The sequence below is a fragment of the Lepisma saccharinum genome, chromosome 10 (genome assembly GCF_977018435.1).
Source record: "Lepisma saccharinum chromosome 10, izLepSacc3.1, whole genome shotgun sequence".
NCBI classification, from domain to species: Eukaryota; Metazoa; Arthropoda; class Insecta; order Zygentoma; family Lepismatidae; genus Lepisma; species Lepisma saccharinum.
This window is the reverse complement of record NC_139238.1, coordinates 30,131,057-30,203,145: the sequence shown is the minus strand read 5'-3', so window position 1 is coordinate 30,203,145 and position 72,089 is coordinate 30,131,057. Positions and strand designations below refer to the sequence as shown.

Here is a 72,089-nt window from a genome sequence, read left to right as displayed (position 1 = left end):
TTGCACAACAAATTTTCTGATCTGCCCCCAATTCCCGAGGTTCAGTGCTCACCTGGCTCTAAACAGAAGAAGCTCATGATGACTCTGGAGCCGAAACAAGGCTATGTCATATATTACAAAAACCTCCAGTTCCTGATGAAACATGGTGTTCAAGTGACCAAAATTGGAAAAGTTTTGAGGTTCAGGCACTCAAGATGGTTGAAACCATACATTGATACAAACACGGAGCTTCGAACATCTGCAAAGAGCCAATTTGATAAGGGCTTGTTTAAATTGATGGTTAATTCAGTGTATGGCAAAACTATTGAAAATGTCAGAAAACATACCGATGTTAAAATAATTACTGACCCCAGCCGGAGCAAAAAATTGGTTGCAAAGCCTAATTTCAATTACAGAAGAATTTATGATGAGCACATGGCACTTTTCAACATGATGAAAACAAAGATCAAGTTTGATAAACCTATTTACGTAGGGGCTGCGATATTGGAATTGTCCAAATTACATATGTTAACATTGTATTATGATGTGTTGAAACCTTTTTATGGTGATCGTGTAAAATTATTGTACATGGATACGGATAGTTTTATTCTTGATATTCAAACAGAAGATGTTTATCAAGATATGTCACAACCTGAATTGTTTCAATACTTTGATACCAGTGAACATACAATAATTCAACCCCACAACAAAAAGGTGCCTGGCAAGTTAAAAGATGAGACATGTGGTGATGTTATTGTGGAATTTGCTGGGTTAAGTGCCAAGGTGTACAGTTTTAAAACATGTAGTGCTGTTGTCAAAAAGGCCAAGGGTATTGGCAGAGTTACTGTGGAAAAAGATCTTGTATTTGAAGATTATAAAAATTGCCTCAAATCCCAGAGTTCAATTAGAACATCAGAAAATAGAATTCAGAGTGAGGATCACTTGTTGACTTCAAATATTGTAACAAAAGTAGCCCTGGACCCACATGATGATAAGAGATGCATTTTATCATGCGGCATGCATACTCTACCTTGGGGGCATTGTGATTTGAAAAATGGCAAACAATGCCCAATTACAGAGCATGATTTGAAATAAACAAACATGCCTATGAACTTATTTGGGTTCAAAAAACAGGCTTTTATGGAGCTGCCAACACCACAAGCCTCTCCTGATATGCTGTCTAAACTGAGTGGCTTGTTAATTATTCATCTGAACAGCATATTTACAGATGTTGATGAAGAAACAGGTAAAACATTGTACATATTTAACAATAATTTAAATCATTACCAATTACCTGTAGGTGGGCAATTGCAATTTATTACAACTCCCGAGGGTGATGTCAAAATTTCAGTAGGGAGAAATATTTATAGAATCAAGCACTCAAACATGGTTTCTGGCACTGTATATACTGTTTCTGCTGGTGACTGCTTATATATTGAGGTCCCTGGATCCTATGACAAGCTTATACCCTTTTTTATAGAATTAAGAATCAGATACTCTATAATAAATAACCAGTAAAAACAAAAATGCCTAATGATATATTTGGCCATACAAGACATGAAGATCACAGTGATGAGATTCTGATGCTTGATGTCAGAGTCAAGAAATTAAGAAGTGATTTACAAGCTTTACAGACCACACTCAATGCCAGTCTTCAATTAGAAATTACAAATTTACAATCACAATGCATGGACCCTCTTCTTAAAATTGATTCTGAACTCAAAGTGCTGCTTCAGAAATATACTGATCTGGCCACATTGGATAATTTTCAAAGTTTAGAAGAAGCTGTAGCAGCTCTTCAAGCCAAATTTAAGACCCAGGCCACCAACTCCGAGCAATTGAAACAGCAATTGGAAGAGCAAATAAATAATATCCAGGCACAGCTCCAAACAATTGTCAAAAGCATAAAATCACAAGAAGATTTTGATCTAGTGATTTCCACTCTAAAGGAACAGATTCAGTCACTCCAGATACCTAATCTGGATCCTCTGAACAATGCCATAGCCGAGGTTAAAGAAAAAATTGAGACACTTGAAAATTTTATGAACAACTTGCCATCTTCTGATGCTTTGAATGCAATAACTCGGAGTGTATCAAATATTAAGCTGCAACTTGAAACATATGAAGATTTTGGAAAAATTCAAAGTTCCATAACCCATCTTGAAGGTACAATAGCAGCAGTGCAAAATGATTTGGCAAATGTACTAGAATCCCGATTGCCTGGAATTGTAGACACCCTTGTCAGTGTCCAGCAACAAATCACAAAGCTTGAAAACCTCAACACCGAATCTGAACTATCTCATTTTCATCACTTGATCGATGATATCCAAACAAAGCTTGAAATTTTACAACAATCCACACCCTCTCAGGCAGATATAGCCCTGCTCCAAAATGCCATGCAAAATGTGGCTGATGCATCTGAATTAAACAATGTAAAATTGGCACTTGAATTTTTGCAGAATACTGTTTCAAATCTTCCCACATCACAGGAACTTAAAAATATAAAGAGGGCAGTGAATAGGATATTGAAATCAGAAGATATCAAGAATATCCAAGCAGAGATCAAACAACTCACTCAGACAGTGGCCACTCTACCAACCAATCAACATATTAATGAATTGCATGCCCTGTTTGAGGATATCAGAAGACAGGTCCATGATCTTACTGCTCAAAATTCAAAATTGGCAGTTGTTGAAAATTTGCAACAAATTGTAGCTAATATCAAGCAACAGCTAGGAACCATGGAATCCAATCAAGCAAATGCTCTGTCTGTTTTTGCCACCCAGCTTCAAGAAATTGTGCAACAATACAAGAAACTTGTTGTGGACATAAAAATCAAGCCAGGCCATGATGATGTTGTTAGGACCATCAATGAGCACCTTGAATCTGTAACAAGCAGATTGCTTACAGCAGAAAAAGAAATAACAGGCATAATCGAGAATCCAAAACATACAGTAATTCTTGAATTGTACAGCATCCCCAACAAAGAATATGATTCACCATTTACACCAGGTGGCAAAATATATATGCTGTCCCCTGCACAATTTTATTACCAATTTTTTGTTGGGGGCACATTGAGACCAATCAAGATCAAATATTGGCATCAGCCACAGGCACACCACTACCCCACCTTATCAATAACAAATGCTGATAACAAAGTGAAAATCACCAGTGTAGAGTTGGAGGATTTTACAGACCCCAATACATTAGAAACAGCCTATGTTGAAGATGATGACTCTCTGGAATTTAAAATACAAATAGGGGACAAATTATATTTAGAAAATCCTGCAGTATCAGCTGCTGAACACCCCATAGTTGCAATATTCTTGTTTTCATATTATGTCTAGACAAATTATTGTTGATGAATTACACAGACAAGCCAGACATAATTATAAGAGACTGCCAGTAGTCACAAAAGGCATAGATGATTTATGGCAAGGGGACTTGATTGAGATGGCAAGTGGGCAGTTGAAAAACTTAGACAAAATCAACAAGGGCTACAAGTATCTACTCACTGTGATAGACACATTTTCAAAATTTGCCTGGGCTCTGCCACTCAAATCCAAGACTGGAAAATGTGTTACAGAAGCCCTCAGGACAATCATCAATCATTCAGGAAGATCCCCGCGCTATTTGCAAACAGATAATGGCAAAGAATTTTATAATTCAGTGTTTCAACAATTTATTAAAAGCCAGGCAATAAAACATTACTCGAGTTACAGTGACCTCAAGGCCTCAATTGTAGAGAGATTCAACAAAACCCTAAAAAATCTTATGTATAAACAATTTACACTTCAAGGGATTATAAATGGCTTAATATTCTTCCAGAACTTCTACATAAATATAACAACTCGGTCCATTCCACAATCAACATGAAACCCTCTGAAGTAACTTCATCTGATGAGCAAAAATTGATCAGGACTGTTTATTATCCTAGATACCAGCCAACAACAAGAAGGGCCAAATACAGGGTGGGCGATCAAGTAAGAATCAGCAAATATAAGCACTTATTCAAAAGAGGCTTTACGAGAAACTGGAGCACCGAATTATTTACAGTGGTTCAAGTTAAACCCGGGACCCTTAACACATATATAATAAAAGATCACCGAGGAGAAATTCTCAAAGGCCGATTCTATGAACAAGAACTCAGCAAAACTAAACAGCCTGACACATATCTCATAGAAAAAATCATCCGCAGAAAAGGCAACAAGTTATTTGTCAAATGGCTGGGTCATCCGGAAAACAGCTGGATCGATGCAGACAAAGTGATAATATGAGCACCTGGGATGTTATAAAAAGGCTGCCAGAACCTGAACAGCAGAATAAGAGAAATGGCAACTTGCTGCCTGACAATATTAGGTGTCTTATTGTTGGGCCATCTGCTTGTGGTAAAACTACACTAATGGTTGATAATTTTTTATTGGCACCCAACTGGTTAGACTGGAAAAACAGGCACTTGTATGTCTTCTCTAAGAGCTTGGAACAATTAAAATATCAGCAGCTGATGAAACTATATGATGGATTGGATATAGCCACTTTTGAACCAGATGTTAAGCCACTTCATGAATGTCTCGATAATTCTGTTGTTGTGTTTGATGACGTTATACTGGATAATCAAAACAAGGTTAGGAATTTCTTTACACAGGGCCGGCACAAAAATATTGATTGCTTCTACCTCGCACAGACTTTTTCTAAAATACCGAAGCAGCTGATCCGAGACAACAGCAATTTTATATGTGTGTTTCATCAAGACCATACCAACCTCAAACACATACATGATGAATATGTAGGTGGGGACTTGAGCTACAATGACTTTTCCAAGTTTTGCAGTAGGTGCTCGAACCAGGACAGTTATGGGTTTGTCACAATTGATATGACAAGAACACCTAACACTGGCAAATACAGAAATAAAATCAACGATTTTCTAGACGTTGAGACATAAATAAACAACCATGAAACGACCAGTCATTGATGATCTTAAGTTAAGAGATTATCTTGTAAAAAGATTTAAGGGATGGAAATCAGAGAACCGGGGAATTTATGAAAAACACAAACAAACAGAACAGCCTGTAATTGATGCTATTAATAATTTAGGTAAGAATATCAAAACTGTTACAGAGCAGAATCAAAATTTGCTCACAGAGCTTGTACCTGTAGCTGCAAGGAACATATTAGATTATCCATTCACCCCACTTTCCAGTATTCATACACCTAGTCCTGTTGCTCCTAGAAGAATTGAGGCTAGTCAGGATCCTATTGAATTGGGTCTTCTTGCTCAAAAATATTTAACCACACCTAAAGACAACAAAGATGAGGTGTTTGGCTTATATGCTGACACAGAGCTTGATGGTAGTATCATACACAGAATTGGCAATTTCAGAGTAACTTTTATGGGGGATGATATAATTGTATATTCAGAATCTCGTCTCGGAGAAAAAGGTGCTTTTGTTAAGTACACCGGCACACCTGGATTGTGGGAACTGATAACTAGGAAAAGGCCTGGCAGCTATACAGATCAAGATTATGAGGATTACAAAGAAATATTAATAAAATCAGATGCTCTATACCAGAACAATGATCCCACACAAAAAAGGGTCAAGTCTAGCAGTGGGGCAAAATACAATAATTTAATCAAGCCCATATGGTCACAGATCAAGACTGGCAGTGGAATCAAACAATACAACACTCTGCCTAAAGAATTTGTGTGGGTTGATGATGTCAGGAAACTTGTAGATAGGTTGCTGGTGATAGCTGGGGAGGAAAATGCTGGGAACCACAATTTTTACAATGAAAAGGTTGGAATTATGGACATGATAAGCACCAAATTGTCTAATTTTATAGTGAATGACCCTAAGGGGATTGGATATCTCATAAAAATTATTAATACTCTACCACCTAAATTTTGGAATATTTCTGAGGGTCGGGGGTTGGTTAATGACATCATAAACAAGCTGCCATTTGAACTACATATTCCAGGCTATCAGTATTGTGGTCCCGGTACAAAATTGGACCATAGATTAAACAGAGGGGATCCTGGTGTTAATCCCCTAGATGCTGCTTGTAGAGACCATGACATAGCATACAACACACATTCTGATCTTGACAAGAGACATGTTGCAGACAAGAAATTAGAAGAGGCTGCATTTGGTAGATTTGTAAGCAAAGATGCTTCTTTGAGTGAGAAAATAGCAGCATTGGGAACCACCATAGCTATGAGCACTAAACAAAAACTGGGGTGGGGGCTGTGAATATGTATATAATAAACCTACAATGAAGGCCAAGGGTGTTATGTATCAAATACCTTATGCAGGTCTCAAATCTCTTAAAACTATTGACAGTCTTTTGACCAAAAAGCAGCGCAAGAAAAAAAGCTCTTGTATTGCAAAGGGACATGGTATGAAATTGTTGCTTAGTACCCCCCAATTAAAAAAATTACAGCAATCAAGAAAAAAATCACATGTGGGGGGATTCATATTCACCATCCCGGCCATCTTAGCAGCACTCGGGGCTGTTGGGAGCTTGGCTGGGGGATCAGCTGCCATAGCAAAAACAGTAATAGATGCCAAGAAAAATAAGGCAGAATTAGATGAGCAGAAGCGCCATAACCTGGCCATGGAGAAAAAAGGCAAAGGTCTTAAGAGAGCCATGAATAAGTTTAAAAAAAACAAGAGCCGCTTACAAACCAAGATATTGAAGCTTTAATCAAGCCACTGGGCATCAAACATTTTAGAGGTGTGTACATGTCTGATTCTTTACCGGAACAACCACTCAACAAAGAGTGTGGCATTGTTAATTTGGATGAGTACAAAAATCAGGGCACTCACTGGATCTGTTATCTTAAATATTTAAAAAATGAGGCATTTGTGTTTGATTCATTTGGAGGTGTTCCACCTGAAAATTTAATAAAATATCTAAAATCAGCTAATCTTTATTACAATAATGCCCGTGTTCAAAATTTCAAAGATGTTAATTGCGGACATTTGTGCTTATCTGTTCTCAGATATATGTCTCAAATAAATAAACCATCAATTGAAAATTTTCAAAAAGCCTTGTGGTATCTGAAACATCATGGGGGTATTCCATCTCACCAGCCAAAATTCAATATTGAAACTCAAATTGCATGATGACATAGTGTATCCCAAAACAATAGCTCTCAGAGCATTTTACGGCATGTACCTGATCCCAAATATTACGCACCACAACAACACAATTGCAGTAGGGGATCAAAAAATTGTCATCACTCCAGGGCAGTATAATCTGTCCACTCTAAATGCTCAGTTACCCAGAGGTGTGGTGTTAAGTCAAAATTCTGTCACTCACAGAGTATAGATTGTATCTGCTACGGAGACAGTGGATCTGGGTACTATAGGAGAGCTGTTAGGATTCGAGAACAACACAAAACTTGAAGCGGCCATCAAACACACTGCTATGAATATACCTAAATTCTTAGCCATAGAGACTCTGAATATTCACTGTAATGTGGCCGAGGGTATGATCACCAAATCAAATGGCACAGGCACTCACAAACAAACAGGCATCATTGCAACATTCAAACCTAATTCCGAATTCATGGAGCCAATCATCTACAATCCATCCCCAACATTATATTTTCCTGTGTGCCATAATAGAATAGATTACATTGAGTTGATGGTCACTAATGAAAAAGAAGAATTAGTTGATTTTGCTGGAGCCACAACAACTGCTATCATAGAAATTAATATTTAAATAAAAATACATACAAAAAAAATGGAAAATATTGAGAGTTATGAGCTACAATCATTCCCCCCAAACAGGAGGACATTTGCAAATTTAAATCAACCCAACACAGAAATCGAGGTTGATCTTGATGTAGGGGATGGCTTTATACACCCCCACAGAGCAGATCTATACATCAAATTTGATGTTGTAAAGCTCGATGGAACAGATTATCCGGCAAATTCAAATATAAGATTGGTAGATAATTTTGTGCCGCATCTGTTCTCTGAAATTGAGATCAGAAAGCATGGTGTTGTTATAAACAGAATAGATTATCCCGGCATTACCTCCACGGCTTTGGCCACACTAAAATTATCCAAAACAGAGGCTTCATACTACAAAATAGGGGGATTTGAAGCTGGTGATAAGATATTATCTAAAAATCACACAGTGCTGTTCCCCATGCGCCTGTTGCCAGGATTCTTCTCGGATTACAAAGAAATTATGTGGAAGGGCGGGTTAAGAATTACATTTAGAAGAGCTGCAAATGATAACAATGCTTTGATGAGGTACAGTGCGATAAACCCTACAGGAGAAGCTTTGCCCAATACCTTACCTGATGAGGGCAAGTGCATTATTCAGACTATGGAGTTAAGAATCCCGGTTGTTGAATATGAGGCCAGTTATGCTCTTAAATGCAAAGCTGATATAATAAAAAATCCACAGATTCTTTTGCAATTTTATACATATCAATGTGTACAGAAGCCTGCCGCTGGTACATATTATGAGTTTGATGCTACAAATTCATTCTCCAGTATACAATATGACATGCCGGATTTTGTGGTGGTTCTGTTTCAGACTGGGAGACACAACAATCAGGAAAAAAATTCAAGTAAATTCGATAGCTGCAACATCAAGAACATTTATCTTAAAAATGGCAGAAATGAGGTCTTTCCTAGAGAAAATTACAATTTAGACATGTCCAAGGATGATTTCCTCAAATTATATGAGGCTTTTTCGGCTTTCAAAAGGGTCACTACTGGCAGTACTGATATGTATTACTCACCAGATGAATTCAAAACACAGAGACCCATGTTTGTAATCAACACTTCAAAAAGAAAACAGGTTGTAGTGAATGACAGGACAAACATTAAAATTATCTGTGAATTCCACGAGGCATTACCCGATGACACCATATGCAGTGTCATTCTCATAGGTGAAAAATCATATGTTTATGATGTAAGAAATGAGCGGGTCACGGAGCAATTCTAGAAGAATTACATTGTTTTAATATTAGATAAACAAATTGAAGCTGGTGCCCAATTGAACTTAAACCAGAAATAAATATGTGTGTATGTGTGTGTGGGTGGGTGTGGGTGGGTGTAGGTGTGTATGGGTGTGGGTGGCCTAGTTTTAAGTGTGGCCAAAAAAAATATCAAGAGGGGCATATTTTTGACAGGTTTATGGACAACAATCTCACAGAAGTGCCTTTTGTAAGTGTAGACAAATCAATCTGAGGGGGGTCATACTTTCTCATGGAATCCATGAGGGCTTTTTTACAAAAATCTTGGATTAGGCGGGGTTCCACACTTGAGCAAAAAGCTCATATGGGCATGTTGAGCTAGTTTTAAGTATAGCCAAATCTGCTTGAGGAGGGTTCATACTTTCTCGGGTTTATAATATCATAAATACCACTACTAGACCAGCCAGGCTCCCTGATAAAAGCCATCAAGTTATCACAGCAACCCACAGCATAGGCTAAAATCACTACCACTAGCAGATAGCAACCCGTAACACCATGTAATACTTTTAACGAGACACACTCCTGACGTATCCAGGATTTCTCATTCCTCTGGCCTCCAAGAGGTCTTTCTCGTACTGATGTTCCCCAGTACCCACTTCTCTATTGTGATTCGCTAAGACACCCCCCCCCTCCTTTTTCGTCTCTAATTTACTAATCTCCACATTTCTTATTAGACCTTTACTAAATCATAGTGATGAACTTTTGACAGATAAAAATGAACAACAAATACAGGCTATTAGACTTCCTACCACCCCAATAAGTAACTTGTCAACTTTAAATACCTAACCTAGTAAAAAGTATTTTATGCCATTCCATACACTAGTATGGTTTGCTAACGTGTTCTCTCTAACTTTAAGATCTTAAGATCAAAAATTGTAGATCTAACACAATAACATTTTAACCCTACTAACACTTTTATATGTAAATCAATGTTTATTCTGGTCTCCGAATAATCATTGGTCCTTTTTCTGGTATGATATTAAATCATACCATCATGTGAAAAAAATGGAAATTACAAATAATGAATAAAGAACAAGGATCAATGGGGGAATCCGGTAAATATTTATAATATATAATTTAAGTCACCGGGAGAATAGCTCATACCTCCGAATGTATGCGGGTGGAGCAGGGAGCAGGGTTTCCCACTTTAATTTTATTTTTCTTTTGTTCCCTAGCCAGGAAATATAGGCTTTTCTGAAATCTATTCCAGATAATTCCTAAATGGAATTCACATGTTTTACATGCCTATTTTGCCTGTTTCAGTCATAAGTCCCTGCATCGTAGATGCCTTTTTTTAGTGCCTAAAACGGATAACGAAGGAAGAAATAGTTCTTTCTTACTTTTCTTCATTTCCGTCAATTTTTAGTGTCTATTTTGCTGTTTTGTGTACACTTTTATCTGCCTGTTTTAAGAATTGTTAGTGTCTGTAAGTCTTCAATCTATAGCTACCAAAATATTAATGAGCTGTTTATTAATCCTATTAATTAATTCTAGTGGTTCATGTTCAGCTGAAAATATTAATATTTACAATAAGAAATTCAAGTATTGTGTTTCAAGCCCCATCTGTTGGGAAAGCTAAAATGTAGGAAATGAATACGTTCCCGTGAGAGAAGGTAATAGCTCTATCTTCCCACGAATCACGAGAATATTTTTAAAATTGCATTTAGTACTTAGCAGAAAATCGTTCGTAATTGTAAAGAGCAGATCGAATCCACGACTTCTGCGACACCGTCGTATGCGACACTAGCATTTCTGCCGTCATATGCGACACTGTATGGAAAATACATTCCATGACAGTTGCGACACCGTCATCTGCGACACAAAGTGTAAATAGCTTCCCGTCACACTTTATCCAGGCTTAGGACTGGCAGCATCATGTAAGCTGGTGGGTTTTTTAAAACCTTTATTAGTTTTCCTTCACGCTGGCATCATGGAAGCTGGATGTATTTATCCTTTGTCAATAACGGAACGGATTGTTTAGATCCCTTATCAGTATAGGAGCAGACTGCTGCAATCCCTTGTCAATGTAGAAATGTAGAATACGTCGTTTCTCTTGTAGTTGAACTAACATCTTACTATTTTCATTCTAATTTCTGAACGTACGCCATTCTCCTCAAAAAGCGCTTAAGATCTCTATGCATTTCATAGTCGGCAAACGCTCTTTGTAATATCTCATTTAATGTAATGTACTGACATCGTCTACGTTTCCCTTTAAGATTCAAGACCCTCCTCCTACATAAGTAGTCGTTGTACACAGCTTCTAATCTTAAAGTCTTCACTAATTGGAACATGTTAGGACTTGACTTTTCCGTCAATACATTAACTGTATGGTTCCATCCCTCGACTGCATTGTTAGTCCTGTGCCGCTGTTGGGAGCAGTTCCACACGGAAATGTCGAAAACAGAGTTGTTCATACACTGTTCAACGAAATAATCTAAAAATTTTCTCAATGTGTCGTGGTTTGGCGCATCTTCCATTACACGCAGCCATCCATCGTCGACGTCAACCACAGGAAGGTAAGCCAGAGCTGAACACATTCTTATACACAGCCGCACGTCTGGATCTGTTTCGCAATCGTTTGTCAGTCCCAACTCCTGCACCTTTCGCCACAAACATTGGTTAAAGTGATAATTACAACCACTGATCTGAGCCTCGGGAAATACTTTCTGCAGAGACGCTATTGCTGCTGCACGTACGCGAATATCGCTAATTCTGGTAACAAATTAGAAATCGTAGGGGAAAATCCAAGCAGTGTCGCTTATGACGGGAAAAACCCAGTTTTTGCCTTAGTGTCGCAAATGACGAAACTCCGAGCAGATCAAGGTCTCTCCCACACTTCTGCAGCAATTTAAACGCAACGTAATTCTATTTTAATGCTACAGCGTCCGCTATTAAGTGCCGTGTTGACCACCACATTGCCTCTACAAGTAGACTATCTAAATTAGTCCTTGGAAGGTTACTTTTCAAAAGTAACGAAGACACGTCTAGAGTTACTTTTCAAAAGTAACAAAGACAGACACGTCTAGAGTTACTTTTCAAAAGTAACGAAGACACGTATAGAGTTACTTTCCTCAGACAGTAATTCAATTGAAGGGTTCGGGTGTAAGGCATGGTAAGTGACAAAATGTAGGTTTCGAGATATTAAAAGTTGAACTTTCAAAAAAAAATCTGAGTTGCAAATTAAAATAAATTTCTAAACTACACTAGTGTCCAAAATTAAAGCAACAAACAGAAATCCTTTCCTCGTGTGATTTTTTTCTTTTTGATAAATTTGCCAAGTTCAACCTCTTGCTATCGTGATGTTTTTGTTGATATATCCTGGCACATTAAGGTTAGTTTATTATCTATCTTAAACCAGTTGTCTATGACATCATCAACATTACTATCACCTGATCGTATAATGTGGTCAAATGGACACACGGGAAAGAATCTCCGTTTGTTGCTTTAATTTCGGACATTATTATATTTACAGGAAATGTGATGTTTACTATCATACAAACGCTATATTTCATTCGAATTATTTTTTTCTATGATGCTACATGCGATTTGTATGAGAGTTGTTCACGGAATTGTTGTAGTTGCCATGCTTTACGCCGGACCCCATTGCCGAGTGGTTAGCACATCGCGCTGCGACGCTAGGGTTCGAATCCCGCTCGTGCATGGTTGTTTGTAAATGTCCATTTCATCCTCATCCCATGGAAGCCAATGGCAAACCACCATGGGTTCACCTTGCCCAGCCACCTTCCTGTCAAAAGACTTACCTTCCGGCAGACAACTCATCATCACCATGCTCTACATGCAAAGATATCAAAATGAGTGATAACTAACTAACTAACTCTATAGCCTTCTTAAACCCGACGATTCATGGCTGCAGCAACACAGATCTTACATTTGTCCCTATCCTGAGCAAGATCTTTATACTCTTTCCATCCCTACCGATTGCCTTTAGGTCTATCTCAACGTTATCTCCATCTTCGTCTTGGTCTTCTAACTGATCTCTTACCATCAGGTTTCCCAACAAGAATCCTGTAAACTCCTCTTTCCTCTCCCATTCGTGCCACATGGCCTGCCCACCTAAGTCTTCTTGATTTAATTATTCCAATAATATCTGGACATGAATACACATTATGTAGTTCTAAATTATGTAACCTTCTCCACTCACCTGTCTCCTCATCCCTTTTTGGTCCAAAGATTTTCCCAAGGATCTTATTTTCAAATACTCTCAATCTATGTTCCTCTTTCAATGTAAGGAACCAAGTTTCGCATCCATATAATATTACAGGCAAAATTACTGTTTTGTATATTTTAACTTTTAGTTTCTTAGATATTAAACGAGAAGACAAAAGTTTATGAAGAGAAAAGTAACATGCATTTCCTGATTTAAGCCCACTTTTTATTTCCTCTTTAATATCATTTTCATTTGTTAGCATTACTCCTAAGTACTTGAATTTGGAAACTGGTTCAAACGAGTTGTTATCAATAATTAGATTTTGATTATTACCTAACACTTGGTTTCGGCCTGTAAGCATATATTTAGTTTTCTCTTTGCTAACTTCCAAACCTATCTTTTTAGCTGCTTTGAAAATTTTTTAGCATTATTCTTAATTATATTTATATCATTCCCTAATAAGTCTACATCATCTGCATATGCTAACAACTGAGCCACACTGTTTAATTTTAGTCCTTCGTTAGTTTCTTTTACCTTCCTAACAGCATATTCTAAGGCAAAATTAAAGAGCAATGGAGATAATGCATATCTTTCTTTTAACCCATCATCAATTGTAAATTTGTCAGACACATTAATACCCACACGAATTTTACTTTCTGTTTCACTGGCGCATACTTTTATCATATTAACAAGCTTCTTAGGTATTCCAAACTCGACTAGTATAATTTCTCTCTCTTGACTGAATCATATGCTTTTTTGAAATCAATGAATAGCTGATGGGCACTTTGATTATATTCCCACTTTTTCTCAAGTGTCTCTCTGATGAGAAAAAAATTGATCTGTAGTTCATCTGTTACGTTTAAATCCACATTGATAATCACCTATAATTTCATTAGCATATGAGATTAGTCTGGTTAAGAGAATGTTAGATAATATTTTATATGTTGCTGAGAGTAAAGAAATTCCACGGTAATTATTGCAGTTCACTTTACCACCTTTCTTAAACACAGGAATAATTATGTATTCTTTCCACTGTTGAGGGATTTCTTCTTTATTCCATATTAAACAAATTAATTTATGAATTTGACATATTAACTTTTCTAACGTTGGAAGCGGCCCCGGCGCCCACCCAGAACATGGGTACCTGGGGTAAACCCTGGGTGGTAAAGGCGGTCAGAGGCGTGATGCTGATCACATCACCCCACTAACAACCGGATCAAGAAAGTGTGGGGCGTTACCCCCACACCCCCTATACGCCTTCATGGCGTGGTGCTAAGCACAGGGGAGCACTTTACTTTTTTTTTTTTTTTACATATTAACGAATTTCCACCATATTTAATTAACTCAGCTGGTATTAAATAAATGCCAGGTGCTTTGTTATTCTTTAGCCTTTTAATAGCATCTTTAACTTCAGTCAAGTTAGGTTCTGGAACTAAAGGTTCTGCTGTGTGTACTTCATTTACTTCTGATTTATCTCCTACATGAACATTTAAGAGGTCATTAAAGTAGTTCTTCAATCTATTTAAAATATCACTTGGATCGGCGAAAAATTCACCGTTTTTATATTTTATCAAGTTTACTTTAAGTTGCCACCCCTTTCTAAATTCATTTACACCTTTATATAAATCTGATATTTTTATTTTTGCTGTTTGTTTCAATTTCGTTAATTTTACTTTTCGAGTAATCTTCTTTTTTTACTTCTAAACGTGCGGTTAACTTCTCGCTTTATTCTATTATAATTGCTTAGATTTTTATCATCAGAGTTATTTAACCACCTAAGTCTAGCCTGATTTCTTATTTCTATTAGATTATGACATTCGTTATGAAACTATGGCTTACTTTTTCTTGGTTTATGGTATCCTATACTTTCTTTAGCCACTGATTCTATTGAATTACGTATGTGTTCCCAATACCTATTTACGTCTGTTTCATTTATATTTTTATCATCATTTAAATCCTGCAAAACATCGAATCTATTTGACAGTTTAATTTGGTAATCTTTCTTAATTCTTTCATCAGCAAATTTTCCTGTATTAAATTTTAGAACTTTTAGATTTTGTTGCTTATGATTTATTACTGTGAGTATTTCTCTTAATTTAGCAATTACTAGATAATAGTCACTGGCACAGTCAGCACCGCTATGTGAACGAAAGTCAATTATACTAGTATGCCATCTTTTATCAATGAGAATATCATCTATCTGATTATGAGTTTTACCATCTGGAGAAGACCAGGTATATTTATGGATGGATATCTTTGTGTTTAAAAGTGGTACTGTTCACAATTAAATTCTTTGAGGTTGCAAAAGTAATGAATCTTATACCATTATCATTACTTAATTCATGAAGACTTTCTTTACCAATCGTGGGTTTAAATGTATCTTCTTTGCCAATCTGTACATTACAGTCACCTAACAGAATTTTCATATCATACTTGGAAAATTTATCAAAGCCCAGTTCTAGCTGTGTATAAAAATCATCTTTAGTATTATCATCTTTATCTTCCGTTGGTGCATGTATGTTTATTAAAATAATTTTACACCACCTACCCTGTAAAACTGCATATGATATCCTATCATTAATAAATTCTACTGTTTTAAGAGCTCAGATAATTATATTTTTATGAAGAAGCCTGTTCCAAAATTATGATTTTCAGTACCACCATAGAAAAAAGTATAACTTTTAGTTTTACAATTCCCTTCTCCTGGCCACCTAACTTCCTGGACAGCTACTAATCTAATTTATACTGAACTATCTCATTAACTGTACATTGAAATGCCCCAGGCTGGTAAAGACTGAAAACATTCCAGGTGCCTAATTTAATATCCTTATTCCTAATGTAGATCTTATCCTTAGTCCAGGAACCTTCCAAAGTAGTCCCCGCCCGGAGATCCGAATGGGGAACTATTTTACCTCGAATATTTTACCTTGGGAACATCCATGGCCTCATATTGCTGATTCTTTACATGTCTTTTTACAGTGCAGAGTTGTCAGCTCTACGCCTAACCCCCAATATGAATGGAGGACCGCACCTGTCGTTGGTCAGCGGATCCCTCGGATCTAGCTGGGAGGATCACATTGTAGTCCCCCAACCGTACCCACTTCTGCCAATTGTGCGACGCTCATAGAGCCATGACAGGACAGCTCTTTATTCCCAACAGAGCAAAATGTTGACAATTTCACTCTGTTGGTTGACTAACTGCAGTGAACAAGTCACTGGGCGATGAGATCGTCACATCCCTACGCCTATGATAACTAAACCTCGGATTTTTAGGTTCTAAAAAGTGTGCTTTTAGTTTCCTAAAATTGGTTCTAAAAATCCTAAAATAGGTTCTAAAAATCTTAAATTTGGCACGAAAAATCCTGAAGTAGGTTCCAAAAGAAACTTAAAATGCTTCAAAATCCCTGAAAAATACTGATTTGGTACAATTTCAAAAACATAATTTCAAAATAACAGTAAGAAATTTTAATAGCTATATGTAACAACCAAATATTAATTTTCTAACCAAATTTTCACTTGCAGTCTACATCATTTTCAAAATTATCCACAAATTATTATTGTAATCCTATATTTGGGTTGATAGTAAAAGTTACTTGTTGATCTGAAGAATGATTTAAGTATGTATGATTTGCTGCACAATACCAGAGTGACTAGTCATTGGGAATTCCTTGAATTCCGGGAATTTTCCGTGAATTATTGGCTCCGGGAATTCTCCGTGAATTTTTCTGCATAGGCGTGAAAAATTGAAATTTTTACTAATCCAAATCTCATTGAATTTATACATATTTATAAATGCCCTAACGGTTTATAATAAAGGGAGGGGAATCGACAGAAAATGTGTTTCAAACATGTTAGTCATTGATTCTTTTTGTATCAAACCGAGCAAATACCTCTGTGTGCCATAAAAATCCTGGAAAACCTTAAAATATATATAAAAACCTTAAAAAAAGGTTTGATTTAGGCGCATAAACCTAAAATAGGTTCTAACAAGCAAAATAGGTTATTTTAGGGACTATAAAACTTCATCGGTTGTTGCGTTTTCTAATGAAACGCTGACGTAACTTGTTATTTCTAATTTACCTGCAAAGGAAAAAATAGGTTAAAAACCCAAAATCCGAGGTCAAGTGATAACAAACCGCCTCATTCAAGCTGACTTATGATGTCATTTCAATAATACTTTGACATTAGACATTTTATAGCAATCATAACAATTTGTAGTAATACAAAAATGAAAGCCTTTAATAATAATAATATATTGAATAAACAATAACCTGAGCTACTTGCAGTAAGAATTTTTTTTTCTCCTATGTCCATGACTCAGATGAAAACCATTAGAAAAGTATATTTCTTCCTTTTATTACGTTAGTATTAAAAAAATAAGTTCTGAATGCATGTGACTAAAAATAACTTCCCTATCTCTATATGGAGATCAATATTCGTAAAAAAAATGTTTTATATAGGCGGTTTTTCAGCTTCACATATCTACCTCGCACACAAAGCATGCCAAGCAGAATGAGATTCACAAGCCTCTCTTCATACAAAGTTGTATTAGGTAGTGCGTACAATGGCAACATTAGATTTTTGTGATTTAATAAGCAATTTATACATAAGGTTTAAATCTCTATCTTCAAGACAACAATTGCCGGCCCCATATCGCGATACAACGTCAGGAATCCCGGGTTCGAATCCCGGCCTGGCCATGGATATTTGTGAGTGCTTATTCATCAATTTCATCATATCACTCATCCTCATCTTCGCAAATTAGCCAAAAGTGGCATAACAAGAGAAGGAAAATAAAATAAATCAATCAAGACAAAAATTATGCCCTTGTAGCTTTGTTATACTTTTCTTTAACTTGACATATCTGTAAAGAATGATTTCAAATGTACATAGGGCTTACGTTTTTAATAAGTTTCACTGAAATTTAGCTCTTATGGATTAAAATAGTTATAATTTCGAACCAAGAAGAACGCATATTTGCAATATCAACAATAAAATGATTTGCTTTCATCAAATTCACAAATATCATAAACACGAAAGTTAATTAAATTACAAATAGGTAATTAAGTCCACCATAAAAATGTCAGAACTTCTAAAATGCTCATTACAGATTTATGAAAGGAATATTTGATTAAAAAAAACTAAACAGTTCCTAATAATTGATACGATTTAAACATCACATATTCCTCAAGTGTAAAGCATGGTATCTTAAGCAGCCTTAAATGAGCATACCCAATTGAAAATGAAACTAATTTCTATGTGACTACAGTTATTTATATCTAGTAGAATAAAAGTATATGCTTCTCTACTAGATCGAAGTTCACATCCTGGTACGAGAGTAAAATTTATTTCGAAACTTCCAACAGGAGCACTTTTGAGAGTAGAGTCAAACTTAGGACTTAACGTAAGGGGACAGACTCGGCAAGGTTTCCATCCCATAAGAAAAGCATCCAGGACTCATTTGCTAAATAACTTACATTTGAACAGTCATAAAAAATAGTCTTCAATACTTGACTCCTCAGGTTTCAGAAGGCTAACAAAATTATCATTCACTTTTAAATTGGGTAACATGAAAATTTAGGAGGGGCAAGTGCTCCCCTTGTCCCCGCCAGGTTACGCCTATGGCTTCAGTATATATAAGCTATAACTCGCAAGACCGTTTTGCATGAATGAACTGCATTAGGGTTGTTCCATATTTACACATGACCATTTAAAACTTACATTAATTTTCATTAAGTTATAATAATCCTTGAGTGTTGAGAAAATATGGAGGCAAGAAAATTAAAAGTATAGTTGGAAACATTACATCATGTAAAATATTTGATAGTAAAAAAATATATAGCCTCGGTGGCCGACCACGTTAGGCGGTTGACTTTCGATTTCGCCATCGAAGTTTCCGGGTTCGAGTTGTGTCCTAGGCATGGTTGTTCTTTACGGGTGTCAGCGTCGTTAATTTCATCTAATCACCACTCGTCATCATCGTCTCTGTTAGCCAAAAGTGGCAGAAATGCGGCGTAAAATAATAACAATATAAAAACAGTAACAAATGTAGTCCCACTTGAAGATAAACATTTTCTTTTGTTTTGTTGGAAAACACGATTATCCTCATTACTTTTGAAAGTAAACTATTGACTTCGTTACATGTTGGCTAAGAACGTAACTGGGTTACAATTACTTGTTTATGCGAAAACGTACAGTGGGATGCAAAAGTGTTACCAACAAGATTGTCCATGCCCAAGCTTATTCGCTTCAAGAATTGAAACAAAATACCAAAGAAGCTGCTGAAAACCTTTGCACTAGCATATGCAAAGTGATCGATTTGGATTATTTTCCTTCGCTTTTCTGCTACTTGTGGCTATCGCGAAGATGAGGATAAGTAGCCATGTGCAGGCCGAGATTCTAACCAAGAAGTTGTACCACTAGGTCGACTGCATACGTAAAAAAATACCCCTTAAAAACACGTAGGGTGCAAAAGAAAAAAAATCAGCGCAATACTTGTGCACACCACTGTACATCCCTGCTCTTACTTGGAAAGTACCGTGAAGGGGTGTCTAGAGACTAACGAATGCCGAATATATGAGTATATTCTTCAAAGGAAACCAAAAAAAATACCCCTATTTTGATCAGTTTTACTACTTAAATTTCGACCACAGTGACCTAACGTTTATTTACAAGTTTTACGTCATATTGCGTCCGCAGGGGCAAACGCAGAAAGAGGATACGAACGTCGTGGAGGAGGGGAGAAGGGGACAGGACGAGCGCATATATAGCAAAGACCACTCTCCGTCTCGTTTCCACTTTCTCTATCCCCGGATCAGGATGAAGGCGTGTTGTGGTTTCCAGGTCGTCCTCTCGGTGTTGTTGGCGCTGCATGTCAAGTCAGAAGAAACGACGACAGAGGAGAATGAGTTTAAAGAAGTCCGTAAGTTTCACGACAAATCTACTATTTTCCTTACAGTGTGTTCTCTTTATAAAGAAAAGGGGGCGGTTGGATCTTGATTAAGTTTGTAGTAATGTGTACCCGTCAGATTCTCATCCGAGGTTGATACATACAGGTGGGGCCATGTACACGTCTTGCGTTCGGGAATTATGGTGTGACGTAGTTCGATAGCAAGTGCGCCCGCAGAGGTGGACGGAGGGCACTTGTTCCCCCTAAGATATCTGGAAAAAGTTCACGGTAATTCGATTGATTGATTGATTCATTTAGTTTTATTTTACTTCGCGTTTTGTGCCTCTTGGCTAATTTGCGAAGATGGGGATGAGTGATGGAATGATGAAATTGATGAATGGACATTCACAAAGAAACACAAACCGGGACCCTTGGCGTCGCAGAGCAATGTGCTAACCACTCGGCCACAGGGTCCGGCTCGGTAATTCGAATGACGGTGAAAGTGTAGGAATATTTTATTGCAAATAATTTTGTTTTCTGCGATTTAAAGGCTGTCCGTTGCGGCAATGTCCAACAAAATAATGAGAGAACGTTTTCAGAATCGTGTTGACAGCTGTAACTAGGATGTGAGGGAACAAAAAAGATTTTGGTTAAGACGGAATTGAGAAGAAAATATTAACAAATCGGACGTTCGGCACTAAAAAAAATCTATTTCTAAAATTTGACGAAAGTCTCGAATTGTACACACCATTTCCCCTTCAAGTGATTGTTTTTGCCTTAATAATTCACAACCCGTTATTTTGAATTATTCCTTTTTTCCAGTACCTTTCGGCATGTAAAAACACGGATCAGAGGCACAATGAAGGACCGTAGATTAAGTGGTCTCTGCTTGATATGTGTGCATTGTGAAAAAGCATAAAATGGCATAGAGCTGTTCATCAACAAAGTCACAAATATTTTTGAAAAGGATTCAACTTGATTCCAGTTTCTATTTAAACAGTAGATTAGAGTCTGAACTTGTATACAACGCCAAAGCATTTTCAATTCAATTTGAATTTTCAGATTTGTAAAGCAATAATATATTTGACTGAAGGGCAACAAATGAAATCTTGCTCTGCCCCCCTGAGAAAAAATTCTGCGGCCGCCCTTGTTGGAAGGCCTTACAAATTTGCACAAAACAACTGCCCTGAGGTTCATTCTCTCGAATTAAGGCTTTTCAGGGAAAAATTGATGTAAGTTAAGGCTCTGCCAAAGGGCTCTAGCACTGTGGTAAAGTATTCAATCGTAAGAGCGTGTGGGCAATGCAATCAGATGCTTGTAGGGCTGAGCCGATACTTATCCAGTGGTATCGGTATCTGAAAGTATCAGTTGGATTCTATTTATGGAGTCCGACCTATATTCGATTGATTTATTTCTATTATTTCACATCGCCCCTTTTATCTAATCGTGGAGATCATGATGAGTGATGATAGGATGAAATTGATGCAGTGACACTTACAAAGAACACACATATCCAGGCCGGGATTCGAACCCAGATCCTATGGCGTCGTGACACGGCGTGCTAACCACTCCGCCACGGTGGCCGGCATAGGCCTATATTTTTCTGGCGTCTTGATGAGTGGCGCAACTACAGGGGGGCAGGGGGCATTGCCCCCCACAAACCTTGGACTGAAATGAGTTCAAGGGGGCAAACATTGACGGCCAAGTGTACCTGCAAGAGGCAATTACCGCTCACAACTTGAAACTTTATGCAAATAAAAATACTTTTCGTAAAATTTTCTTGCTCGCTTGTGTAATGTACTTAAATAATATATGTTGTATGTAATATGTATTAAAGAAACTTTGAATACGTATACAATTTAGTGTCCACGTCGCTCCATGTTGCATATATCGTGCATGAAAGTTATACATGTTAATGTAAATAGGAATTATATTTGAAATGCATATATCAAGCATTTTCTGTCTTTCAAAAGCAGTTTGTGTGTTTGTTTTGCATTATTAATGTGAAATTAAACGTGTTGGAAAAATAATTCAAATCGTTTGTTCGAACACAAATGATTTAGCACCAACTTCTACCCCCTTTTTGCATACTTTACGAGGGTAATAACGTCTTTGGTATTTCTACTACTACTACTACTACTTATAATAATAATAATAATAATAATAATAATAATGTTGGTCCCGGGTTCGAATCCCGGCTTGGGCATGGATGTTTGTGAGTGTCCATTCATGAATTTCATCATATCATCACTCATACCCATCTTCGCAAATTAGCCAAAAGTGGCACAAAAAGCGAAGTAAAATATAGCAAATCAATAATAACAATCAGTTCTTGTAGTTCTCGTTGCGTAAAACAAAGAGTATGAACATTGTAATGGACAATTAGCCTGGTGATACTTATGCATCCCATTGTACCTTACGAACTTAAAGTTATAAAGAGTGCCGGTTGACACTCGTTTGAGAAGTCTTTCCATTTGAAAATACCTTTTAAAGAAACGTTACCGTATTCCAAATCTAAAACCGAATTTCTTGTCGTTTCCTGTCCATCCTTTCCTGGCACCCAAAAACAATGTATAAAGTATCAATTCCTTACTAATTCTAATGATTGTACTTCCATATAATAAGAAATTCAAGAAATAATGATACTTTCTGCACTAGTTACAAAATTAATGTAATGTGCATAGGCGTAATTTGGCGGGGACAAGGGAGACACTTGCCACCCACCCCCCAAAAAGTTTCAGGTTTATTAAAATTTACAAGTTAGAGGACTTGAGAAGCAAAGTAATAAAGAGTAATATTTGTGATTTCGCAAACGTTACAGTCCTGAACGCTGTTTTTATTGGATGGAAAACTTTTCGAGTTTCTTCACCAAACTTTAGGCCCAGGCTTGATTCTAGCCCCTCAAAAGTAGGCCAAGTTTGATTCTTCCCCCTCAAAATTAGACCCAGTTTGATTGTGCCCCACAAAATTAGGCGCAGTTTGATTCTGCCTCCTCAGATGTAGGCCCAGTTTGATTCTGCCCCCTCAAAAGTAGGCCCAGTTTGATTCTGCCCCATCAGAAGTAGGCCCAGTTTGATTCTGCCCCCTTCAAAATTAAGCCCAGTTTGATTCTGCCCCCTCAAAGGTAGGCCCAGTTTGATTCTGCCCCTCAAAAGTAGGCCCAGTTTGATTCTGCCCCCTCAAAATTAGGCCAGTTTGATTCTGCTCCCTCAAAATTAGGCCAGTTTGATTCTGCTCCTTCAAAATTAGGCCCAGTTTGATTCTGCCCCCTCAAAAGTAGGCCCAGTTTGATTCTGCCCCCTCAAAAGTAGGCCCAGTTCTATTCTGCCCCCTCAAAATTAGGCCAGTTTGATTCTGCTCCTTCAAAATTAGGCCCAGTTTGATTCTGCCTCCTCAAAGGTAGGCCCAGTTTGATTCTGCCCCCTCAAAAGTAGGCCCAGTTTGATTCTGCCCTCTCAAAATTAGGCCAGTTTGATTCTGCCCCCACAAAATTAGGCCCAGTTTGATTCTGCTCCCTCAAAATTAGGTCCAGTTTGATTCTGCCCCCTCAAAAGTAGGTCCCAAGTTACGCCCATGATGATGTGGATAATCTAATGTAGTTTTTGTGCTTCCATTCGAATTTAGGTAAGCCATAATGTAAAAACATTTCCATCAAAATCTTCTTCAAATTCAGATACCTATCCAACGAGGTGTCTTTCCTAATTAAAGTTTTCAAGGACATCTTCTTCCGGATGCACCACCTGCTGACGTTACACGATTCGCTATTTTGCCATGGCATTGTTAGAGTTGTTATTTTTAATAGCCGGATGAAGGTCACACGCACCAGCTTCCCACACCTTAATAATCAGAAACTAGTAACCGTTGTAATCTTCTTCTCTGCCGGTTCGATGGTTGACTTGAGATCTCACCAACGAAGTTATCGGGTTCGAATCCCTGCATGGGTGTTCTTTGTAAGTGTAACTTCATCAATTTCAGCCAATCATCACTCATTCTCATTGTTGTAATTAGTCAAAGGTGGCAGAAAAGCGACGATAAATAACAGAAAACAATCTTGTCCTCTCTCACCCCGTCAGTGTTGCCGGCTTATTATTTTTTTTACTAACTGACTGTGCGTAAAACATTGATTGATTGATTTTTGTGGTTTGTCTTACTTCGCTTTTCTATTAGTGTTCTCAACGTCTCATACTGAGAGCCCATATATCAATCAGCAGGCCAGACGATTGGTGCCTTTCGTGCGAACGGGGCCTAATCTGAAAATTCTTAAATGAGTTAGACTCGTACATAAAGGAACCCATACTGCATTTCTCCCGTCATTCCTTGGATTCCATTTCCCCTGTAGATAGTCTCCTTCGGCAACAATGGGGAGGTATCCATTTCTATTGTCTGGATTTTCCGTCGGTTTTCTACATACCTAGATTGATTGCAATGTGAGGATGAATGATGAATTTGTATCATGGAATAAACTCGACACATCCATACTTTAACCAAGATTCAAACCTAGGACGCCTGTTTTGTAACATGTAACGCTTACTCTCCACAGAATCACTGCGTCGAATCAAGCTCTAGTCACACAATTTTTGTTGTTATTTAGAGTAATTTATCTACCACTTCTGACTATTCGCTCTAGCCATACACGATCTCCGCCTGAACATAAAGATTTTCTGAGTGCCTCTTCATACATTCCTTCTATTCATGTTGCATATTCATTGTAGCCAAAAGTAAGATTAAGTCCCCTATATATACCGCGTTTGTTACAACCTGTCCCGGTTCCCGCGCTAGCTGATCGCTGGCTTTTCTCCTGCTGGGGAAAGTCAAAGCCAGGCAAAAAAAAAAAAAAAAAAAACACGGCAAGAGCGTCTACGTAAGCGCCTCTCTTCGCTCCTCGCTGCCCAGCAGACGATTTTTTCCTCGTTTCTCATTGACACCGAAACTGTGAGAGATCCCTAGCGCGGGAAACGGGACAGGTTCTAACAAACGCAGTATAGTCAGCGGCATGAAACTAGGCTCCTAGACAAAAATGTGTTGGTGCCAAGTGTGACAAAAGAAAAGCCAATACGGGTCAAGAAACGTTGGTTCCCACACACGATGTGGCAACGTTCACCATGCAGTGTTGCCTAGTTCAACCGCCAAACCTGCCTTCAAAGGGAAAGCAAGTGTTGCAATTTCGAATTTTTCCTGTAAATATTGACGCCATTTATGTATCACGTATATTACAAAGACGAGCTGCAAAATAAGGTTATATACTGCCGTAAACCTTAATGCAAATCCAGTTGTGAGTACACACATCTGCATAAATTTGGCAAACAGCTCAAGTTCTACCAGCGCCTACTTTCGCGGACACTAGTATAGATTGAAACTTTTGAATGAAATCTGTGTCTTCCCCGAGCAGAGAAACACAAGAGAAAATGTCATAAAAGAAAAAGCAATGGTAATGTGACTTGAAACGCGTGATTGTAGGATCCGTGAAGAATAAAGAAAATGGCGGTTACGAAACAAACAATCCTGCAATTTGAAAGTGTGTCACGGCCAGCAACGATCACCAAACATGACTAAATTTAGAACAACGTGCCCTGACGACTTTTATAAAAGCAATGTTTTATGCACACGCTGCCAACGGTAAAATAAATACTTGTTCATTGAGGCTGAGTGTGTTATCAAACAATTTACACAGTCCTGCTCGTGTGATGGCCTTCTGAACAACTATAGTTCCTACGTTACGCTTCGATGAAGAGTGAAGGATTTTCCATGTTTAACTGTATCTGTGTCATCCTCATCACAATGGGCACCGAAAGAAGGGGCAGGGGGTCCGGGCCACTCAGAATCATGTCCCCTCCCCCGGGCAAGGCCTATGCATATTGAATACGATGACATTGTTTCTTCTTTCCCCATTCGAATCTAATAACTTTTACAATTACTTTATAACAAATTCTCATTTCTTGAAACTGATTGTGCTCATTTGACTTATTACAAAATGTTAGAGTAGCAAGTTCCGCGGTATTATAGAGCAGTGTTGAATCTAGCAAACTTTCCTCCGGGGGTATATCAAACTCCCCGGTGGGAATGTTACATGCGCTAAATTATAATACTAATAAAAAGAATACTAATATTATTAAATTCTCCCTTACCTCTGGCATTAAATTAAATTAAATTCAGTGTAAATTTCGATAAGACTGCACAAACACGTCACCACAATTCTACAGCAAACTGTTGACTGACTTACCGTTAAAATAGCTTCAAGAATTTGAAATTCGTTACGACAATAAAAGCTTACATGACACCAGTCCTGCCACTGCTGAGTTTCAATGACGGACGCTAATTTAAATTTGTTCATTATTTTGACTTTTTGTTATAAAGTGGCTGAATCGGTGCATATTATTTCGTAATTTTCTACCAGGGTATTGAAATTTTCTGAGCTTTCCTATATCCGGATGGAATACCCGGAGCAGCCCCTGAATTCATCACTGTTATAGAATGTTAGGTCTAATTCTGTTGGCTTCCCGCCAATAAGTCACGTGGGCCCTGTTCCCGCTACACTCACGTCATCTGCTTTTGTGGCGGGAAGACAATAGTTATGCCTTCGAATTTCGAAACACAAAAGAGTTTTAAATTATAGTCATACACAGCTACTTTCCACTTTGAACTTCTTCGCTTCGTATGCACAATGTCTTTATACCCTTACTCTTCCTTCCTCACTTCCTGAATTTCTTTTCCTAGCTACCTTCACTCTGTGTCACTTTCGATGCACTTATTTTCATAATTTCTACTTGATATCCTTTGGACCTTTATTGCAGAATTACCATTGAAAATGTTCAGCTGCCTTCACTTATTCAAAACTACTATTGTTTTCATTGTCCTAATTATCTAAATTGTTCCAGCATCCATAGTCGAGTGATAAGCGTAGGGTCTTACAAAGGCAGGGATCTTAGGTTCGAATCCTGTGTAATGCGTGGACCATTTGTTGTCTTCCTTCATCGATTTTATAAATTCTACTTATTCATTGCCGTAATTAACCAACTATTGTAGGTAAAAATAATCTAAACACAAAACAAACAAAAACTATGTTGGTTGTGTAGATAATCTGTATGTTTCCGTTGTTCATTTTTATCTCCTACAATGGAAGATAAGAGAAATCTAACACAGTTACCATTGCATGGTCCAGTTTCGATTTTGCATTCGAATTTGGCGATTCAGTGTGTTTGTTCTTTAGTTGTAATTGTTCTCTGCTACTGTACAAATATTTTTTCTTGTCTTTTCCTTCTAAACTTATGTTATGTCCTAATACTTCAAATGTATATGTTCAGCTGATGAAAGAAACAAATACCACTGAAGAACTGTCATGATTTATGAGTCTGTGAACTTGTCCGTATACAGCGGTGCAAAAAGTTACAAATAAGAAAGGCAGCAAGGAAAATGTTTATCATTAACAGCAACGAAGCAAATGTTGTCAAATGAGGCTAATGTTGTGAACAGCCTCACTCAAGGAACTAAATTCTAAAACAAGGGGGAAATGGCGCTGCAAAAAATAGTCCACCAAAGGTAATATTGTGAAGGAGACTTCTTGACTCACAGTTCATATGAATTGTTCTCATTCTTGCTTACAACTGGAAGGTGTATCCTTAAACTTTATATTTTTCATCTCTTTTGCGTCTTTCATCTCTTTTCATCTAAAATATTTTCGTATTGTTTATGTAATTGGAATTGTTGGTGAAATTGTAGCGATATTTATTTCAAACAATATTGTTTTCTATAATTTAGAGGATGTAGGTTACAGCAATCAATTGCCATGTCCACACCCTGGACTACATTTTACAGACTAACGAGGCTCTGGCGTCTGGCCCCATGGGCAATATAATCCTCTATGGGACTTACGTTGTGTGCTGTCAATGTGTGTTTGTGACTGTCTCTTTATCTATTTCATCTTATCATCATTCATCCTCATCTTCGCAATTAGCCGAAAGTGGTAGAAACGTGAAGTTATTCATTCATTCAAATTGCCATATCCAACAAAATAAAGAGTAAAAGGTTTTACCAGATACATTAAAATCAGGCATCATGTCTGTCGTAACTAGGGGTGTGAGGGATGAAGAAAAGTCGGGAACTGTTCATCAATAAAGTGATAGACGTTTATGGAAAGGAAGCAAGGCGAATCCAGTTTAGTTAAATAGTGGACTCAAGTGTGAACTGTCAACAACTCCAAAATATTTTCAAGTAAATTTCAGTTTATGACTTGGAAAATAATAACAATAACAACAACAAAAGTAAAATATAAGTTTCTAAAACTGAAGGGCAAGATACGAAATCTTAACTCTGACCCCCCCCCCCCCCGAGAAAAAGTTCCTGCTTCAGATCGATACTTATGAAACAAAAATTAATTGAATTGTTGTTTTAAGTCCACTTTATGCACAGAAAGGCTAATCGGGACTGGATCTACAGTTTAAAGTGGGATCCGAACCACTGTGCCGTGTCCTCCACAGGGTATCGAACCCGGCACCCCTTGTTTACAAGGCGACGACGTTACCATTCCGCCATCGGGGAGGCCCTAAAACAAATATTGAAACAAGTATCGAACGTCTGCAAACTTTGCTAATACACCGCTCCAGAACAACTCTCGCTGACCAGTTCTGGATCGAAAACTTGCACGATATTTCTTGGAAGAGCGTTTAATTAATTCTTCATAACGCCATTACGAGAAAGGTTAATGATTTCCTCGTCTCGAGTAGCCGCGATATTGCATAACTTACTGTGAATCATTTTCGAGTTCATTACGCAATTGGAGTCCGTTACGCGCCATTTTTTATCATTTACCTTTGCACGAGGAAGAAAGTGGAAGAAATGTACGCACAGTCTTATTTCATTGATAGAAGTTGTTATCGCTTCTTGAGTAACAAAGTTTTTTCCTATGTGCGAAAGATCACGATCAAACCAGTTAAGACTAACCTTCCACCACTGATCAACTTAAGTAGGTGTACAATTATGAGTCAGAGACGATAATGAAGAGGCTGACTGCCTCATCTGGTTTTATTACTATATTCATAATTATTGTATTGTTTATTTCTACTTTGGTCTTAAGTCTCTGGGTAATTCTATCGACGGGACAGTTGTGCATTTTTTTTTCGGTATGCCTTTTCTTGGGCACAGACTCGAAGCTCAAGCCCCGTCCTTTGATGCAAGATATGACAAAAATAGGACGCTAAGAACACCAAATATGTCCTCCTGCCTAACAACCATATACTGTACAGTGGGATCCATGAGTATTACCGTGCAAATTGTCCATCACCATGTTCGTTCACTTTATTTGACACAATAGGAGCTTCAAGAATTAAAACAAAACTCAAAACAAGCTGTTAACAACTTCTGCACCAGCATACATAACAGTCCATCGCTTAAAATACATAAGATGTAAGAGAAAAATTAATGAAAATAGTCATGGACAATTTGCACAGTAATACTAATGGATCCCATTGTACAAGTAATAGCACAAACATTTTTCAAACGGAAAATAAGCATGTGAGAAGGTAAGGCAAGAGTGAGGGCCTGGCATAAAATATTACGACTGCAGAATTGTCCAGTCGATAACCCAATCGGTAATCCAATGTCTAATTCTTATCTCGATAGTTCGAGATATTCCGAAGTAGAGGATTCAGTACAGGTTAAACACGGTCATTTATTTTTCTCTAACAATTGCTTGCTTGGATTGTTGTTCAATCCGGTGGTCGAAGTGTAAATTCCTAGTTTGGGGGAATGTTTTGTAGAATTTGGGGTTAAGTAGTGGATCCGTGAAAAACAATGCAGTAGGTGGGTGGATGCTTATGCAAGTTATCCTAGCTGAAGGGATTCTTAGTAAAAATGTTCTTAACCGAGGGGATAGCATCCCCGTGCGTACCCCCCGCCCCCCTCGAGCACTTGTTCAGACTTGATTTGTATATGGCTGCTCCGAAACAAGAATATATTTTATGGTTTAACTAACTCATAAGACATTAATAAAAAAATATTTTGAAAAATCTGAAAATAATCAAGCAATTTACTAATTCCGTTGACAGAAGTTGCTTTTGACGCATTTGGGGTACTATTTGATATGACAATGGTGATCTGAACTAAGTTGAATGAATTTTGACAGATAAAAATAGCTGTTGGCTGTTGGTATTCATGCAAAACTTAAATTCAATTACCGATGTAACAGAATACAGGTTGAATGTAGACGAATTTCTTTAGCAAGTCATGTGTTGGCAAAAATATTTTACTCTCCTTATGTGAACGCCTTATTATTACACGAAAAACATACGTAATTAAGAGAAAACACAATCAGCAAGATTATATATAAGAATGATGCTCTTCAGAGTATCTTCATGATGTGTTACAGACAAGACTTCTTACGTGACATTGCATCATCAACGAACAACACCTTTCACGCCTGAAATAATGGTGCAGGAGATACGAACACTGTGAGCTAGTTAGGTGAGAAGTTTACGCAACTTTTAAGAAACTAGATCACTTACCAACGGTAAAAATGTATTAAATGTCAGCCTTTGAGTAAGTTAACCATAACGTTGTTTATAAAACGCAACAAACGTTAATTAGATTAGGATCAGGAAAACGGCAAACTATTGCAAGCGAAGATTTCTGAGAAAACAAGCTGGTCGGTCTCACGTCAACAATTACATCACTTTGCTGCGTGCGAGCATGGTCTATAAAATCTATCTGGGGTTACGTTGAAGTGAATATATTTGGCGTTCTCGCTAGATGTCTCTAGTGGCACGCAAGCTTTATTCTTCTTTTTTTTTATTGAATGACGAAAGAAGAAAACAAATCAGACATGGTACGTGTCCGTGATCATGACGAAATAAGTTTAAGTAAACTGGTGATTGGATATTACGTCAAATAGCAAGGATGTAATGTTTTTACTCTTTCCTTGATTACAGTTAACATGTAACTCGATGTCAAAAGGAATTTCTGTAAGTTTGGTCGAGTTTGTTGGAAGTCAGTTTTATGCAAGGATAGGCTACAGTTTAAAGTGGAAAGTGAACCACTGAATGAAAATTAGGAGTCGTCTCTCACGACAGTTTCAGCTTCAGTTTTTTTCAAGTCCACTTTATGCACAGAAAGGCTGATCGGGACTGAACCTACATTTGAAAGTGCGATCCGAACCACCCCGGACCTCTGATTGCTCACACTCGTTTGACGTCTAGAGTCGATACCACACTTATATCTAAAATTATGCGATATCTACTCCCCACGTTGTCTAAAAATAGCAATAAATCATCATGGATATAGAAGGTGACTGCGAGACAATGTCCCCTGGAGCTTTGGCCTTCGCCAGCCAAGCAGGTTTCAAAAATTTCCTACCTTCCAAAAACCGATAGGATATTCAAAGTTCTGAAAAACTACATATGCTTAGAATTCATTCTCTTCCAGAGCATTCTTGTGAATTTTCGTGTGGCTTGCTTTCGCTGTTCTAGATATCTGTGATGAAAAACAGTCTTGCGTAGACAAAAAAGACGGTGGAGTACAAGACGCCTCAACCGGACTCGAGAAGATTGCATGTAACCGTCTAGTAGTTTAGCAGCAGCCCAACAGATATCTCTTATCTCAGGCGTTGATCTTAACAAAATAACCTGCGCTGAGCCGGGGCTTCCGAGATAATACGAGTCTCAATCTGCGATGCTAAAAAACCTGATGACGTCAAAAGACTGGTCCTATGTTTTGGAGAAAAACACCTATTTGAATGAGCTAGTAGTAAATGTATTTATTTCAGAGTATTAGCCACGAAGCGAATATCTAAAAATGGCTATTTCCGAAACGGGTTTGCTGGCATCGACCAAAGCTCCACCACGGCCTTAATACGCTACTAGTTTCTATCGAGAATTGAACCAAGGACCCATTTATCACAAATACACGATTTTAACCGCCGTATTTCATCAAGGATACCCTAGCATTTTTCCAACACAAATATATGTGAAAGTTTCTAATATGCTTTCACACATGTACCTAAGCTAACTTCAAATACCATTTATATTACATTTTTACAACCTTTTGAAAGTAATGTGTGTGTATGAGGCAAATGAAAACATTCCACTGGGTCACAATACGAATTAGTTCTTTTATAAATTACGACCTCAGTACGACAACTTTCACGTTGCGAAAGAGCGGCTGATCTCAAAACTTTCTTCCACGTATGTTCTTGATGTGTGTAGGGAACACGTGGATACTGGTATGCCTATTTCCTGTTCTGGTGAAGCAATCACTACAAAAAAAAAAGTATAGCATCTTTTAACCTTTTTTCTTGCCTCAAGGGTTGCTGTACTTATGACACAACTGGCTGGTTTTCAACTCCAATATAATTTGCAAAATAAGTATCGCTTGCTTCTGATTGCACGGTCAGTTATTGTAAAGCAATTCAACGACGGCAAGGAACCGTTGTTGCCTGATTTAGCATTTTTTAACTCGTTGTGTCGATTTTTATAATTTTACTTCTCTTTTCTGCTTAACTCGGCTAATCGCGACGGCGAGAATGAATGATGATTAAATGGAAATGATGAAGGGATACTCCAAAGGAACACCCGTGCCTAGTCCAGTACTCAAACCTGCGATGGCAATACATATCACCTTAGAAAAATTCCAATAGATTATCAAAATGGTAAAAAAAAATGAAAGAATAGATCAATATATATATATATATACATGCGTGTATGTGTGGTGGAGGGGGTCTAAAATGCTTCCGCCCAAAGAATGGACTTGGAAATTCTATTTTTGTCTTTTCTGTCGAAAGTTAGGGAGGGTCACATGAACCGCTGAACCAATCGGCTTTGACCAGTTGCCTTTGGTGAGGGGAAATTATCGTGGGATTCTGCGTTGCCAAGTGTATGCCTGACAGCAAAAGTTCGGGGTTATTGTGCGGTTCGTTTGTGCTTTTTTTCGTATCTGTGATTTTTATACTGAAAGATGATGAGCCTAACGCGAATACACCGGCGAAGTCGGAAGAAAAAAAAAGTTGTCGGGCGTGGTATTCCTCTGCGTGGCCAGACTCGTGAATTAGTATGTGCAGTGCGAGATTATTTTGAAAATGAAAGAGATAATAATGGCCCTTTGATTCCGTTTAAAAAAGTGATTGGCAGAACAGCAGTTGCACTGGTAATTATCAGAACGTCCGTGATTTCAATCGGGAAGAAAAAGTCCCGCTTAATGGAGACAGACGCATCATAACATGCTATAGTGCCACTGGAGTAAGCAGGATTTTATTTCGGAGGGCTGGAATTGTAAATATGGATGTTACAAAGCTGCATTTCTTTCCGTGAGGCGGAATAAGTAATAAAACATTTCATAATTATTAGAGTTGAACGGATATCCACACCCATGTTGATTCTCTTACCTATCTCACCTATACCCTTGTTTGAAAATGACGCGTATTAATTAAAAGCTGTTCAAAAGATTGACTAATATTAGTGTGTAAGTAAATACTTCCAATTCTGTGTATCAATTTATTAGGATTGTGCTTTAAACGTAAGAATTACATCAAAATCTGAAAATACTATTACGTAATCACAAAATACACTTTTCCATACAACAATGGTTCAAAATAACGGAAACTTGGAATTATGCATAAATTCAAGGACACCGCGAAAATGCTTTCTGCATATTTGCAAGCCTCGCGAAAGATTAAAATGTTGGAAAAGTATCGGCCGGTGTCGGTAAATATAATCCAACCGATATCTTCCGATACTGATACCACGGTTAAAAGTGGTTTAAAGACAAAAATGATATTTGGGAGGTTGATTTAAGAGGTTCTTCAGTTACCAATTTGGTTCTCCTGATTGTTATTTTATGCTTTTAGTTGAAACTTTTGAATTTCTCAAAATTTCGGGAGGAAACTGCAACCCCATGAGCACCCCCCCCCGACCCAACCACCCATTCTATATCGCATAAATTCTGAATTCAACCTAAATTTCAGGATATTACTAAACATGCTGTAGATACTCTTCTGAGGATATCAGTAAAACACATAATATTCTTTCACGTCCAATCAATTTACAATTCTCTATTTGATATCGCTGTGTAGAAAACAATGAAATTAATATAAACTATAAAGGATGGATAATATTGAGTAATCGGAACTCGACGTACAATTTTAACTGGCGAGCAAAACGAAATATGCCACGACAAGTAACTGGACCCTAAACCTTGATTGCAGTGAGATGTTCATACGAACAGTTTCCACAATACCCTAGAAAGAATTCTAACCCTCCGCAATAATTCCGAGTTTTCAGCTCATCGTCCCCCCCCCCACCCTCTCACGAGAGAGTCCACCCCCAAAAAGGCCAAGCACGGCGAAGCCGGTTGCTGCCGTGTAGCAAGCGAATGCGTGGGTCTCCACTTCCCTGCCTCTGCCTGAAATGCGAGCGACCGAAGGGTGCATGTTGACAGGAAAAAATGTCCTGTATGACTGGACAAAAAAATCAGACTCTCAGACGTTTGGCAACACCGCTTTTCCCCCCTTCACACTGGCAAAACTGGAGACTAAAAGTCTGTGGTTCCTCAAGTCCAAACTCTAGAAGGAGCGACTTTACATACGACCAATACCATATTGAGCTATTCTTTCAGTCCTATGCAGCATTAATAGGTTCTTCGATATGAATAGTTAATGAGCACGGAAATACACTGAGTGATAGAAAGGTAATTTTTTTAGTGTTGCTGATTGATGTCCTAAAAAAACTAAATGTACTGAGATGGTGATTAATCTTTAAGGAAGCAGAAAATGTAATTCCTCGAGGTGATACAATTTATATAAACAGAATTCAGTGCTGGATGACCACTTATATTGAAAAAACAAGGCTATATTTGTTCTAAATACAACTAGAACTATTACGTCACCCATGTTAAATATAGGCGGCGTTATTTTTGCTTTCTCCTCCTCAAATCGTGTCGAAACACAATAATTGTATAAAGAGAACGGAAGATTACGTAAGCTATATATTATTGTCACAAATACTTCCATATTTACCAGCGATGTAGATGGTAAGTTTACCTTCTTCTTGTGGCAAGCCATGCATTGCAAGAGCTTGTAAATTATCCTACAAATGACAGGAATTAAGATAATTGAATGCGAGATGGCAAATTGAAATATAATTGCAAATGTTACATAAGCATATAAAGATTGTCTGAGAAGTCATACAGATTGCTGTTACTCCTCATCGAAAAAAGAGAGTGAAGGACATGTCAGTTTTCACAATAAAAAAAATAGAAAAAGAAGAAACTGAATGTAAATACATATGGGCTACAGGCAGGGTTGGAAAGGTAATTTACTCGTTGCATTTTTTTACGTAAATTACACGTAATTTACTAGTAATTTACTTCGCGTAGGAAGCCAATTTTTCACGCGGATGTAAAAAAAACGAATTTTCTTCCTTAAATTAGTAGGAAAAACTACTTTAATTACATTAAAAAAGCTTTAATTTTCTTATATATTTCAACACAAAATCATTATTTTCTGAAGATTGTTTGTACAACCACCTCAGGTCTTCACCCTAACAGATTTTAAAAATAGAATTGTTCTTTCACATATTTTCAAATTATTGAGAAACCTGTTGATATATATATGTACGTCTTGCACTAGTACTTGTATTTATAACAACATAACGATTAACGACAATTTATTTGGGTTGTATTTCAAAGTTTTAGTAACAGCTTCAAATGCCACACGTATTATACACTTTCATATGCTAATTATGATGTGAATGTGAATCTGGAAGTTTGTAAAATTGAAATATAAGAGCACATACAAATTCGTAAGGAAAGATTTTTAAAGCCTCTTTTAGTTTTCTACCACTGCCAACTGCCATACATAACAATAACCATCGCAAAAAATCATGTTTTATTTTAGGTTTTATGTTTGGTTCTAGTTTTTACATACTTTACGTTTTGTTAAGTATTTTACGCGTAATATACGTGTCATGTACAGAACCTTCTTTTACGCGTTATTCCACAACCCTGGCTACAGGTGTCTGTCACCTACGTCACAAACTGTTGCATTGTGACTTCGAGCGACCATGATAGAGGCCAGTTCTTGTAAACAAACGGAATTCAAGCAGACGGGAGATTTGAACTTGTTTACGATGGTATATTGTGCAGTATTCGATTGTTCAAAAAGAAGCCCACGTTATTTCACGATATTTCCTTGCACACGACAAACTTGGCCGCAAAACTTGATTGTTGTTGTTGAGTTGGTGTTTTAAGTCCACTTTATGCACAGTAAAGGCTAATCGGGACTGGACCTACAGTTTAAAGTAGGATCCGAACCACTATGTGCCTCCACCGGGTATCGAACCCAGGACCCCTTGATTACAAGGCAACAACACTACCACTGCGCCATCGGGAAGGCTCCTGACCACTTGAAACTACACATGTATGACCCACACACCAGTACGTAGAAGGATAAGCTAATTAAGCTAACGGGCACATATCCAAATATCAATGTTATAATTCTCTTTCTAATGCTCTCAAACCCTAAGAAAAATATTCCTATTGACCCTCACAATAGGAACACACCTTCCTGTGACGAATTATATCTCGTGGAGTAGTCGACTGACAATCTCGCAGCGATTCGATGCGCCTGACTTTGGCACGTGAGTGCCTCTTGTCAACTTGTCTGACCATTATTCATCCTCATACTCGCAATCAGCTTAAGAGTCGAGAGAAGCGACATAAAATAAGAAAGAGTATAAATACACCAAATGTTGTTGAAAGTTAGTATGATGTATTTTGGACTTTGCTCAGTCTCGTCTTGTGTAGAAGGAAGACCGACTCTCCCAGTCTCGTCTCGGTCCCGAGAGAAAGTCTCTATATCGTACTGAAATAATGGAAACAAAATTAGCTATTTAGAAAAACAAACATGTTGCACGTAAACAAACATACATCCTATCTATAAATACAGACCCTGTATTGTATGTCTAGGCAAAAGTTTCATATACCTTACACCAGTGACGGCACCAGTGGCGGACGGGGGGCACTCCCCCCCCCCTCTCGACCCCTACTGCCTTCAGCAAAGAAGAAAACTCATATTGGATTCAAATAATCATAGTGAACAAATTTTATTCAATTATGAAGTAATTTATGGTGTCAGCTAACAAATGAAAACAACTTGAGTATGATGGCATAGGCTAAATGCATGAAAAGCATTAACAAAAGCATGTTACGTGTCTCACGCTTTAAAAATGTAGCAAAATATTTACTTCATTTGTCTTGGAAACATATAGGCTGCAGAAGCTAGTATCTTTTATTGGTGACATGTACAAATTATATGGATTCACAAACATCTAAACCTTAATGCAATTAAATACAATAATAATTTCAATGTTAATACATTTTGTTATTTACATGGAGTAGGATCACTTTTCGTGGAATGTCCCAACTACGCAATTGTTGTGTAATATTTAGCGTGACACGTGACTGGCCTTGTAGAAAGTCCCCCTCTGCCCCCACTCACTTTTTTCTGGTGCTGGCAGTGTCTTTAATTAATTTTCTAAATTCTTTCACAAAACGGGACACTAGGACAGTAAGTCTCGGTACCGTAGCTGGAGGCACATATGGCGTTGCGGATATCATTCGTTTAGGGTTTTAACTAACAGAATCATCGAACCTAGTTTCCCTGGTTTTGCTGCGCCTCATGCTAACCCCTCCACAACGGAGACCGGTAATCAAGTTGTAAACATGAGGAAAGAGACTCTGCAAGTTGTTGCTAGCATCATGTCCCGATGTTTCTAGTAGCTCGTACGTATGTGTCGGAAACTTCTGGTTGGTTTCGAAACATGCATCCAACACCTCAATCGCATACTTTGATATGCAAAGAAACTGTCGAACAATGTACTTCCTTCACGAACATGGAAATATCACGAACTTACAGGAAAGGAAATGTCCACGGGTACTTCTGCTGAAATCCAAAGTTGGTTGGACAAGGAAGAAGCATTAAGTTGCTTCAGTCGGTGAGGGAACTGGTTACTTTCACCGGCTATAAAGCAAGACATGTGATTCAGGACTTACAAAAGGGACAAAATGCTAAACATAAAGAGACAGTGAATGTATGAAATCCTACCTTCACATCCCTCTGTATGTGCCTTCATAGAATGGTACAACGAGAATGGGAACTTTGCCTTACAAGACATTATCTTAAAATGTATGTATATATGACGTAGTACAATACGTGAAGTCATTCACAGGTAGTAGTGATATAATCGAAAGAAACTGTTTATGAAAATGTATCCGCTATACTATTGTCTGGCATTTTATGTCTTCAAGTTAACTACAGCGAAACAATATTCTTAGTACCCTGTTTCTGTCAATGAGCATCTTCTGATCGAAAGCTTTATTATATAAAAAGTTATATCCACAATTTGAGGATATGTCGTTATTGGTAATCACAATTACAGTACTTCGTAACACGCCATCAATAACTTTACGAGTATTCTTCTCCCAAATTGGCATTAAACAAATCATAATGAGTATTTATAGGTTAACAACTAAATATTATTAGAGAAGTGTAAAGTAGTATTAACGAATAGCGGTGAAGGATATGGCATAATTTTCATATCATATTAGAAATGGATATTTGAATTAGTCAGATTAAAATAAGTCGAATGCAATAACTTTGGATTTCAAAAACAGGTTAACTAATTTTGTGCGCCTCAACATTTCTCAAGGACAGACGTACCATTTTGTCCCCTCTCCTCATCCACCCATCAATATCTAACCTCAGAAAACATTAATATTTATTTTGACCTGGGTTCGATACCAGGTGAACGCACATAGAGGTTCGGACCCCCAAATTAACCTGCAGATCCAGCCCCTATTAGCCATTCTGCGCATAAAATGGATTCAAACAAACTTCAAGTAATATTTATTTTAAAATGGGTGAATAGAAAAATGCAACAAAAAGTTGATAATTTTCTATCTATAAAGCAACTATTGGTTTAGTAGATAAATTCAATGAAGTTGAATTGAGGATTTGGTCAGATCAGAATACCATATAAGGATCATTTTCAGAAATGAGTCAACAAAACGGATATTCTTTCAGATGAATGAGTTTTAAATCAAGTTTTATTGTTGTTATCTTACAGTGTATGTGCAGCACATTTTCCAGTTCTTAATAGCAGGTTTGTTGAAGGTCCAGGAATTTTAAATACATTCAATTCCGGTCCAGGAGAGAAAATCAGCAAGCATGAATGGATTCTGAGCCGTATAGAATCATTTTATTTGTACAGTATTTCAATTCGGTCCATCAACCTATTTTCCGGATCAATTTAAACACAGTCCAGGAACCATTGTTCCGGATCAATTAAAATCCGGTCCCAAGTTCCGTATTGAAATGAAGCAATACGCAGTTTAAATTGTGAGAGGAAAAAGGTTCCGGTCCTCTTGCACAACCCAATATAATCAATCCATTAGAGTTTATGGATTCTTGGACCTTTAACGACCCTGCTTAATAGTGTTTAAAATAAGTTCCTTTGGTTTTTCTGCTATGTAATGACGCATTCTAAAACCCGCGCTACTGTGTCAGAATAACAAGTTCCTTGTTACTTTTTTGCCTTCTGAAAAAAATAAATTCATATCTCTACAGCAGCGACGTGGCATATTGGCTTGAAATGACTTCCTGCTCTTCACTCGTACAATATTCACACAAGTGTGTGACCGGCGACCTTCCCTTGTTCAAACATCGAATCTTACATTGACAGACACTGAAGCAGTGTGCACAACAAGCTCTCGCAATTTGCAGGAAGCTCAGAGAAGCCAGAAACTGGCTTGTGCAAATTCTCGAAGCGTTCGCTCCTTCAATTAGAGCTGAAGATGCGTTAAAGCAAATCGAATCAAGGGTCAACAATATAGAAGGCAGCCAGCAGCTTCCTCAGTGAAAGCTATTGCTGCACCCTCTACCGACTGGGAATTGCATAACGCGAGGCATTGGCCTTCTTCCTGTCTCCGTGGCTTCAGGAACAAGAGGAGTGACCTGGAATTTAATCTCGCAACGCTTTACTGTGTTCTGCCTTCCATTCGCTCTGTGGAAATGTCGAGAAACAAGAGCAGTAGGTCCCGTGACTCATTAAAAAGAGGAAGCTTGTTACAAGCGCAGACCCCATTTCACACAACTTGCCTACATGTTGTAGGCAAGACAGGAGGTAAGAAATCACGGAAGAAGCAGTAACGTCGTCAGCGTAATGTGAATGAGCAGAAAGCTATTAGCTTTTTTTACGGTGGGTACTGTTTACCACGTGTGCATTTGGTTAGTTGGCACATAAGTTAATCGCGACGATGAGGCTGAATGATATTTTGACGATAAAGACGAAGTAACAAAATGCCCATGACAAAAACTGTGGCTCAAAACCACAATGTTATACAGAAGCGCGCTGAGTGATCGACACTCGCTCTTGCCGATAAAGGTTACTATAGTTAAGAATCTTGCATTTAGCACTATATATTATACCTTTACTAGCACTTACAGAATCGAAAACGCATTATACCTTCACATCGAAAATTTGATGATAGTAGGCTAAGTAATTCTCAACCATAATTATGACAATTAATACATGATTTTCTTCATTCTTATTTTCCAGCTCCCTATGTAAAGCAATGTAGCCAGAGCGACCCGAAGGTCATACAATGTTATATGAATGCTCTGAACTTTCTAGCGCCTTGGCTAGCAACAGGTACTTAGTATAATTTTACATTCATATTGTAGCAATATTAATTGTCGTAAAAAGTTATTACATTCAAATTAAAAGTTTTACAATTGCTGCCCTTGAACCTGTAATTAGTTACTGTCATTGTCCTGAATTTAGTATAACAATTGATAAAGTTGATGTTTTCAAGGCTGTATGAAATGTAAATAGTATATATTATTATGATAGATACTTGAAAACTTCTTATTGACTCAGTTTATGAAATTATATGGCCGCAAGTTATAATGACATTCATTTTGTGACAATTAGCATATATTTTTATTTTATATTCCTTTGGATAAAATGCACCTAATAATAAGTTTTAGTTAAGAAAACTGACACCAGATATTTTTATTTACATATGGTCTACACTTACTGACATTGGAAGTTTATAGCCATAATTTCATTGTATGACAACAGAATTCCAAAATATGTAGAATTAATTGAAGTGCATTCTTAAAATCGTTGTCTTTTGGTTGATATTTCTGTAGTTCTAAATATATACATTTGTATAATAATTACTATTCTATCCTGTTGCATAATGCAATTGTAATGTATATTAGCTGCTCGCTTGATTGAAATTTCGCTCGTAGGAGTAACAAACTTGGTGTTATTGCAACTCTTTTTCATATTCAAGCTTTTCTGGAGTTTGCGAAATTTACATTTGAGACATTGTGTAAAATTTCGTCCAATTTGGTAATTGGTTTATATTTAAATAAAGTTAAAGAAAATGGTTAAATGTATACACATATATTATCCAATTGAATATGGTGTTTACGAAATTATGTGACGAGAATTTTTACTGTTGTTAACCACTTTAGTGTATTAATACATTATATTAGAGTAGTGTATTAATACATTATATTAGAGTAAAAAATATAAGAGTTTAAACAAGATTTATGGGGTTTCTAATGTTCATATTTCTTATGATATGTGATTCTTACCCTTTTCATTTATTCATAGTGAAATGAGTGACATGGAAGGTATAACGTAATTAAGAATGCAGTTATTAATACTTTAATTTTTTTTATAGGAATCGACAATATCGCCCTTCCATCTGTCGAGCCGTTTACAATAGATGAACTGTCTCTATCACTGTCCGGTGGGGCCAATGGATATACAATTACATTAAAACAGGTGGATATCTACGGAGCCAGCAACTACTCAGTGCAGAGGCTAAAGTAAGTGTGAGAACATAACGATACTTTCCAGGTCCGGAGGTCTGGGGTAGCAACATTTGAGGCAATATGCAATTCTAGTTATAGCTTTTAGGCCAAATTTTGATTGATTGATTGATTTAGTTTATTTTACTTCGCGTTTTGTGCCTCTTGGCTAATTTGCGAAGATGGGGATGAGTGATGAAATGATGAAATCGATGAATGGACATTCACAAACAACCAAGCCCGACCGGGATTCGAACCCGGGACCCTTGGCGTCGCAGCGTTAGGCCAAATTTTGTCAAAGCTTAGTTTTATTTTTACATTATTATAACATTTCAAAGATCTCATTTTTTTCAAAGCAATTTTCCTTCCAGTGAATGTTCCTTTGCATATGATGGCCTGGGGTTGTAGCCCACCAAGCCCTCTCAATCAATTTATTTCATTTTATAACCGCTCTGGAGGGATTCTTCATTGTTTATTATTTTGTTAAAACTTGCTTCATCGTCACTACACCATATGTAAATCGAAGCAAACTAATATACGTATGTTTCTTGGACTTTAACTCCGACGTTTGATTTCTCTTCTACTTTATTCACAGTTGCTTCTACGTTAACTAATTTCTAGTAATGGTCGTCCGGTATCAGGTTTCACTTAGTTAAATTGTTTTAAGTACTCAGAAAAAGTGATTTGTTTGAATTTTAAGAAACATATTTGGTTAAGTTTCTTAATGACTAATAAAAAATTGGTATTCTTTACTAAACTTGGCGATTCTGACCAAATTATTTGGTAACCCCGAAAAAATGCACGAATATTAAAATAAATGTATTATTGCGAGCAATTTGTTTGCCTATTTAAACAAAGATTTGGTTGTTTCAAACAACTCTTTTTCTATATGTATGGTTAATGAACTCATGGTACGCATAAACAGTAGTAATAATAGTTGTACTATAATAACAATTATATGAGAATATTGCAGCTGAGTTAACAAAAAACATTATAATCTATAAATTTGATAATTAAATGCACATGAATCAATTACAAGTTCGTAATATTCAACTATTATATCTCGTAACAATACTTTCGTAACCGTGACAAAATTGCATTACAATAATGTTGTGGGTGTTATATAAAAAAATAGTCACAGAGTACAGTGGTACCACACACAAATGGTACTGTTTCCTTTACAAATACGCCATTTTCTAACCCCATTGTTAAGTAAAATAACAGTTCAAAGTAATTGAAGAAATGTAATGGTGTGAAATAATAAGTAAGGAATTTTGACGGTATGTGCGATAAAAATAACATACATGCATGTTTCTATTTGGTTAAAAGTAAATTCATTGCAATATATTTAAATGTTAATCAGGGTTGTTGAACGTAGCTATTGTACTTACAATAGCATATATCGCTTTTACTCTTAAATTCTTAAAATGTTACGATTGGAATTTGGTTTTCGTTATTTATCGTCGCTCTTCTGCCAATTTTGGCTAATCGTGACTGTGAGGAGTGGTGATATGATGAAATTGACGAAGGGACACTCCCAAAGAACAACCATGCCCAGACCGGGATTTGATCCCGAAACCCCAGGCGTCGTAGCACGCTGTGCTTACCATTCCGCTACAGAGGTCGGCGTAACATGTTACAAAATATATAAGTGCTTGTGGCTATAGCTTCGGAGCAAATTATGAGTTTCATAAATTGAATTAATTAAAAGTTAGCAACCTTGGATATTGATGCATGGAATTATTCCTTTTTCTAGGCTTGGTGATAAGCGTCGTCCGTTTGAAGCCCGAATCAGGATGCCTGAACTGAGAGTGAATGCCAGATACACAAGTAAAGGGGTTCTCATCATTCTACCGGCCAGTGGCAACGGAACCTTCCACGCTACTTTCGGTAATGCAAAAGTAACTTCTCAAAGACAAGAATTCTCTATTGTGTTTAAGGGAAGGCGTTACAGTTTCGCACCAATTGTGTATTTAGTTCAATATCGTCCGAATGGGCACTGCTACAAAAAGAAAATAAACGACTTATGCAAAAGTATGAATTTCTCCCCATGTTTCAAGTGGAAGCGTCTTTTCTTTTTTATGTTGATTATTAAGCTAGACACGATCTTTGAAAAACATGATGAATTAGAATTTTCTGGACCCTGTATTCCTTATGGGGAATCAACTTCCACATCAAGTTACGGCTAATCAAATGGAAGTTTTGACTTTTCTGCTGGTCAAATGCATCTTCAAACTGCCCTCTTTCCGTTGATGCCTTTGTCTATGCCATCGGAAGTTTGATATTCCAAAGATAACAAATTAAATAATACTCCCATAAGAGCAATGCATTTCTCCTTGCCTCCTACAGCCATCCTGGCAGTGTTACCAAACCTGATGCGCATAATAGAGCTAAAATTCACCTTAAATGGAGTTAAACCTTATTTTCAAGGAGCTAGATTTACGAAGGCTGGATGAAGTGTATCCTAAGGTAATGTTATTTGTCAAAGGGGTAGGGGCGCTGCTATTAGCGTTAACTTTAAAGTGAAGACAATTTATTCTAAGTTTTCAACGTCTAGATCTGGCGGCCTCACCCATCTCAATAATCCAACGATGGTCGTATGAAATCGAAAATAAAGGAATCCCGGATAACAATATTATGCCATTCACGTCAAACACGGCGCCATAAAAAAAAGTAGCTGTGGAGGTAAGAGGGGATTGGGCGACGCAGCCGATATAACAATATTACGTCACGTGCAATAAGCGTATACACATGGCAAAAGTTGGTCTATGTGGGCCGGAGCCAGTGATGGCATCATAGTGGGGCACGAGGGTGAGCGCCCCAGTTCACAGCCAAACGAGTGCACGAAAGAACCAGATCTGGGTCCACGAGAGCTAAGTTGGCAACATTGCCACGGAGGGAAGAGCTTGGGTAAGCCTCGCGGAAACTGTTCCGCGTGCCCTTAACCATGAAGATATCGTAACAATCCATAAATAATAAGAAAATATCAGTATGAAAAAACTCCAACCCCAGACACCAGCCGTTGTATCCCCGACAGGAAATATCTAAGGAATGCCTTGTCAGACATTACCTAAGCTAATCGGGTCACCAACGGTGTAAGCATGTAGACAGGTGTAATCGAGGAAGCCACAGGCTACTGACTCGGCATTTGCTTAGGCAAATTCGATTGCAATAAATAAGTGGAACAACGTTGGGTGAGGGATCAGATCAGCAGATTAGTGAGTGAGCTTTACGAGCCTGTGAGACGATTGCCAGGGAGTCCGTTTCACGACTCTCATCCAGGCCAAGGAGTGCAACGATTGTCAGTCAGACGATTGTGTGAGTCGCAAGTCAGACTTTCTACGCGTTGTACAGTCTCAAGTACAACTCTTCACCGTAGAACTTCTCATCTAGCAGACAGACAGGTATACCTAATCATTATGCTGGTCCAGTCTTGGACGGCGTAAAACTCACGTGTTGTGTTTTGCCATTCACAAGCGTATTTATCACCTCTTGCATATTCCCATTAAACTCTCCATGAATAGCGAGTACGCCATTGTTAAGGATGAGTAATGAATGAGCTACGCTACCCAGATTCGATCCCATTGAGGAACATTACGATATACGCACAAATCCAGAAATTATTGTAGTTTACTTCCTTTTATCTTCAAATTTCTCTTCGTTTTCTGTGTCTCTATTCATGTGTTTGCTTGCGTTATGTCACTAACCATGCTTCTCTTTCTCCCTTCCCTTCCTCCTTGTCTCCTTGTGTGCTTGTGAATACCGCCAACCCTATTTCCACATGAAATCTTTACATATCTTCTTCATTGTCTCAGTCGATTTATTCCTTCTCCATTCTGTCTGCCTATCTTTATATTCCTTTTCAAGTTTCTTCTCACTGGGATCTGTCTCTTTCTTCTGTGCGCGTATGTCTGTCTGTTTCTTCTCTCAAATTTATCTTGTAGTAATCCTCCTCTTGTCCAATCTATATCTTCACAAATTTCTTGTATCAATTCTCTTCTTGACTTTCATTCTCTCACCCCTCTCTTTCTCTTCCAATTTTTTTTTGGGAGGGTACAAATCTTCTCTTTGCTTTTCTCTCTTTCTCACATTTCCTCTCTACCATATCTTGTTTCGGTCTGTTTACCCTACCTCTTGTGTGCGTGCGGATGTGTTTCTCTCTTCTCGCATTTCCTCTGTATCAGTCTTTGCCCTTATTCTATGTATCTCCTTCCTTTCTCTTTTTAAAAGGGAGAGTCAAATTAAAACCTATATTTATCTTTGCTTCTTATCTAGTAGATTTCTTCATGTAATTTCAAGTTTGAGTTAGTGCCTTTGTAGGTACCGGGTGTCCCCGAAGTCTTTCCCTGATTACAATCTTTATTCATATCCGCTATATATAAGGTAGAGCTGTGAAAGTGGTACCAAAATGTTGGAAAGCTAACCAAGTTTTTTTGTTCCAGGTTTCAGTAACGTGGCTGTAGTGTAGCAGTGTCAGTGCCAGGAAACCGGAAATGTTCACAAATCAGGAGAAAGCTCAGTGTGTCCCCTGGTATCATTAGGCAACAAAGCCTGTACAATTTGCACTTTGTGTGTTTTACGTTGTTTGAAATCGCTGAGGTTGATGGTTCGGCCACTTCTAGGTAAATCAGCAACAGATTCTGTGGTCTTGAACTTGTCATACTACAACTTAATGCTCTCGACTTCGGGCGGCATCTTTCCATAAGTTGTTTGAAAGTTCCTCTGCACTGTTATTGGTGACCGGGTCTCGTGACACAGATTTTTCCTGATTTGTGAACATTTCCGGTTTCCTGAGCACTGACACTCCTACACTACAGCCACGTTACTAAAACCTGAAACAAAAAAACTTGGTTAGTTTTCCAACATTTTGGCACCACTTTCACACCTCTACATTGCATATAGCGGATGAATAAAGTTTGTAATCAGGGAAAGACTTCTGGGACACCCGGTACTTCAAGAACAATAATCTTTGGGATGTAAGTGCAGCCACTTTTGAGCCACTGCAAAGGAGTTTCCACCCATCTGCCTGCGAATTGAGGACATTGTCGAACTTCCTCCTTCGTTGGTGAACTTCCTGGTGTAGTAAGAATGAATAGAGATAATGAATTTTCATTTACGGGAGAATATCGATAAGTTTGAGGCCTCCAGAGGGCAAGAAACCAACGGTCTTCGTTGGTGCAAGTGTGTGGAGGCGCCGCCATCTAAAAATGACAAAAATGGCGTTTTTAAGTTCATGTGATCAGTGTTGCAGCATTGAGGTTGTTTTGTAAATAATAGTTGATGCCTTACATATATTTGAACTATATACAGTCTATCATACACTTGCTTTCGGAAGTGGTTTGCATTTGACTCTCCATCGTATATTATTCCTACTTCTTCATACTTCTATCTCTGTTTTTCTGTAAGTTCTCTCTAATTGTTGCCGTTATGTTTCTCCTTGCATCAAGTGCTATAATGTTACGTCTCTACTAACTTCTCAACATTGTAATCCATGATAATCATTTATTATTATTTTGAGAATATCTTAACCACTGGATTAGGCTTGCCTCCTTCCCTGTTGTATCTGTAATGTACCGCGTTATTAGTAATAAAAAAATATACTCTGTCCCGGGAGTCTGTGGAGCAAGCCCTCCATGCAAGTAGTGACTAAAAAGGGCTCTACCAATGAACGCGAGAGACGGGAAAACGTGGCTGCAAACTAGCAGCAGTTTGCAGCAGTGCGCACTGCTTTGATCCGCCCACTCGCTTTCTCCCCTTTTAGAGCCGTTATGCGCGGCGGCGTTGCTCCACAGCCTCCATGGACAGACTGTAAGTGTTTTACATAATTGTAATATTTGAGTAGTTCTTGTAGGTAAGGTACATATTCTAGTTCTCCCTTAGCCTGCGTTATGCATAGACCTCGGATTTCTAGGTTCTAAAAAGTGTGCTCTTAGGTACTTAAAATAGGTTCTAACAATCCTAAAATAGGTTTGAGAAACCTTAAAATAGGTTCTAAAAATTCTAAAATAGATCCTAAAAACCTTAAGTTAGGCTCGAAAAATCCTGAAGTAGGTTCCAAAAAAACTTCAAAATTCCTGAAAAATGCTGCTAGGTATAGTCACCGGCAATGAAAATGTGGCACCTATATCCTGAAATATCTTGCATAACGTTATGTGTGTTGCCTAACCCTACGGCGATGGCAGAATTTGCCATGGGAAATTTGCTATTAAAATCCACTCTTGGCCGTATAGTTAGGCAACAACCTTTTTTCATGTTATCCACAGTCAAACTCTGCAATTTTGTGTGAGAGGATCATCTTATATGCTGAAAATAATCTTTCAACAAAAACATAGTCAGTGGTACAAACTTCAATGCTGAAATGTTAGTTTGGAAGGCGTGAATGCCACAAAGCACCGAAGTGACGCGAAAGTGAGCAAGACCACACAGATCAGACCACTTTGGAATGTACAGGTAACAGTGGCACCAGACATTTTGCTTTGTTTAGAGCTTTGAAAAATCACAATGGACTTGAGGTAGGGAAATCGACAGAGAGTACGTTTCAAACACGTTCGTCATTGAATTTTTCGAAAGCAAATGCTTCTATGCGAAAAAATCCAGTAAAAAACCTTTAAAACTATATAAAAACCAAAAAAGACTTGATTTAGGCGTATAAACCTAAAATAGGTTCTAACAAGCAAAATAGGTTATTTTAGGCACTATAAAACTTCATCAGTTGTTGAGTTTTTTAACGAAACGCTGAAATAACTTATTATTTCTTACATACCTGTAAAGGAAAAAAAATAGTTAGAAACTTAAAATCCGAGATCTAGTTATACAGTAGATTTTACAACAAAACAACAAAGAACTTTACGTGACTGGATAGAATGTTTAACATTCACTTCAATTTATGATACTGAATAATAACTTTTTGATTCCAGGTGATATAGAGTCCATAGTTTACGGAAAAGTGAGCTCCTCTATGAGAAATGGCCGACAGTATCTTCACGTCGATCATCTAGAACTAGATTTGACAATCAACAAGATTAAGATGCACGTCAAGAAGATCTTCAACAATAACAGGATACTTAGTGAGTATTTTTACACACGCTGTTACTGACGCTATTTCGTTGACACCGCCTTTTGTTGAATTGCCGATAAGTTATTCTTTGTTGTTCCGAAGCGTTGTTCATTTTCCCAGGAGCGTTCATTTGCAATGTTAGGAAGTAACTAGTTACAAGTAACAGTTACTTTCTTAGCACGGCCGTATTTAGAGAGGGGGTTATAGGGTTCAAACCCCCCCCCCCGAAACTTCTAGCATGTTGGATTAATGGAAGTTCAGAAACTAAAATTTGTCACACATTTTCAAAAAATTGTTCGCAGATTCACAAAAATACAACACAGAGACAATTCTGAAATGTTCTAGCTAGAATTTATCAAACATTTTGAATTCTGAAATTTGAGCCCAGCCAAACAGAATAACCAAGGAAAAACGGCGTTAGATCGAAAAATTGAGGTTACATTCCAGGCACCAGATTATGTTTTATTTACTATTTAATACAAAGAATAACTGGTTTCCACGGATTTCAAAATTCCAAAAATTAAGTTTTATGGGAATGGTCAAACAACATAATCTGTATGACTACAATTTCTCTCACTTACTTTTTAAGCTTTTTCTTGAGGTATCTAAAATGTAATAACAAAATATAATAGGTGTGCATTTCAGTACATACCTCGTGAAACGTAAGAAAAAACAGTTGTGATACATATTCACTCTCCTGATGGATAGAGTAGAAAAGTTTCTTCAAGGGTATAAGGACAGCAATAATAATAATAATAATCATAATAATAATAATAATAATTAGAGCCCGGAAGTTTGGCAAAATGCCTCTTTTTATCTACTGCATATATTGATAAAAATTTTCCGGATATACGATTTTTATGTTGTTTCATTTTTTCTATTTTGCCTATTTGGGACCCCACTGCCTATTTTTAATTATAATGCCTTTTTTTGCCTTTTTCAATGAAATTGGACCATTTTTTTTAAAAAAAAGTGTCTATATAAATTATTTTTCTCCCAAAAAACGTTGTTGGCATTTATTTTTCTTCCTTTTATTATGTGAATAATTTTCGCCTTATTTAAGTAATATTGAACTCACGCATGTTTCAACATTGCTGATGGAGAAAAGTGTGAGAAAAAAGTATTTCATGCTGAGTTAGGATATTGCCTTTCGGTTAACATTTCCTTGTGCATGATTGACTGCTGAAAACCTCTTGTAGAACATCTGTACAATTACGTCATCACGTCCAGCGTCCGCGTCAGGACGTTATTGACAAGAAACAGCACTAATGCCCAAGGCCTTTGCATGGATTCCAAAATCAAGTTCTCTATCTTTAGTTTAGTTCTGCACTTTGGAGGGAAAGGATCGTGTAGTTGTCAGCATACCGAAATTTAGTGTGCCATTAAGTGTTAAGTAACATGGTTACGTGCGTGAATATGGTGAAAATCGAAATGGTCTTCCCAATGTAGATTTTAACATTTTGCCAGAAATTATAGATAAAAGTAAGCGACTTCCAAATGTGCCTTTTTTTCGGTTTATTTTGCCTTTTTTTTCATTTTTAGTGCCTATTTCCCACATTATAAATGCCTTTTTGCCTGCCTATTTTAACGAAAATAAATTCCTGAACTTCCGGGTTTTAATAATAATAATACGTACGGAATCAATTAGTTATTTATTATGAATTTTTTTATTATTATTATTATTAATTAATAATCATTATTGTTATTATTTCTATTATTCAAATTTCTTGCGACGCCCCTGGGAACTATTATGAGTGAACCGCCACTCCGAAATGTTTTTTTCTGCCTACGGCCATGTTTCTGAGGAATCCTAACTGTAAGTAGCTATAACTGTAACAGAGTTATTTTTTGCAATAGAACTAACGTTATCAACATCAGTTGTTAACTTCAACAATTGTAACGTGGGGGAAGAGCTCATTTTGGCAACTCTGTTACCAACCATGTGTCTTCTCTGGATGTTAAGGTGAAAGGTTTTCGTGTAATCTCCTAAGGCAAGGAAGTTGGACTTGGTCATGTACCAACCATTCATTTGGAACGTGGTACGCAAGCTGGAAATAAGTCATTGTCGAGGGAATGGATTTTGTTGATCTTGGATTTTTCGAATTAAAATCATTCAAGCAAGGCTGACTACTTGTCTCAGCATTTATATTTGTTGTAATAATATAAATACATGAAGTCTTAACCTAAATAAAACACATGTAAGTCTTCATATATTTATTTATTACAATTAATGATCAGTGTGTGTGTAATTTGATTGCAAAAAAATTTCTAACAGACAGTAACTGTAATTCGGTTACTTCTTGAACCAAGTTGAATTTGAATTTGATTTTAAAATTGTGGGAGCGTCAGCACTTAGGCTATTTTGCTCCCGTCACATTATACGGGGGCCAGCCCCTTATCATTACAAAGAACAACTCTAACGTTGCATAATTAAAAATCTTAAAATGTTCTGACTTCTGTTAAACGTTGAGGCTGTAAACGGGCACTCGGCACACATAAGGACAACAAGACAATACAAACAAAATTATACTGGCCATGGGGCCAGTCGCCAGACCCTCGTTAGTCTTCAGTCCAGGGTGTACTAACGTGGAAGTGAGGTTGACATTTGGGTGTACTAAGTGGAAGGTCACCCCCTTACACCCCCCCCTCTCTTGAACCAAGTAACTGTAAGCCAGTTACTTTGAAAAGGCAACTCGCCGAACATTGGTTCATTGTTGCATCATTGTACTTTCACCAGTAAGCCACCCACTTCGTCTCAAAATTTAATATTCTACTGAACTGTATTAGAGCCGCGATAGTTCAGTCGGTAGGGCGCCTGACTGCAACGGGAGACACCTGGGTTCGATTTCCAGCACTATTTGTGAGGTTCACCCAATAAAATTGTTACCTGGATGGAGGAGTAAGAGACCGTAACGTGATACTGATCGCATCATCTCCACAAATGGTCGAAGTTGTGAATGTGTGGAGCCCTGCCTCCATTTCCACCCCCGTATGTCTTCATGGCATGTTGAAATATGTTGTATTAAGACCACAAGATGTTTATTAATATTCTGTAATTATTGTGGCACCGATACAGTCAGACTAGGACAGTCGGAAGAACATAACTTTTAGTACTTTTAGTACTCGAAGCAAAATGAAGGTATAATTTTTACGTACATTTGGCAGAAAACCGTGATGAAATAAGGGAGTAAATTTTGGAAAGACCGAAAAATTAGAAAAATAGAACGAATTTCGGAAAAAAAATACCAATATATCTAGGTCCCTAGACATGACAAAACACTATAAATAGTAAAAAATCTACGTTCTATGAATAGGCTTTTGACACAGCCGTTCACCACAATTACTTCATTTTCTTTGTCGTTGGCTAGGATTTCCGTCCCAATTTACACGTGTTGTTATGAGTCTTTGGCTCTATTGCCAGCATATATCTACTGATCTCTTGGTTAATTGCAGACGTATGATATACATGTTTTCTCTCTTCTAGTACAAGCCACCAACCTGTTCCTCCAAGAAAACGGGCATGAGATTGTGAACGTCATGATGCCTCAGCTGAAGAAGAAGCTCACCAACCTGTTCATGTCCATCGCGAACAACCTACTCACATATGTTCCTTCAGATGTCTTCCTTCTACCCTGAGAGACGACACACGAATGAATGATGATTGCGTGCGAGAAAGAGAGAGTGCAATTGCTGTGAACTTTTTAAAATATATTTTTATATAATATTTAAAAATTGCATATGTTGCAAATGGAGTGAACGGAAGACATAAGTTAGTGAGCAACAACTATACGTTGTATAAGTTTTTAAGCAGACCTCTTCGGACATTTTCGCTAATTCCGTGCCTGGTTCATTATGTTGAAGTTTGCCAATCGTGAAGCAGGTAGCGAAATGTTTGACCTTGAAAAACGTGACAACCAATCCGCTCAATGAGGAGGCCCTCGTCGGAAATATCCGAGTAGAGCCGAAGTGGTCTGTTTAAAACCAAGAACCAAGAGCATTTATACTGTGAGAATTGTAACTTTTACTGTACGTCAAGTTGTATGGTTCAGTACTTAATTTCTGTATAGAGCGCATAGCCTTTGTTTTTACATGTTCTACCGTAAGTATGAACGTAAACATATTTGCCAAATTTGTAAGTTTGTGTTCAGATAAAAGAAAAGAAAGTATATTGCGTTATATATTAAGCTGAAATTGCATTAAATTTGAAATCTCCTCAATTGTTTCGTCTTAGTAATTACATGTACGTCTACATAACGCCTATAGCATAAGTTCAGGTCAAGTACAAATATGCTTTGCCAACTGAAGTTGAAATAACTTTCTTATGCAACAGAATTGTAGTACAATGATTTTCGTTCGCAAAAATTACAAATGTAAAGACGATTTTTATGTCATTCATTGTAAAAGTTGATTGATGTTATATCCATCAATAAAATCTTAGTGTTAAGCACAGTGCGTCATCATTTTTATGTTATAACCTGTAGGCTTTTCGACCACAAAAACGGTTGAGTTAATAAGGTTTTTATCTCAGTGGAATCTCCAAGAATTTTCTAAATGGGGGATGTGTGCTTCAGAGGATTTATTTTACTTCTTTTTAGTAGCCAAGTATATTTTTTTCATTTATCAAACCATCTTTTAAAGCGTATATTTTTATATATCAATTAATCTTATGTGAAAAAGTTGGGCAAATTGGTATTTGTAACAGTGGATTCGTCACTGATATTTTCTTTAAATTATTTTCCAAAGTCTTAGAAATCACAAAGTGTGGTAAGAGGATGATCATGAGGATTGTACGCGCTTTCTTGTTTCAGATATGTATATCAAAAGAAAAGTTTGAGTGTATTATATACAGGGAATATGGGCAGCAACAAGAGAAAATGTACGAATTTCTGAATCCACTAAACAGGACAAACAAACTGTTTTTAATAAAAATAGTATTTTACGTCATCTACAAACTGTGATACAGTGTGTATGTGTCTAAAACTGATAGCTTTGTTTTGCAGAATTGGAACAGAAAGATTTGGTTTAATTTTTCTCTTTAAGGAACAATTTAAGCCACCTTTGTATGCATTTTAAAGCGTCTTAAGAATAGATTTTTAAAGTCAAGTAGAAACAGATCCTCCAACCCTGACTATTACCATGAATTTCCACGACTTACTTTTTTAGTATCTACCGATTTCTTCAATAATCTGTAACTAGACATTTTCCACAGGACTTGACACTACTAGTGTATTTATTTATTTTATTTGCTTTTATTTGGGATTACCGCTTAGCTCTTTTTCCCATATATAACTACTGGTGTAAAAATGTAGTATATTATTACGAGTACATTAACAATGAGTAATCGACATTTAAAACAGTTACCTCAACAATGAGTACCGTAAGTCGCGAAGAAATAGCATCAAAGGGCTAACACCAAAAGAAACTCTAATTACTGAATATTTCGCCAAATAGTTGTTGTGTTGTTTCTAAAATCAAGCACACGTTGGTTGCACCGAAAATTCTCAGTGAATTCTGTATTAAAGTAAAAAAAGTGTTCCCCTGTGCATAGCACCACGCCTTGAAGGCGTATAGGGGGTGTGGGGGTAACGCTCCACACTTTCTTGATCCGGTCGTGAATGGGGGTGATGTGATCAGCATCACGCCCCTGACCGCCTTTACCCCCCAGGGTTTCCCCCAGGTACCCATGTTATTCGACGCTGGGTGTGCGCCGGCGCCGCTTCCACCGTTAGAAAAGTTCCCGGATTTGAACCGGCCGGGGATCGAACATATATATATATATATATATCGTGGATTTTCTGCCTCTTTTGCCTAATCGTGAAAATTAATGAGAATTAATAAGGCACAAAAGGACACCCTTGTCCAGACCTAAATTTGAACCCGGGATCTAAATTCTACCACTTAACGAGCTTAACGTACGTATTTAGTAGTCTATTGTAACCTCAGATATTGAACAAGCAACAAAATGAAATTATTATGAAACTAGTTAAACTTAGAGATTTTTTTTAAAAAAAAAGTTATATTCTGCTTTCTAGATAATTAAATCTATTGTTAATATACTAATTTATGAAATAACTTTATTGAGCATATTTAAGTACTGAGACAATTTGGGGATGCGCCAGAACAATTATACCAAACAATTAGAAGGAAATAATGAACGTAACTTTATAACTGAGGAATTAATTAACAATGATAATGTTACCAAGGAATAAGTTTGTATTGGCAACAAATGTTAAAGGTCAACGGAAGGAAAATAGCTACATATAAGCAGGTCACTGGTAGGGACTCTGTATTATTCACAAAAAAGAGGAAATATGATGCACTAAACCTCCGAATGACAGGAAATTATATCCCTCAGAATTCAAAGGCAACCTACCTGTGTATACTACTCGATGAGGGCCTCACATTTAACCTTTTGATTGCCGAGCCCATTTTGCAGGTAAGTCCCGGGCCGATTTTTAGCAAAATGCAGAGTTTAATTTAGATGACTGTAGATCGGAGGCTAATTGCCCTAGACAGACGAATCAAATACCGATATACGCGGAATGAACCATAGATTCGGACTATATGCAATTTATGCACAGTGAGTGCATCTATGATTCGTGGGGAGGGGAGGAGCCGGAAAATTCCAATATTTCTCAAGAAAAATATAATAATAACAGCGTATAATATCTTTTGCATCTGAGATCCCTTCCTCCTTGGGACTCACTTCATGACGTCAGCGTCACTTAATGACGTAGCCTTCGTGGCCGGTCTTTCTCATTGGCTACGACAATTTGAGTGGTGGGCAGGAGGGTTAAAAATATCGACATATACCGCTTATTCTTCTGTAGAAGTTAAGGTATTAATGTACCTTATGGAGCAGGGAGCGGAGGGATTGAGGTCTGGGATAAGGGTGGGACAGAGTCCATTGTTTAGGTAATACACTTATAACAATTGGCTGATAGGGTGGGTATTGGAGGGTTGGAGAACGGCGGGTGGGTCTTCCATTAGAAAATAGGTTCAAGTATATGGAGTTTTGCGGTTAACTATTGTCAATAGGGTGGGTAAGGTGGGATTAAAGCTGGGCTGTTCAAGCAAAGCTAATTGCAAATGGCAGCATGATAGGTATTTCCATTCGCTTACGAGAGGCAACTGTCCTCCCATTCAATCACGTGGAGAATTCGATGCTTGCTTTTTTACGAATTGAAGTGCTCCAAAAATTTGAACTAAATAATGTTACACTTCTTCGAGCCAAATCAAGGGCAGAATGAAGGGGATTCTGCACACACTGTTATTTCAAGAGCAATCTCAATTGCAGGAGACATTTTTATTCCTTCCCAATTAATACCTATATTGCGATTAGCTCGGCGATCAAACCCATACGTTGTTCACAACTTGGAAGTAGAAGACTTCCTTAACTACAAACTATCGGCACAAAAAATGCGTGTTCTATCTAGACGACAATACGAATAGGAAATCAAAGTAGACTGGAGCAGGGTCAAAGAAGTAATGGTAAGGAAAGAGGATCTTTCATGTATCAACGTGAAACTCAGCCACTTGTCTGAAAGTTATGAAAAACTTATCCTGAAACGAAATGCCATTGAAGAACAAGAACAGCCGTAAATATAAGCTATTTACAAACAATAGTTCGACTTCCAAAGTTGCGGCGAAACGCTTCATGAATGAATAAATAATAGTCCTGTTAACCTGCTATTTGTTCCAAAAGAAACTTCTAATATTTACATCAAACTTTGTTGCTGCAAGCAACAATGGTCCGTGTTTTCATAGCATTCTAAAAAACCTTGAAAAGTTTTTGCCTCTTATATTCTGCTATTTTTGTGTACTGTGAAAGGCTTTGCTGTGAATTTCGTATACGTTAATTATTGAAGAAGGAACCGCGGTGGTTCAGTAGTTAGGACTTGAAACTTCCACGTGGGTTACCCCGTTCCATTCCCTGTGAGGTCATTATGGGTGTTCCATCGGTGTTCCTGCATAAGAGGGTCTGGGTCTAATCCAGGTTCACATCAGTGGTTTCCTAATGGAAACCCTGGGTGAGTGAAGCTTAGCGCCCAATGGGACGCGGCAACAGACGCGTTTGCGGCGTCTCAGTCGGCGGCAACCTTTAAGATAACCTGCAGACTTCTGGCTGGAAATTCCTCGCTTCGGTTCCGAGCGTGACCCGGGAGTGGTGGTTACACCATTTGATTTCAATAGAATCAGACAACAGAACAAAGTGTCTCAAAATAATAATAAAAATAATGCTTAAACAAAAATAATTATTATATTAAATTAATTAAAATATTCAAATTAATTAATATGTTTTAGTACATGAATAGGTAAAAGGAAGATATAAGAATAGTGACATGACAGCACGTATTCATTATCTAGCTTACGTGCACTTAAGGTCGGCAAAATGTGTACAAAAAAAGCTGGTCGGCAAGGAAATTAATGTCAAATAGATAAAGAAGTGAATATTTATTAAATATAGAAAAAAGGTTGTTAGATCCGTTGACGAAAAGTAAAGTTCCTGGTGATATTTTATGAATGTTACGTCATAAGTAGTAATAAATCTTGCATAATCCTACTGCCACTGTCATTCGAAGTAGTATGATTACAATATAATCCTTGACTTCCAATAACTTTAGCGGGGAAAAACAAACATCGATTAAAGAGCAAGTATATTTTCATTTTTTTATTTTAATTATTATATTATTTCATTATTTAATTTTTGTAATTAGTAGGTCTTTCGGGAGGAGGGGTCCTGACCCCCTGGATCCCCTAAATACGTCCTTGTGTCCCGGGGATCTCTGGAGCAAGCAGACGAAAGAAGGTCCTCTGAAAGTAGAATCGAGAGGGCTCGACCAATGGACGCGCAGGAGTAAAGTAAGTGATGGAGGGTGAAATGCGGCTGCAGCTACCAGTCGTTTGCAGCAGCACACACTGCCAAGCTCCGCCTGCTCGCTTTCTCCTCTTATCTACCCTTATGTGTGGCCTTGCTCCACAGATTCAGGAGACAAGAGTGCAGAATGCACCTATTTACGTTATCGGAAAATCGTACTGTACGATGTAATTTAAGAACTAGTGACCATTATTAAGGACTAGAGAGTTTTTCTACCAGTACAGAATGTTTTTGTGATACGTATTATTTCTGCCTCTCTTGGCTAATAATGACAATTAATGCGAATTAATAGGGCACAAAGGACACCCTTGTCCAGACCTAAATTTGAACCCGGGATCTTCAGTAACTAGATCTAAACTCGGCCACTTAACGAGCTTAACGTACGTATTTAGTAGTCTATTGTAACCTCAGATATTGAATTTTTGGAACACAAGCAACAAAATGAAATTATTATGAAACTAGTTAATCTTAGAGATTTTTTTTTTAATAAAAGTTATATTCTACTTTCTAAATAATTAAATCTATTTTTAATATGCTAATTTATGAAATAATTTTATTGAGCATATTTAAGTACTGAGACAATTTGGGGATGCGCCAGAACAATTATACCAAACAATTAGAAGGAAATAATGAACGTAACTTTATAACTGAGGAATTAATTAACAATGATAATGTTACCAAGGAATAAGTTTGTATTGGCAACAAATGTTAAAGGTCAACGGAAGGAAAATAGCTACATATAAGTAGGTCACTGGTAGGGACTCTGTATTATTCACAAAAAAAGAGGAAATATGATGCACTAAACCTCCGAATGACAGGAAATTATATCCCTCAGAATTCAAAGGCAACCTACCTGTGTATACTACTCGATGAGGGCCTCACATTTAACCTTTTGATTGCCGAGCCCATTTTGCAGGTAAGTCCCGGGCCGATTTTTAGCAAAATGCAGAGTTTAATTTAGATGACTGTAGATCGGAGGCTAATTGCCCTAGACAGACGAATCAAATACCGATATACGCGGAATGAACCATAGATTCGGACTATATGCAATTTATGCACAGTGAGTGTATCTATGATTCGTGGGGAGGGGAGGAGCCGGAAAATTCCAATATTTCTCAAGAAAAATATAATAATAACAGCGTATAATAACTTTTGCATCTGAGATACCATTCTCCTTGGGACTCACTTCATGACGTCAGCGTCACTTAATGACGTAGCCTTCGTGGCCGGTCTTTCTCATTGGCTACGACAATTTGAGTGGTGGGCAGGAGGGTTAAAAATATCGACATATACCGCTTATTCTTCTGTAGAAGTTAAGGTATTAATGTACCTTATGGAGCAGGGAGCGGAGGGATTGAGGTCTGGGATAAGGGTGGGACAGAGTCCATTGTTTAGGTAATACACTTATAACAATTGGCTGATAGGGTGGGTATTGGAGGGTTGGAGAACGGCGGGTGGGTCTTCCATTAGAAAATAGGTTCAAGTATATGGAGTTTTGCGGTTAACTATTGTCAATAGGGTGGGTAAGGTGGGATTAAAGCTGGGCTGTTCAAGCAAAGCTAATTGCAAATGGCAGCATGATAGGTATTTCCGTTCGCTTACGAGAGGCAACTGTCCTCCCATTCAATCACGTGGAGAATTCGATGCTTGCTTTTTTACGAATTGAAGTGCTCCAAAAATTTGAACTAAATAATGTTACACTTCTTCGAGCCAAATCAAGGGCAGAATGAAGGGGATTCTGCACACACTGTTATTTCAAGAGCAATCTCAATTGCAGGAGACATTTTTATTCCTTCCCAATTAATACCTATATTGCGATTAGCTCGGCGATCAAACCCATACGTTGTTCACAACTTGGAAGTAGAAGACTTCCTTAACTACAAACTATCGGCACAAAAAATGCGTGTTCTATCTAGACGACAATACGAATAGGAAATCAAAGTAGACTGGAGCAGGGTCAAAGAAGTAATGGTAAGGAAAGAGGATCTTTCATGTATCAACGTGAAACTCAGCCACTTGTCTGAAAGTTATGAAAAACTTATCCTGAAACGAAATGCCATTGAAGAACAAGAACAGCCGTAAATATAAGCTATTTACAAACAATAGTTCGACTTCCAAAGTTGCGGCGAAACGCTTCATGAATGAATAAATAATAGTCCTGTTAACCTGCTATTTGTTCCAAAAGAAACTTCTAATATTTACATCAAACTTTGTTGCTGCAAGCAACAATGGTCCGTGTTTTCATAGCATTCTAAAAAACCTTGAAAAGTTTTTGCCTCTTATATTCTGCTATTTTTGTGTACTGTGAAAGGCTTTGCTGTGAATTTCGTATACGTTAATTATTGAAGAAGGAACCGCGGTGGTTCAGTAGTTAGGACTTGAAACTTCCACGTGGGTTACCCCGTTCCATTCCCTGTGAGGTCATTATGGGTGTTCCATCGGTGTTCCTGCATAAGAGGGTCTGGGTCTAATCCAGGTTCACATCAGTGGTTTCCTAATGGAAACCCTGGGTGAGTGAAGCTTAGCGCCCAATGGGACGCGGCAACAGACGCGTTTGCGGCGTCTCAGTCGGCGGCAACCTTTAAGATAACCTGCAGACTTCTGGCTGGAAATTCCTCGCTTCGGTTCCGAGCGTGACCCGGGAGTGGTGGTTACACCATTTGATTTCAATAGAATCAGACAACAGAACAAAGTGTCTCAAAATAATAATAAAAATAATGCTTAAACAAAAATAATTATTATATTAAATTAATTAAAATATTCAAATTAATTAATATGTTTTTAGTACATGAATAGGTAAAAGGAAGATATAAGAATAGTGACATGACAGCACGTATTCATTATCTAGCTTACGTGCACTTAAGGTCGGCAAAATGTGTACAAAAAAAGCTGGTCGGCAAGGAAATTAATGTCAAATAGATAAAGAAGTGAATATTTATTAAATATAGAAAAAAGGTTGTTAGATCCGTTGACGAAAAGTAAAGTTCCTGGTGATATTTTATGAATGTTACGTCATAAGTAGTAATAAATCTTGCATAATCCTACTGCCACTGTCATTCGAAGTAGTATGATTACAATATAATCCTTGACTTCCAATAACTTTAGCGGGGAAAAACAAACATCGATTAAAGAGCAAGTATATTTTCATTTTTTTATTTTAATTATTATATTATTTCATTAGTAGTGGTATTTATGATAGGGACAGTGCCGGAAAGGAAGAGCTCCCCTCAAGCAGCTTTGCTACACTTAAAACAAGCTCAACATGAGCATATGAGCTTTTTGCTCTAGTGTGGAATCCTGCCTAACCCAAGAATTTTGGAAAAATGCCCTCGGGAATTTTTCGGAAAAGAAGAGCTCCCTCAGATTGATTTGTCTATACTTACAAAAATTGCATCAGCCAGATTTTTGTCCATAAACTTGTCAAAAATTGATATATTTTTGGCCACACCAGAAATTAAGCAAAAACCCATACATACACACACATATTTACTTCTGGTTTAAGTTCAATTGGAAACCAGCTTCAATTTGCTTATCTAATATTAAAACAATGCAATATGCAGAGCCCCTCTAGAATTGCTCCGTGTTTGCATGTTTCTCCTCTGTGTCAGTATGTGTAATTCCCGAGACGGTAGTATTGATTTTTGCTTTGCATGTTTCTCCTCAGCGCCAGTACTTACAGAAATTCCCGAGTATTGCATCAGCCAGTATTGTGAGAGTGACTGAGGAGAACAGATGTGTTGATACAGTGCTTCTCATACTTACATGCCTGTTTGGTTTAAATATTCATATTGAACAATATAAAATCTGATATTTGTTGTAATCCACTCATATTTAGAGTCAAGCTTATATTTGTCCCATGTCCTGCATGTTTGTGCAGGTATTTGTGCTGGGTCAGTGTGAATGAATATTTATTCTTTTTTCCACTTGTGGGCTATTGGCTTTACAACCTGTCATAAGATAAGCATAGAGATTAGATTTAAAACCCAGGAAATTTTATATAAATACCAAAGCCAAAAATATTAAGTGTATACACACATACACACATACATACACATACAAATCACAGTGCTGAACCCAACTGATATTTTTTATTCAGTATAAAGTTTTGAATTGAAACCCAGGAAATTGTATATAATAAACAACAGCAAAAATGCCAAATCAAAAATATTGTAATCAATGCAATAAAAATATATTTAGCTCTAATTGGGCCAGACACCAAAAGATTTGTAACCCGGACAAATACAGAACTCCCACAAAAATATGCCCCAAATGCCATAGAAAATACAGCATGCAATACTTCACATATACACATAAAGATACTTGCTCTGCACAATCATCAACACAACCATCTACATCTGGTCTGAAAAGAAGGCACGAAGCACCTCTTAATGCCAGAGCAGCAAAGCAGCCACGCTATGAACCCATCCGTAGCAATTTTAACGGCCAATTAAGGGATCACCGGTTTGTATCAGAGCCAAGATGTGGCATTGAGAATTTCTTGAACAGTATAAATTCTGATCTGCAGGCAATTCTTAATGCACAAAATGGCTCTTATAAGCTCTCCCTCAAATTGTTTGCACAATATAAGAAACCAAATGGCACAAAATTTACACAGCCCCACATAACAGAAACTGCACCGGTATATTCAAATACAAATTCAGACAAAATAATAGGCAATTTGATAGATCAATTAAATATCAAACACTCTGAATTTGCGGCAAAAGAGTCCGGATGGAGCCTATGTGGCTCTCCGCACAAGTTATATGTTAATATTTCTGAATTCAGCCCATTACAAGGATCTACATATGTGCCATTACCTGCTAATATCAAAAACAAAAGAGCCGTGGTCAATATAAAAAATAATGACGCGAAATGCTTTTTGTGGTGTATTTTAGCTGCTTTGTATCCAGTTTCAAGGAATCCTGAGAGAATAACTTATTACAAACAACATGAACATCTTTTTGACGATGCAATGGAGGGTTTAGAATATCCAATGTCTGTCCAGAATATTAATAAATTTGAAAAAAGGCCAGGCATATCAATGGCAAACAATTATCTATTAATGTATTTATTTGTTCCACTGGCAATTGCCCGATAGCACCTCTCAGAATCAGTACACTTGATGATGAATCTGCTATTCCGATTGATCTGCTCTTAATTGAAGGGGATAGCACACACCATTACACTCTGATACATAATCTTGAAGCTTTAGTCAGAACACAACTAGACAAATCTAATAGAATATTTAAGTTGTGCAGAAGATGTTTAACTGTATTTGATGGTCAAAAAATGGTAAATAGGGTTCCTGAATGTAATACAGAAATTGCCAAAAACAAGTTAATTGAGCATCTGAAATACTGTGGGAACCATAAACCTGTTCATATGGTGATGCCCAATCCAAGTGAAAATTGCAAATTCAAAAAGTTTGAGGCCTTGTTGGAACACCCAGCATATATTGTCTGTGATTTTGAATCGAACCTCAAACCTCTTGCATTCTGCAATCCAGATCCCGAAGAATCTTCAATTACACCATACCAGCTACATGAACCTTCCAGTTTTTGTTATACGGTTATACGGGATGGTGTAGCTAGTGAGCCGCACTTATACATGGGACCAAATGCCATCAAAATATTTGCACATAGAATAGAAAATGAGTGCCGTGACATAGCATCTAACATCTTATTAAAATCAAAGCCCATGTTGCCTTTAACAGAGAAACAGATTGAAGATTTCAACAAAGCAGAAAAATGCCCGGTATGTGATTGTGAATTTTCAGATACAAATATCAAGGTGAAACACCATTCTCATACAGATGGTCGATATAAACAGGCCCTGTGTAATAGCTGTAATATTAAGATCAAGAGACCAAGATTTGTCCCCATATTTTGCCATGGAGCATCCAATTATGATTTCCATCATCTGATCAGGTACGAGGGGTTTGACAAGCAGAATTTAAATATTTTAGCTGAAAATGATGAGAAATATATATCTATTAGCAAGATAATTAAAGTTGATGGTGTTCCTATTCACATAAGATTTCTTGATTCTTACAGATTTTTATCTGCTAGCCTGGCTTCACTGGCCACTCAATTATCTGTTGATCAATTCAAAATCACACGTGCATTGTTTCCAAATCAGGACCTGAAATTAATTAGGCGGAAGGGTGTATATCCATATGACTATGTTACAGATTTTTCTAAATTTGATGAATGTTCCCTGCCACCACAAGAAGAGTTTTACAGCAGAATCAGAGGATCTGGAATCACTGATGAAGATTATCACCAAGCTCAGTTGATGTGGAACAATTTAAAATGCAAGACATTTGGTGATTATCACATGGCATATTTAAAACTTGATGTCACCCTCTTAGCTGATATACTGCAGGCATTCAGAAAATCTTCCATGCAAAATTATAAGCTGGACCCAATATATTTTTACAGTGCCCCAGGTCTAGCATGGGCCGCAACGTTTTTGAACACCAAAATGCAATTGGATCTGATCCACGATCAAGATATGTATCTGTTTATGGAGAAATGTATAAGAGGAGGGATGGTGCAATGTTCCCAGAGATATGCCAGAGCAAATAACAAATATATGCCTGATTATGATCCAGCACGGCCATCAAATTATATAACGTATGTAGATGCCAACAGCCTCTATGGTCATGCCATGATGCAAAAACTGCCATATGCAGGGCTTGAATGGGTTGAAAATGTCAATATTGAGGATCTTCAGGATTTTGATGACAGTGACAGTGGCCTCATCTTAGAGGTTGATCTGGCAATTCCTGATCATTTGCACAACAAATTTTCTGATCTGCCCCCAACTCCCGAGGTTAAGTGCTCACCTGGCTCTAAACAGAAGAAGCTCATGATGACCCTGGAGGCGAAACAGGGATATGTCACATATTACAAAAACCTCCAGTTCCTGATGAAACATGGTGTTCAAGTGACCAAAGTTGGAAAAGTCTTAAGGTTCAGGCACTCAGAATGGTTGAAACCATACATTGATACAAATACAGAGCTTCGAACATCTGCAAAGAGCCAATTTGATAAGGGCTTGTTTAAATTGATGGTGAATTCAGTGTATGGCAAAACAATTGAAAATGTCAGAAAACATACCGATGTTAAAATAATTACTGACCCCAGCCTGAGCAAAAAATTGGTTGCAAAGCCTAATTTCAATTACAGAAGAATTTATGATGAGCACATGGCACTTTTCAACATGAAGAAAACAAAAATTAAGTTTGATAAACCTATTTATGTAGGGGCTGTGATATTGGAATTGGCCAAATTACATATGTTAAAACTGTATTATGATGTGTTGAAACCTTTTTATGGTGATAATATAAAATTGATGTACATGGACACCGATAGTTTTATTCTTGATATTAAAACAGAAGATGTTTATCAAGATATTGCACAGTCTGAATTGTTTCAATACTTTGATACCAGTGAACATACAATAATTCAACACCACCACAACAAAAAGGTGCCTGGCAAGTTAAAAGATGAGACACTTGGTGATGTTATTGTGGAATTTGCTGGGTTAAGTGCCAAGATGTATACTTTTAAAACATGTAGTGGTGTTGCTGCCAAAAAGGCCAAGGGTATTGGCAGAGTGACTGTAGACAAAGATCTTGAATTTGAAGATTATAAAAATTGCATCAAATCCCAGAATTTAATCAAAACATCAGAATCCAGAATTCAGAGTGAGGATCACTTATTGACTTCAAATGTTGTAAGAAAAGTGGCTCTGGACCCACATGATGATAAGAGATGCATTTTATCATGTGGCATACATACTTTACCTTGGGGTCATTGTGATTTGAAAAATGGGAATCAATGCCCAATTACAGAGTATGATTTGAAATAAATAAACATGCCTATGAACTTATTTGGGTTCAAAAAACAGGCTATTATGGAGCTGCCAACACCACAACCCTCTTCTGATATAATATCTAAACTGAGTGGCTTGTTAATTATTCATCTGAACAGCATACTTACAGATGTTGATGATGAAACAGGCAAAACATTGTACATATTTAACAATAATTTAAATCATTACCAATTACCTGTAGGTGGTCAATTGCAATTTATTACAACCCCTGAGGGTGATGTCAAGATTTCAGTAGGGAGAAATATTTATAGAATTAAGCACTCAAACATGATTTCTGGCACTGTTTATACTGTTTCTGCTGGTGACTGCTTATATATTGAGGTCCCTGGATCCTATGACAAGCTTATACCTTTTTTTATAGAATTAAGAATCAGATACTCTATAATAAATAACCACTAAAACAAAAATGCCTAATGATATATTTGGCCATACAAGACATGAAGATCACAGTGATGAGATTCTTATGCTTGATGTCAGAGTCAAGAAATTAAGAAGTGATTTACAAGCTTTACAAACCACACTCAATGCCAGTCTTCAATTAGAAATTACAAATTTACAATCACAATGCATGGACCCTCTTCTTAAAATTGATTCCGAACTCAAAGTGTTGCTTCAAAAATATACTGATCTGGCAACATTAGATAATTTTCAAAGCTTAGAAGAAGCTGTAGCAGCTCTTCAAGCCAAATTTAAGACCCAGGCCACCAACTCTGAGCAATTGAAACAACAATTGGAAGAGCAGATAAATAATGTCCAGACACAGCTCCAAACAATTGTCAAAAGCATAAAATCACAAGAAGATTTTGATCTAGTGATTTCCACTCTAAAAGAACAGATTCAATCACTCCAAATACCTAATCTGGACCCCTTGAACAATGCCATAGCCGAGGTTAAAGAAAAAATTGAGATACTTGAAAATTTTATGAACAATTTGCCATCTTCTGATGCTTTGAGTGCAATAACTCGTAGTGTTGCCAACATTAAGCTGCAACTTGAAACATATGAAGATTTTGGAAAAATTCAAAGTTCCATAACCCATCTTGAAGGTACAATAGCAGCAGTGCAAAGTGATTTGGCAAATGTACAAGAATCTCGCCTGCCCGGTATTGTAGATACTCTTGTGAGTGTCCAGCACCAAATCACAAAGCTTGAAAACCTCAACACTGAATCTGAGCTATCTCATTTTCATCACTTGATTGATGATATCCAAACAAAACTTGAAATTTTACAACAATCCACACCCACTCAGGCAGATATAGCCCTGCTCCAAAATGCTATGCAAAATGTGGCTGATGCTTCTGAATTAAACAATGTAAAATTGGCACTTGAATTTTTGCAAAATACAGTATCAAATCTTCCTACATCACAGGAACTTAAAAATATTAAGAGGGCAGTGAATCGCATATTGAAATCAGAAGATATCAAGAATATCCAGGCAGAGATCAAACATCTCACTCAGACAGTGGCCACTCTACCAACCAATCAACATATTAATGAACTGCATGCCCTGTTTGAGGATATCAGAAGACAGGTCCATGATCTTACTGCTCAAAATTCAAAATTGGCAGTTGTTGAAAATTTGCAACAAATTGTAGCTAATATCAAGCAACAGCTAGGAACCATGGAATCCAATCAAGCAAATGCTCTGTCTGTTTTTGCCACCCAGCTTCAAGAGATTGTGCAACAATACAAGAAACTTATTGTGGACATAAAAATCAAGCCAGGCCATGATGATGTTGTTAGGACCATCAATGAGCACCTTGAATCTGTAACAAGCAGATTGCTCACAGCAGAAAAAGAAATAACAGGCATAATCGAGAATCCAAAACATTCAGTAATTCTTGAATTGTACAGCATCCCCAACAAAGAATATGATTCTCCATTTACACCAGGTGGCAAAATATATATGCTGTCCCCTGCACAATTTTATTACCAGTTTTTTGTTGGGGGCACATTGAGACCAATCAAGATCAAATATTGGCTTCAACCACAGGCACACCACTACCCCACCTTATCAATAACAAATGCTGACAACAAAGTGAAAATCACCAGTGTAGAGTTAGAGGATTTTACAGACCCCAATACATTAGAAACATCTCATGCTGAAGATGAAGGCTCTCTGGAATTTAAAATACAAATAGGGGACAAATTATATTTAGAAAATCCTGCAGTATCAGCTGCTGAACACCCCATAGTTGCAATATTCTTGTTTTCATATTATGTTTAGAAAAATTATTGTTGATGAATTACACAGACAGGCCAGACATAATTTTAAGAGACTGCCAGTAGTCACAAAAGGCATAGATGATTTATGGCAGAGCGACTTGATTGAGTTGTCAAGTGGGCAGTTGAAAAACTTAGACAAAATCAACAAGGGCTACAAGTATCTACTCACTGTCATAGACACATTTTCAAAATTTGCCTGGGCTGTGCCACTCAAATCCAAGACTGGAACATGTGTTACAGAAGCCTTCAGGACAATCATCAATCAGAGTGGAAGATCACCGCGCTATTTGCAAACAGATAATGGCAAAGAATTTTATAATTCAGTGTTTCAACAATTTATTAAAAGCCAGTCAATAAAACATTACTCGAGTTACAGTGATCTCAAAGCCTCAATTGTAGAGAGATTCAACAGAACCTTAAAAAATCTTATGTATAAACAATTTACACTTCAAGGTAATTATAAATGGGTTAATATTCTTCCAGAACTTCTACATAAATATAACAACTCGGTCCATTCCACAATCAACATGAAACCCTCTGAAGTAACTTCATCTGATGAGCAAAAATTGATCAGGACTGTTTATTATCCTAGATACCAGCCAACAACAAGAAAGGCCAAATACAGGGTGGGTGATCAAGTAAGAATCAGCAAATATAAGCACTTATTCAAAAGAGGCTTTACAAGAAACTGGAGCACCGAATTATTTACAGTGGTTCAAGTTAAACCCGGGACCCTTAACACATATATAATAAAAGACCACCGAGGAGAAATTCTCAAAGGCAGGTTCTATGAACAAGAGCTCAGCAAAACTAAACAGCCTGACACATATCTCATAGAAAAAATCATCCGCAGAAAAGGCAACAAGTTACTTGTCAAATGGCTAGGACTTCCAGAACACAGCTGGATCGATGCAGACAAAATAATAATATGAGCACCTGGAATGTTATAAAAAGGCTGCCAGAACCTGAACAGCAGATTAAGAGAAATGGCAAGTTGCTGCCTGAAAATATTAGATGTCTTATTGTTGGGCCATCGGCTTGTGGTAAAACTACACTAATGATTGATAATTTTTTATTGGCACCCAACTGGTTAGACTGGAAAAACAGGCACTTGTATATCTTCTCTAAGAGCTTGGAACAATTAAAATATCAGCAGCTGATGAAGCTATATGATGGATTAGATATTGCCACTTTTGAACCAGATGTTAAGCCACTTCATGAATGTCTCGATAATTCTGTTGTTGTGTTTGATGACATTATATTGGATAATCAAAACAAGGTTAGAAATTTCTTTACACAGGGCCGACACAAAAACATTGATTGCTTCTACCTGGCACAGACTTTTTCAAAAATACCGAAGCAGCTGATCCGAGACAACAGCAATTTTATATGTGTGTTTCATCAAGATCATACCAACCTCAAACACATACATGATGAATATGTAGGTGGGGACTTGAGCTACAATGATTTTTCCAAGTTTTGCAGCAGGTGCTGGAACCAGGACAGTTATGGGTTTGTCAAAATTGATATGACAAGAACACCCAATAGTGGCAAATACAGAAATAAAATCAACAATTTTCTAGACATTGAAATATAAATAAATAACCATGAAAAGGCCAATCATTGATGATCTTAAGTTAAGAGATTATCTTGTAAAAAGATTTAAGGGATGGAAATCAGAGAACCGGGGAATTTATGAAAAACACAAACAAACAGAACAGCCTGTAATTGATGCTATTAGTGAATTAGGTAAGAATATCAAAACTGTTACAGAGCAAAATCAAAATTTGATCACAGAGCTTGTACCTGTAGCTGCAAGGAACATATTAGATTATCCATTCACCCCACTTTCCAGTATTCATACACCTAGTCCTGTTGCTCCTCGAAGAATCGAAGCTACTCAGGATCCTATTGAATTGTGTCTTCTTGCTCAAAAATATTTAACAACACCTAAAGACAATAAAGATGAGGTGTTTGGCTTATATGCTGACACAGAGCTTGATGGTAGCATCATACATAGAATTGGCAATTTCAGAGTAACATTTATGGGAGATGATCTGATTGTATATTCAGAATCTCGTCTTGGAGAAAAAGGTGCTTTTGTTAAGTACCCCGGAACACCTGGATTGTGGGAATTGATGACTCGGAAAAGGCCTGGCAGCTATACAGATCAAGATTATGAGCATTACAAAGAAATATTAATAAAATCAGATGCTCTATACCAGAACAATGATCCCACACAAAAAAGAGTTAAGTCGAGCAGTGGAGCAAAATACAATAATTTAATCAAGCCCATATGGTCACAGATCAAGACTGGCAGTGGAATCAAACAATACAACACCCTGCCTAAAGAATTTGTGTGGGTTGATGATGTCAGGAAACTTGTAGATAGGTTATTGGTGATAGCTGGGGAGGAAAATGCTGGGAACCACAATTTTTACAATGAAAAGGTTGGAATTATGGACATGATAAGCACAAAATTGTCTAATTTTATAGTGAATGACACTAAGGGGATTGGATATCTCATAAAAATTATTAATACTCTACCACCTAAATTTTGGAATATTTCTGAGGGTCGGGGCCTGGTTAATGACATTATAAACAAGCTGCCATTTGAACTACACATTCCAGGCTATCAGTATTGTGGTCCAGGCACAAAATTGGATCATAGATTAAACAGAGGTGATCCTGGTGTAAATCCCCTAGATGCTGCTTGTAGAGACCATGACATAGCATACAACACACATTCTGATCTTGACAAGAGACATGTTGCAGACAAGAAATTAGAAGAGGCTGCATTTGGTAGATTTGTAAGCAAAGATGCATCTTTGAGTGAAAAAATAGCAGCATTGGGAACCACCATAGCTATGAGCACCAAACAAAAACTGGGGTGGGGGTTGTGAATATGTATATAATAAACCTACAATGAAGGCCAAGGGTGTTATGTATCAAATACCTTATGCAGGTCTCAAATCTCTTAAAACTATTGATAGTCTTTTAACCAAAAAGCAGCGCAAGAAAAAAAATTCTTGTATTGCAAAGGGCCATGGTATGAAATTGTTACTTAGTACCCCCCAATTAAAAAAATTACAGCAATCTAGAAAAAAATCACATGTGGGGGGATTTATATTTACCATCCCTGCCATCTTAGCTGCTCTCGGGGCTGTGGGGAGCTTGGCTGGGGGATCAGCTGCCATAGCAAAAACAGTAATAGATGCCAAGAAAAATAAGGCAGAATTAGATGAGCAAAGGCGCCATAACCTGGCAATGGAGAAACAGGGCAAAGGTGTTAAGAGAGCCATGAATAAGTTTAAAAAAAACAAGAGCCGCTTACAAACCAAGATATTGAAGCTTTAATCAAGCCACTGGGCATCAAACATTTTAGGGGTGTGTACATGTCTGATTCTTTACCAGAACAACCACTCAACAAAGAGTGTGGCATTGTTAATTTGGATGAGTACAAAAATCAGGGCACTCACTGGATTTGTTATCTTAAATATTTAAACAATGAGGCATTTGTGTTTGATTCATTTGGAGGTGTTCCACCTGAAAATTTAATAAAATATCTAAAATCAGCTAATCTTTATTACAATAATGCCCGTGTTCAAAACTTCAAAGATGTTAATTGTGGACATTTGTGCTTATCTGTTCTTAGATATATGTCTCAAATAAATAAACCATCAATTGAAGATTTTCAAAAAGTCTTGTGGTATTTAAAACATCATGGGGGTATTCCATCTCACCAGCCAAAATTCAATATTGAAACTCAAATTGCATGATGACATAGTGTATCCCAAAACAATAGCTCTCAGAGCATTTTACGGCATGTACTTGATCCGTAATATTACACACCACAACAACAAAATTGCAGTTGGGGATCAAAAAATTGTCATCACTCCAGGGCAATATAATCTATCCACTCTAAATGCTCAATTACCAAGAGGTATAGTATTAACTCAAAATTCTGTCACTCACAGAGTAGAGATTGTATCTGCTACAGAAACAGTGGATCTGGGTACTATAGGAGAGCTGTTGGGCTTTGAGAACAACACAAAACTTGAAGCGGCCATCAAACACACTGCTATTAATATACCTAAATTCTTAGCCATAGAGACTCTAAATATTCACTGTAA

General features: G+C 37.4%; 1 protein-coding gene across 1 annotated transcript; it reads left to right on the top strand.

The window, feature by feature from the left end:
* The first annotated feature begins 19,948 nt into the window (after positions 1–19,948).
* Positions 19,949–53,400, top strand: LOC145993848 (protein takeout-like). Its single transcript, XM_083129702.1, has 6 exons — positions 19,949–20,067; positions 40,629–40,721; positions 41,767–41,914; positions 43,653–43,786; positions 48,814–48,963; positions 52,438–53,400. The coding sequence occupies exons 1-6, from the start codon at positions 19,965–19,967 to the stop codon at positions 52,587–52,589; spliced, it is 780 nt and encodes a 259-aa protein (XP_082985828.1). The 5' UTR covers positions 19,949–19,964; the 3' UTR covers positions 52,590–53,400.
* Positions 53,401–72,089: the final 18,689 nt, after the last annotated feature.

Coding starts and splice junctions, on each gene's coding strand:
- LOC145993848 (XM_083129702.1), top strand. CDS start 19,965: ATGAAGGCGTGTTGTGGTTTCCAGGTCGTCCTCTCGGTGTTGTTGGCG. Junction 41,915..43,652: donor TACTCAGTGCAGAGGCTAAA/GTAAGTGTGAGA, acceptor TCCTTTTTCTAG/GCTTGGTGATAAGCGTCGTC. Junction 43,787..48,813: donor AACCTTCCACGCTACTTTCG/GTAATGCAAAAG, acceptor TTTTGATTCCAG/GTGATATAGAGTCCATAGTT.